The following is a 71,876-nucleotide window of genomic DNA, read 5'->3' as shown; positions in this document are numbered from 1 at the left end:
CCCTATCTGCTTGCTTGAGATAGACACTCACAAAGTCTTTAATGCTAATCTTCTCTGGAACTTTAAAATGAAAACAAAATAATTCTAAAGTATTCAAATTATGCTTTAACCAGATTGACAAAGGTCTGAATAGTAAGGATAGAGGAAAACATTTGAACCAACAGCCAATGTTACTGGAGAATGCAAACAATATATCATGCAGTCATCGGTCCATCTATTTACTTGTGAACAACAAGGATAAATGATTTCCACATTTTGATCACTAAGCAGGGATGAAAATTTAAGACATGAAACCCAGAGTATCATGCATAAAGCCCACATCATAGCCACTAAACATAACTGAAGCACTGCTGAGTTTAATTTAACAATACTTTTAGTTTGGGGGTTGGGGGAGATTGAATTTTGTTTAGTGGATAGAAAGGGGATATTTTCAAATATATGACTATGAAGTCCTTTGAGTATGCTGCAGCAGAAAGCATGCTTCGCTAATGTTTTCAGTCAAACGGTTATCTATATGGTATCAAAGTATACAACAATTTTTCTTACTATTTTTATTTTAAGTGTAAGCAGGGTCTGAATGAATGCTTCCCTGACAGCTAGCTGGGAAGGGAAATCACTTGGGTGTGTTTATGTAAATACAGTTTGCTCCTGCTTTGCTTACATGTTCAGCAGATACAGCAGTGTCCAAGTGATCAACTTTGTCTGGTGTTGGGTACAAATCACCTTAGTACTGAATGCAGGGGTAGTGAAATATGGTTACCAATGTCGTAATTATTGTAGGAATACAGGAAAGCAGGACTGTGCTTAACCTGTCCCAAATGAGGGGGCCACCCTCAGTTGAAAGAATCTTGCTAAGCCACAGGCTCAAATATCCGACAACTGTAAAAGTAAGAGGGGTGGTGACAGGTATCCCTAGCCAGGAGGCTACACACTCTCATCAAGAGCCATTCCTAGGCTGGTTTAACCTGGCATAGACACTGCCCAACCTACAGTAACTCCTTGCTTAATGTTGTAGTTATGTTCCTGAAACACTGCTACTTTAAGCAATAAGGTTTTAAGTGAATCCAATTTCCCCATAAGAATTAATGTAAATGCGGGGGGAGGTTCCAGGGAAATGTTTTTCACCAGACAAGACTGCTCTTCCTGCAAGCAGTGTACAAAGCAGGCGGCGGCCAAACATTAGAAGGGAGCATTGCACAACTTTAAATGAGCATGTTTTCTAATAAATCAGTGACGTAACAATGAAATAATGTTAATCTGCAAGACATTAAGTGAGGAGCTACTGTACTTGGGGTGAGTCGTTTACTCATGGTTTATGTTTATGAACCCTGTTTGCAGTGTTTTCCCAAATTAATGCAGTTACTTCCCTCCTTTTATTAAAAGTTTCTTTTCTACAATCAGACTCTGTGCTTACGATTGGGGAAGTATTGCCTCTCAGAGGTGCCCGAGGTGGTGTGTAAATTTCCCAGGTTACTGGGTTGGGACTCAAGCCGGTTCTGTATCAATGCAAAGGAACTCCTAGATATTGAACCCTGCCTGGTTGCATCTGGCAGAAGGGTTACATAAGTTTATACAGCTTTCAGAGTAACAGCTGTGTTAGTCTGTATTCACAAAAAGAAAAGGAGTACTTGTGGCACCTTAGAGACTAACCAATTTATCTGAGCATAAGCTTTTGTGAGCTATAGCTCACTTCATCGGATGCAAAGCTTATGCTCAAATAAATTGGTTAGTCTCTAAAGTGCCACAAGTACTCCTTTTCTTTTTATAAGTTTATACAGCACTACATGTACATTTAATTATATGACAAGTAAAATCGATTGCAAATTAATAGCTTTCCTGCCAAAGAGAATTTTGAGTCAAAAGACATGTTGATAGATTACAGAATCACACAAACATTTGACAAAAAACAAAGAAAGGAAGATGTGTCCAACTCAAATGCTTCCCAAAGTAAGTGACCCGCTTCCCAATCCCAGCTGTGCAAAAATTCTGAGTGGTTTAAAATCATGAGATATTCCAAATACACATTTTGGGTCCTTCCTGTTTGCCATCTGGTTTTGAATCTTTATTGTACATTTTCAAGCTTTTATCGAGAACCAGGAGGGCTAAAAATTTACCTTGAAAAAGAAAGAAAGAAAGAAAGAAAGAAAGAAAGAAAGAAAGCTGAGAGTTTCATACAATAACAACTCAAGAAGCTGAGCCTTTAAGAACACAAGTAGCGTGAGTCTTGATAAAATTGAGTTGGCAGCACCACAGGTGGGTCTCCACTAGTTTTTTTAACATGAGCAAGTAAAGGAGTCTGGCAAAAGAAAAGTTCACCAGCTGTTTCATTCAGAAGGGGAGGAATAATCAAAATTGGATCAGCACCAAATAGAAGAGTAATGACAAAGTTTGGGGCCTATTAAGGGGACTGGTGCTGGGGCATAGTGAGAGCGCTGAAGGCGGAAACCATTTATTTGGCTTGTTATAATTACTTCAAGCCAAGGGGTGCTACTGCACCCCCAGGTCCAGGAATCCCCGATTAAGAGTGTGGCAAAGGAGGGAAGCCACGTCCGTCCTAGCAGAGCCTGTATACAACAGATACAAGGGCAAGCAGCTTGACCGCAATGCAGAAGACCGAATAGCCATGAGCCTGTCACCGGCCCGTCTGACCAGTATTTGAGGGACATGTGAGGGAAAACTCCGCCAACCTTTCCAGCTGGCAGCCAAGGAACCTTAAGCAACTCGGCGATTTTAAAATTCACCGAGCACGAAGCTGCTCCTCGGAGCTCCTGTACCAGAGCAGCGCTGCGGAGGGACGCGAGGCGAAGGAGCCGGAGCCGCCAGGCCCAGCGGGCTCTTTCAGCAGGTGCCCCCTCCTCCTCGCACCGCCTGGGATGACTGACACGCAGCTGACCGGCAGCCGCGCACCCCGGGCCCCGCTGGCGCGCGGGACGTTCCTCGCGCTGTCAATCGCACCAGTCCGGGCGGGCCCGTGGCGGGGGAGGGAAGCGCGCGCGCGCGAGCGCCCGGTTGAGCCTTCAGCGTCCGGCGCGCAGGCGCAGCGCGGACTCCCTCAGCTTGCGGAGACGCCGCTGTCAATTGGCCTCTAGGCGGGGCCGCTGGCCGGAGCCAGGGAGGCGCGGCCCGAGGATCTCCCGGCTAGGCGGGCGCTGACGTCACTCGAGAGAGGCCCCGCCTCGCTCCCTGTTCTTTGGGGTCAGGCGAAGCTGGGGCCCGGTCACTCACCCGCCGCCTCCGGCAGCAGCAGCGCAGCGGTCGCCAGCGAGAGGAAGGCCCAGGGCCGCGGCGGGGCCTTTAGGTCCATGGCGCCGCCCGCTCGCGCCGAGATTGAGCCTCGCGCCGCGCCCCTCCCCCCCAGCGCCCGCGGAAATGTAACAGAATGCCCGTTGGGGGCGGGGCGAGTTGCTGGGGGCAGCGCACCACCCGCACGGGGAGCGGTGCTGGGGGCCGCTGAGGTGGAACTGGGGCAGGGGCTTCCTCTCCGGGGGCGCGGCCAAAACACGACCCTGCATAAATGGAGCAAGTTGCAGCTGCCCTTACTCAGGCGCTGCCTATACTGGGCCTGTTTGTAGCAGCGGGGAAGCTGCACCAGTACAAATCCTGGTTTATGGTGGCCTAGCACAAACTGCAGTGAAATGTAGGGCTGGAATGGGTGGCAAGAAGTAGTAGAAGGTCAGGCCCCCTGTGCTATGGCAGGCCCATGTAATGCCTGCTAGACTGTAAGGTGCCACAAGTCCTCCTTTTCTTTTTGTGGATACAGACTAACACTGCTGCTTCTCTGGAACCTGCAAGACCAGTGGCTCTCAACTTTTCCAGATTACTGTACCCCTTTCAGGAGGCTGATTTGTCTTGCATACCCATGTTTCACCTCATTTAAAAACTACTTGCTTACAAAATCAGACGGAAAAATATGGGGAAGGGGTTGGAATGGGGGACAGGGAAGGGGTGGGAAGAGGCGGGGTGGGGCCTCATGGAAGGGGCGGGGCTGGGGGCAATGATGGGGGTATCAGTGATGCGGCCCTCGGGCCAAAGCACTAGTCCTCATGTGGCCCTCATGGTCATTTTTAGATTGAGACCCCTGCCCTAATGTCTGAAAAAAAGTGGCTTTGAATTTTAATTTAATTGCATGATACGCTCTTTTAGTTTTAAAGTATGGATTATTGTATTATGCAATAAGCGCCAAATTGTGTTATATAGATGTTGTAGAAATATATAGAAAGCCTGCGTTCACTTGCAGCATGCGTCTCCACTACTGCGGTGCCGCATTACCGTTGGTCCTCCCCTCCTCCTCCGACTACTATTCTAGAAAATTATTTGACCTATACAAGTGGCCGCATCAGGTGTGCCCAGCGCAGTGTCTACAGTGTTTGTAATCTTTGTTGCGTGTATTCTACTGAAATAGCATAACAAGCCCGTGGCTTTATGTTTTAATTCAATCGTATTATACCCCCTTTTAATTTTAAAATATGGATCAGTTCGTTGTTAAGAAAAGGAGCAGACAAACTGAATTATAATGAATGTGCCGATAGCAGTGCAAATACCTTGGTTAAGAATTTACATGAAGATAATGCTGCCACCAGTTCCAGTGTGTGCAATAAACTGAGTAATGACCAACAGAAACAGACTTTGTCTCTTAGTTCAGGTCAGTGTAGTTCCTATTCAAAGCCATTAAACATTCCATCTGATGACCCGGTCTGTGATATTCCAAAAAATAGATTAGAATGCCGGTCTTGATTATCTAGAGGTCCTTATCAGCCTAGATTGAGCATGATTCCTAGAAGTAAAATAGGGAATAAACAAAGAAGTTTTCAGTCCGATTGGTATGAACAGTATAGGTAGTTAAAATGTAGCTCAACAAAGGATGCAGCATTTTGCTTTTACTGCCGTTTCTTCTTCTCTAATGATGCAACAAACAAAGGTCACACTGATCCAGCATTTATTGATAAGGAATTCAGAAACTGGCATAGGGCTAACAAATGTTTTTAAAACCACCAATTGTCAAAATCTCATGGGTTGAGCTGTTCTTCATGGTCAAGTTTTAATGAAGGGAAACCTATTGATGTATTGTTGGATGAGGGCAAGCAGGCTTATCTGTCTAAACAAGAAGAACGGTGCCATAACCAAACTGTAATGGAGTGACTGACTGACATTGTTCTGTGTTTGGCGAAAGGTGGGAGACCATTCAGGGGTCACAATGAAAAAGCTGACAGTTTTGAGAAAGGTTTATTTCTAAATCTTGTCAATATGCTCCAAAAATATGATCCTGTAATGGCAAAGCATGTGCAACAATCTCCTCAAAACGCTACCTGTCTGAGTAATTGCATCCAAAATGATTTAATTGTGGCCTTGCATAACGTTGTGCAACAAAAGATCCTGTCTTCACCACATGGAAAAATGGTCTCAATAATTGCCAACGACACTACTGACTGTGAACACCATGAACAGATGTCCGTTGTGTTGCGGTATTTTGACAATGAAAAACATAGTCCAGTTGAACATTTTCTGACTGTTCAGAGACTATTAACAGTTGATGCTCAGTCTATTTTTGACCAACTAAATGACATCCTTGGCATTCTTAAAATTAACTGGTCATCAGTGATGTCTATCTGTTTTGATGGGGCATCTACAATCAGTCTGGATGTACTGCAGGAGTTTAAATGAAATGTAAAGAAACAGTGAAATACTCTATGTACACTGCTGTGTGCATTGTTTGAACCTCATCCTAGTAGATGCATGCACTTCAAGTAAACAAAACAGAACTGTCTTTGATTTTTTTGGTGTTATTCAGACTCTTTATGCCTTCATGGAGGGGAATCCTGTGCGACATACAGTAATGGAGAAGATTTCACAAGTAGGATCCCAGTTGAAGACTTTGAAGTCACTATCAAACACAAGATGGGCCTGCAGAGTAGAAGCAGTGGCTGCTGTAAAACAAAACTACTCCATCATTTCACAAGCTTTACAAGAGATTATCGAAACAACTCACCTTGCTGACGCTAAAATAAAAGCCAGGGGCCTTATCCATGAACTAAATTCATTCAAGTTCATCTTTGCCCTTCACATGAAGCACCCTATTCTCCAGATGGTGGTAAAAGTGAGTAAGGCTCTTCAAGCTCCAGATCTCAACTTACTTACTGCAATGACAGGGGTGAAAAGCTTGCGTAACTCTTTGGCTGCGATGAGAAGTGGCCCAGAGTATTTTCAGTCTATTTTCAATGACAATGTGAAAATGGGTGTAGAGAATGATATATTGGTTCCCCCAGTTAAGAAGAGAAAAACGTCCACTCATATTGATGACGTGTTTGAGTCCCAGCATCACTTTGATACAAAAGAGGAGCAGAGAGAATAACTTCATTTTACCCACTCCTAGACTCAATGATTACCGGCATTGACCAGTAATTTGAACAGCAGACTTGTAAAATTGTGACTGCAATGGGAAAACTGCTGAGCTTAGACATTGGCAGGGACGATATGAGAATCATTGCCAACAAATTTAAAGTGTCCTTGGATGAATTGGAAGCTGAAGTCGGATTGCTTCGGGGTTATGACGGATCTGTTCCTAAAGGTAGCACTACGAACACCACCAGAGAGTGGCTTGATTGGCTAAAGGAATCAGATCAATCTTCCATGTTCCAGGCCTTTTACAAATCTATTCAATGCTTTGCAGTCTTACCTGTTACAAGCTGTTCATGTGAAAGAGCCTTTTCAAAACTAGCACATGTAAAAAACTAAGTACAATGTCCCAACAGCGCCTCGACTCACGATTTTGTACACTGAACAAGAATTGGCTTCGTCATGGAATATCAGGGTTGGAAGGGACCTCAGGAGGTCATCTAGTCCAACCCCCTGCTCAAAGCAGGACCAATCCCCAATTAAATCATCCTACCAAGTACCGTCCCTAATTTATCCCCAGATCCCTAAATGGCCCCCTCAAGGATTGAACTCACAACCCTGAGTTTAGTAGGCCAATGCTCAAACCACTGAGCTATCCCTTTATGATTGAGTATTCAATAAATGTTCGACTTAAAAAAAAAATTCCCTGGGTGCACACCCTAATGAAATGTGCTGCACACGCCTATGCTGATTCCTGTGAGACCCCATTAGATATACTCTCCCAGTTTGATAGGTAATCCACCTCACCCACAGGCAGTAGCCAGGTTGACTGTCGACCTAACATTATTTATACTGGAGGTTAGGTTGGTATAGCTACATATCTCAGGGATGTGGATTTTTCATATCCCTGAGAGATGTAGCTATACTGATGTAAATTCCTAGCACAGACCAGGCTTTACCCTGTTCAGAAGAAGTCTATTCAACACAGTGGCTGAAACACCACTGACTGCTGATGCCTTGTCTATATCAGCGTTGTTATTACCTATAAAGCTGTTTTGGTGTTAATTACTGGAAGATTTTCGGGGGGGCGGGGAAGCCAGTTTGGACTTTTGTGAGGCCTATAGTGACAAAGCAAAAAATTTAATGAATCTCAGACTGAACCTGTTTTTTAAAATGGAATAAGCAAAGACAACTCTTTTTCTTTTTAAGTATAAACTGGACCAAAATGTAGAGGTGGGTGTTAGGTACATCCTTTGTAAGGACGGTTAGAAAGAGGTATTAAATAGCACATTGGTTAAAATGGAAGACTATACTAAAATGAGAAATATTTCACTGAGAAATGAGAAATAATACCAAAGGAAATAAAGAGCATGATCAGGAAATTGCACAAATGGGATTATATTGAGGAAAAATGCAAACTAATGCAGCAAGGCAGAACATATGAAACATAGATATTCAGTGGGAGGAAGACAATAGGAAAGCAGCAAGGTTGAAAGAGACCTGGGTGGCATTCTAGAACATTGCAAACTAGTTTATGAATTTACAACGGAACCGGGCAGAAAAGAGTTCAGTGCAACTAAGGACTTCCTGCATAGACCAGGAAGACAACAAGAAGTCTGGTGGCACCTTAAAGACTAACAGATTTATTTGGGCATAAGCTTTCATGGGTAAAAAGTCCACTTCTTTACCCATGAAAGCTTATGCCCAAAGAAATCTGTTAGTCTTTAAGGTGCCACCAGACTCCTTGTTGTTTTTGTGGATACAGATTGTCATAAATATAAAGGGAAGGGTAACCACCTTTCTGTATACAGAACTATAAAATCCCTCCTGGCCAGAGGCAAAACCCTTTCACCTGTAAAGGGTTAAGAAGCTAAGATAACCTCGCTGGCACCTGACCAAAATGACCAATGAGGAGACAAGATACTTTCAAAGCTGGAGGGGAGAAACAAAGGGTCTGTCTGTCTGGGTGATGCTTTTGCCGGGAACAGATCAGGAATGCTCTTCATAACTCCTTAAGTTAGTAAGTAATCTAGCTAGAAATGCATTAGATTTCCTTTCGTTTAATGGCTGGTAAAATAGCTGTGCTGAATGGAATGTATATTCCTGTTTTTGTGTCTTTTTGTAACTTAAGGTTTTGCCTAGAGGGATTCTCTATGTTTTGAATCTGATTACCCTGTAAGGTATTTACCATCCTGATTTTACAGCGGTGATTCTTTTACCTTTTCTTTAATTAAAATTCTTCTTTTAAGAACCTGATTGCTTTTTCATTGTTCTTAAGATCCAAGGGTTTGGGTCTGTGTTCACCTATGCAAATTGGTGAGGATTTTTATCAAGCCTTCCCCAGGAAAGGGGGTGTAGTGCTTGGGGGGATATTTTGGGGGAAGATGTCTCCAAGTGGGCTCTTTCCCTGTTCTTTGTTTAACACGCTTTGTGGTGGCAGCATAGGGTTCAAGGACAAGGCAAAGTTTGTACCTTGAGGAATTCTTTAACCTAAGCTGGGAAGAATAAGCTTAGGGGGTCTTTCATGTAGCTTCGCACATCTGTACCCTAGAGTTCAGAGTGGGGAAGGAACCTTGACACTGATTAACATGACTAACCCTCATGATACTTGAGACCAGGAAGGTGAACTATGAATCTGGTGAGACTGCATCTGGAATTCTGCATACTTAGTTCTGGGCAGCTAAACAAATAGTTATATATCATTTGGAATTCAGGAAAGAGCAAAAAAGGCTACCAATATGGAGGGGCTGATTTATGAGGAAATATTAACCATAGTTTAAAATTCTCTGATCAGGTCATAGATTCTAAGGCCGGAAGGGACCTTTCTGATCATCTAGTCTGACCTCCTGTATAACACAGGCCATACAACTTCCCCAAAATCATTCCTAGGGTATATGTTTTAGAAAAACATCCAAACTTGATTTTAAAATTATCAGTGATGGAGAATCAACCACGACCATTGGTAAATTGTTCCAATGGTTAATTATTCCCACTATTAAAAAATTATGCCTTGTCTCTAGTCTGAATTTTTCTAGTTTCAACTTCCAGCCATTGGATTCTGTTATACCTTTCTCTGTTACATTGAAGAGCCTATTATCAAATATTTGTTTCCTATGTAGGTACTGATAAACTGTAATCAAGTCACCCCTTAAGCTTCTCTTTGTTAAAATAAATAGATCCAATTTTGGATAGCCTCTAGTTTGTTTATTTGGGGCTTGACCATGCCCCCTCCTACAATGTAGCCAAAGTATTTAGCCTCGGCTAGCCCTATATCACACTTGGCTGGGTTGGCTGTGAGGCCAGCCTGTCTTAGCGTGTTCAGAACCGCTTTCACCTTTTCCAAGTGGGTTTCCCAGTCGTGGGTGTGAATAATCACATCATCCAGGTATGCAGCTGCATAACTGGTATGGGGCCATAGGCGCTTGTCCATAAGACGCTGGAAGGTGGCAGGTGCCCCATGCAGTCCAAAAGGAAGAACAGTATATTGAAACAGACTCTCTGGGGTAGAGAATGCCGTCTTTTCTTTCGCATCTTTGGCAGGGGAAATCTGCCAGTATCCCTTTGTTAAATCAAGGATGGTCAAAAATCGGGCATTGCCCAGGCGGTCAACTAACTCCTTGATATGGGGTATGCATCGAATTTGGATATCTCATTCAGCCGGCAAAAGTCATTACAAAACCTAATGGTGTCATCAGGTTTGAGCACCAACACAATCAGCTTGACCACTGACTATGGGACTCTTCAATGACTCCCAGCTCCAACATCCTTTTTACTCCTCCTTGATCTCCTCCCTTTTTGCTGCTTAAAGCCTTAAAGTTACCTTTGCCCCAGGGTCTGTGATAATGTGGTATATGCTTTGGTGGTCCGACCTGATTTAGTTGAAAACACGTCCTGGTATCGGTTGATCATCTCAGTTACCTCCTTCTTCTGGTTTGGTGTCAGATCAGTGGATATCCTGATCTGCTTCTGCATGTTATTTCCCTGGATCGGGGTCTCTTGGGTCACTACACACACCTCTCGTTGGTGCCAAGGCTTTAAGAGGTTAATGTGATCAATTTGTTCTTGTTTCCAGCATTCTGGCTGCCACACCTTGTAGGTTACTTCCCCCATGGGTTCAACTACCTCATAGGGCCCCTGCCATTGGGCCAAAAGCTTGCTTTCTGCCGTGGGTACCAACACCATCACCCGATCCCCTGGTTGGAACTGTTGGACTTTTGCCTGGCGATTGTAATGGGTTCGCTGGGCCTCCTGCACCTTTTCCAAATGTTCCCATACAATAGGGGTGACCCGGGCTATCCGTTCTCGCATCTGCAACAAATGGTCCAGTATATTTCTCCCCTCATTGGGTTCCTCTTCCCAGATTTCTTTTGCGATGTCTAGTATGCCACGGGGGTGGCGTCCGTATAAGAACTCAAAGGGGGAAAACCCAGTTGAGGCCTGAGGTACCTCCGGGATTGCAAACATAAGGTAGGTTAATAGGGTGTCCCAATCCTTCCCATCCCAACTTACCACTTTCCTTATCATTGCCTTGAGGGTTCGGTTAAAACTTTCTACCAGACCATCAGTCTGCAGATGATAGACTGAAGTTCTCAGGGTATGGATATGGAGCAGCGTACAGATGTCCTTCATTAGCTTCAACACAAATGGGGTACCTTAGTCTGTTAATATCTCCTTTGGTAGCCGCACTCGGGCAAAGATGCCCACCAACTCTTTAGCTATCGTTTTAGAGGCCGTGTTCCGCAGGGGGACGGCTTCTGGGTAGCGAGTAGCATAATCCAGAACAACAAGTATATATTGGTGGCCCTGGGCTGTCTTCTCCAGGGGTCCCACTAGGACCATGGCTATTCGCTCGAAGGGGATCTCTATGATGGGAAGGGGGTACTAAAGGTGCCCTCAAGTGGGGACGGGGACTGTGCAGCTGACACTCTGGGCAGGATGCACAGTACCTCCACACTTCTTAGAATCATAGAATATCCGGGTTGGAAGGGACCTCAGGAGGTCATCTAGTCCAACCCCCTGCTCAAAAGCAGGACCAATCCCCAATTAAATCATCCCAGCCAGGGCTTTGTCAAGCCTGACCTTAAAAACTTCTAAGGAAGGAGATTCCACCACCTCCCTAGGCAACGCATTCCAGTGTTTCACCACCCTCCTAGTGAAAAAGTTTTTCCTAATATCGAACCTAAACCTCCCCCACTGCAACTTGAGACCATTACTCCTTGTCCTGTCCTCTTCTACCATTGAGAATAGTCTAGAACCATCCTCTCTGGAACCACCTCTCAGGTAGTTGAAAGCAGCTATCAAATCCCCCCTCATTCTTCTCTTCTGCAGACTAAACAATCCCAGTTCCCTCAGCCTCTCCTCATCAGTCATGTGTTCCAGACCCCTAATCATTTTTGTTGCCCTTCGCTGGACTCTTTCCAATTTATCCACATCCTTCTTGTAGTGTGGGGCCCAAAACTGGACACAGTACTCCAGATGAGGCCTCACCAATGTTGAATAGAGGGGGACGATCACGTCCCTCGATCTGCTCGCTATGCCCCTACTTATACATCCCAAAATGCCATTGGCCTTCTTGGCAACAAGGGCACACTGCTGACTCATATCCAGCTTCTCGTCCACTGTCACCCCTAGGTCCTTTTCTGCAGAACTGCTGCCTAGCCATTCGGTCCCTAGTCTGTAGCTGTGCATTGGGTTCTTCCGTCCTAAGTGCAGGACGCTGCACTTATCCTTATTGAACCTCATCAGATTTCTTTTGGCCCAATCCTCCAATTTATCTAGGTCCCTCTGTATCCTATCCCTGCCCTCCAGCTTATCTACCACTCCTCCCACTTTAGTATCATCCGCAAATTTGCTGAGAGTGCAATCCACACCATCCTCCAGATCATTTATGAAGATACTGAACAAAACTGGCCCCAGGACCGACCCCTGGGGCACTCCACTTGACACCGGCTGCCAACTAGACATGGAGCCATTGATCACTACCCGTTGAGCCCGACAATCTAGCCAACTTTCTACCCACCTTATAGTGCATTCATCCAGCCCGTAGTTCTTTAACTTGCTGAAAAGAATACTGTGGGAGACCGTGTCAAAAGCTTTGCTAAAGTCAAGAAACAATACATCCACTGCTTTCCCTTCATCCACAGAACCAGTAATCTCATCATAGAAGGCGATTAGATTAGTCAGGCATGACCTTCCCTTGGTGAATCCATGCTGACTGTTCCTGATCACTTTCCTCTCATGTAAGTGCTTCAGGATTGATTCTTTGAGGACCTGCTCCATGATTTTTCCGGGGACTGAAGTGAGGCTGACTGGCCTGTAGTTCCCAGGATCCTCCTTCTTCCCTTTTTTAAAGATTGGCACTACATTAGCCTTTTTCCAGTCATCCGGGACTTCCCCCGTTCGCCACGAGTTTTCAAAGATAATGGCCAATGGCTCTGCAATCACAGCCGCCAGTTCCTTTAGCACTCTCGGATGCAACTCGTCCGGCCCCATGGACTTGTGCACGTCCAGCTTTTCTAAATAGTCCCTAACCACCTCTTTCTCCACAGAGGGCTGGCCATCTATTCCCCATGTTGCGATGCCCAGCGCAGCAGTCTGGGAGCTGACCTTGTTAGTGAAGACAGAGGCAAAAAAAGCATTGAGTACATTAGCTTTTTCCACATCCTTTGTCACTAGGTTGGCTCATGTACTCCGGGCCAGAAGAATCGTTGCAGGACCCGTGCCAGGGTCTTCTCTACCCCCAAATGCCCCCCCAAAAGATGACTATGGGCAAGACTTAATACAGCATTCCGGTGTTTTTGAGGTACTATGATCTGGTGCACCTTCTGCCCCTGTACTGGTGCAACCCGGTATAAGAGATTCTTCTTCATTATGAAGTAGGGTCCTGGTCCCTGGGTTTTTCCTTCCACGGGGACCCATCTATTTCAGTTACCTCCTTCCTAACGTTGTCGTACCTTGGGTCTTCAGCCTTGTTCCATCCAAAATTTCCTCTCCCGGGGCTAATCTGCCCGAGATCTAGGGGGTCAGTCTCTGTTGCCTCTACTGGTTCAGAGGCGTTAGGCTGTGGGTCAGACTCGGATGCTTCTTCCTCCTGGGTGGACTTCTTCTCAGCTGCTCGGGTCCACCTCCCTATGAGAGTGACCCTCTGGCTTTGGGTCAGCATTCAGGTTTCCAAGGCCTTAGCTGCCCTCCTTTCCCTTTTCGACTTTCTACTCTCTCTGGGAGTGGAGAACAAATCTGGGGATATTTCAGAGAAGATTAGGGGTTGACAGTCTACTGTGGATGCCTCACTGACTTTAGGGTTTCCCCCCTTCTCCAATTCCCCTCCCGGGAGTAAGTCTCCAAACCCTGGGAAGTCCCTCCCTATGAGCACCAGGTATGGGAGTTTAGGGACTACACCTGCTGCTACCTCAGTAGTGTTCCCCTGAATCTCAATTTTTACTGGGATGGTGGGGTAATAACCAACTGTCCCCGTATGCATGTTATCCCCATACGCTTAGCCCACAGCAGCTGACTACGCTTCACGAGCTTCCCCGAGACAAGTGTGATAGCACTCCCTGAATCAACCAGTGCCGCGGTACCTACGCCATTTAGCTTCACTGGTCTGGTGTACATATGTGGGGTTAGTTCGACCCCCACAAGGTGGATTAGGGAGCATGGGTCTGCCTAGTTCCCCAGGTTACACTGCATAGGCTCCGCAGCATTGGGACACTGTGCAGCTATGTGTCCCCACTCCCCGCAGGCGTAACATCTGTATGGAGCGCTAGGAGTTCCCAGGTCTCTTCTTTTGGGCAGTCAAAATCACGATCCTCTTCCCCCTCAGTGCTCTGACTCCTTGTGGCTTCTGGTGGGCTTTCAGCCCCTTTATTTTTCCATCTGGGCTCTCCTCGTGGCCCAGTCACCCGAGCTCTAGGGCGTGGTTCTGCTAGTTTAACCCGGGATGCTTCTTCCTTAACTGGTCGGGTCAGCTCCCTCGCAGTCCTTCGCCTCTCTACCGGTGCGACAATCTCATCGTAGGTGGAGGGTTCGTTCTGGCTTACCCAGGCGCGAAGGTCTGGTGGTAGTCCTCTCATGTACCAGTCGATGACCAGAACCTCTAGTATCTCCTCCGGACTTCGGGACTCAGTTTGCAACCACTTTCGTGTGAGATGGATGAGGTCAAACAATTGGGACCATGGGGTTTTGTTTTCCTGGTACCTCCACTCGTGATACCACTGGGTCCACATTGCAGTCGTTACCCCAGATCTGGCCAGAATCTCTGCTTTCAGCTGGGGGTAGTCTGCTGCAGCTTCTTCAGGCAGATCATAGTAGGCCTTCTGGGCCTCCCCACACAGGAATGGGATGAGGATGCCAGAACACTGATATTGAGGCCAGGCTTCCCATAGGGCTGTCCTCTCAAAGGCCAGGAGATATGCCTCTGTGTCATCCTCCCCCGTTATTTTCTGCAGGCAATTGCTGGCCCGTATGATCCGCGTCCCATCACGGCCGTGGTTCATCTCCGTAAGGGCTTTCACTTGATTTACCAGTTCCCTCAACATAGCACGGTCTTGAGCAGCCTGGTCCATCAGATGGCGATTAGTCTCTTGCTGCAGCCATACTGCCTCCTGTTGGGCGGCTGCCTGGACACGGGTAGCCTCCTGCTGGGCAGCTTTGGCTTGTATCAGTGTTCGCACTACCTCCTCCATGGTGGTGAAAAAAAATAAATAAACCCTCTCATTTTTTTTTTTAAATAATAACACCCTCCTTCTGCTGCGCTGTGCGCACCAAATCCCACTCCTGACACGAGTTGTGACAAAGTTCCTCCTCTGCCTTGGTGGGTCCTGCGCTTATTGGCGGATTTTCTCGCCTCAGAGGTTCACAGTAGCCCTCAGTTGGCCACTTTCGTGGCTCAAATCTGCCGTGCACTCAGGTAGCCTCATCACTGGCCAGCATGGGGAAAGGAAGAAGAACAATCCCCGCAGTCTCTGCTGATCCACCTAGTAGATTGGGGAACAGGCCAGAGCCCTTCCCCTCTGGTGGAACCCACAGTCCAGTTCAACTCCTCTGGTATGAAGTAGGGAGTTGCGGGGGATGGAGGGATGGGGGGAACCCGGGCCCACCCTCTACTGCATTGTATACAGTAAGGTGGTTACTCTTCCCTTTATATTTATGACAACCTTACCCAGGGAAAAGGGACCAACTTAACCTGGGGCTAATATATCTGCCTTCTATTACTCTCCTGTAGCCATCTGGACCGACCCTGTCACATGCTTTACAAACATAGGAAAGAAAAGTCCTTAGTGCTAAACATTCATAATTGAATATCTATATACCAAAAAGAAAAAATAGCAGCAACAACAACAAAAACTGGTTGTTTGAGGTGATAGTGTAACAAACCAGTAGGAGACATGAAAACTTTAGTATGAGGGATGTGATAGGATGACTCCCCAGTTCAAAATCAGTTTATACGACTTGGTAGTTTTGCTAGATTTACATTCTTATTTCCTCTGATATACAGACTCCGGGTGGCTGGGCAGTGCAGCCGCAGCGCCCCCAGCCCCGTGTGCTGGACGGCCAGCCCCAGAGTGCCGGCTGGCACAGCTGCAGCGCCCCCAGCCCTGGTGCGCCAGCTCAGCACCAGCTGCCCTGAGTGTGGGAGGTAGGCAAGCCAGCCATGGCAGAGCACTGGGCACTGCATGGGGGGCCTGGCCTGGGGCCAGAGCGTGGGTGGGGCCATGCTAGGCTGTTTGGGGAGGCACAGCCTCCCCCTGCCTACCATACCCACCACCCATGCCCCCAGGGCCCCAGTCACACTCTAAAATATCTAGTTATTTTTACCTTAATGAAGTTGACACACCCAATTTAAAGTAAGTTAACTTCTTTTTTATTGTACTGTTGTGAAGCCTGTTGTGCCAGTTCCCATATGGTGCAGTATTTTGTTTGTAACAACTTAGTGTATCAGAAATGGTCTGTTATTACTAAACTAAATTGGCATGTGGATGCACATGGTGGTTTTTGAGCTGCTTGGTTTCTGTGGAAGATAAATAACCCCAACTCTAAGCTGGAATCTTGCTCAGAAAAGAATTTGCCTTATTCCTTATAAGGCATGGGCAGGCTCATAAATGGGTGTAGTTAGACTTTCTTTGTGCTGTGAGCGCACTCTAGCACTGTCAGCTCTGCAGGCAGTCTCTGCAGGCTTGGAGCTCTACAAGGAAATTACAGTCAGCTCAAAACACATCTTAATCTTATAAGAGAAACTAAGTCAACAGAAGCTTCAGGTAACAATCAAGAACGTGGTCATGGGAAAGTCAGGTTGGTGAATATTTATATGGAGCTTGTTGTGAATACTTAATCTGTAGATTATGTAAACAAAGCTTGTATGCTAAAATCTTTCCTTGTGGTTTAAGAATTGCAAAAATGTTAGTGGCTTTGTCTTGTATAAGCTGATGGCTTTTATGCATACAATAACAGGAGTTTCTTTGTTTTGTGACAAAGGAATGTTTTCATTAGATTTAAAAATACTGTACAAAATGTATAAGACAAAACCAGTTACCATATTAGATATGACAGGTTTCAGAGTAACAGCCTTGTTAGTCTGTATTCGCAAAAAGAAAAGGAGTGCTTGTGGTTAGTCTCTAAGGTGCCACAAATACTCCTTTTTGCATATTAGATATGGTGACTTTAATATTTAAGGTAGCTTTGCTTTTATGTATGCAGTTAGACTAACTATACAGTATTTGAAGCAGGATATTTATAATGATAAGCACCTTAGTTTTAAAACTGCAGTTGGTGTGTGGCTCTGTAAGCATAACTGAGGCAAATCATGTAGTTATAAATACGCTTATTGAATTAAGTTAAGTATTTCTTGCCTAGATGACCATATTCAGGAAACTGTTAGGATCAGCCTTTGGCTACAATTCAGCAGAATATAGTCTCTGGCTCTGCAGGGTTCATAGGTTTCACAGCTGTGTATCCTCCTCCCTGTTGTGAGGATGAAATCTACCCCCTCTGCTGCATTAGACATTCCACAGCTGTCCCCTTTGCACGGCTGAAGTCTGTGGATATGATTCTGATATCTCTAATGCTGGTGTAGATCAGAACAAATTCCACTGAAGTCACTGGAAATACACCTGTTTTACACCAGTGTGCCTGAGATCAGAACTGGGCCTGGGGCCAGCATGATGTCTTTATATTAGTTATCAGATTTATGGAGCCGATGGAGATTTGCTTATTATGTTCAGTCGAGTCTATTAATGTGGGGATATGAGTTTTACCCGGTTGATTTTATATCTGTTAGTCTGAAGAATTTGAAAGGGCTCATGCCGCAAAGATACTAAACTATCTCACTGAAACTGCATTTCAGAGAAGGGGAAGAAGGGCATTATGCAATTTAAAGATTAATGCTCTGTCTACACACACAGTTGACAGGAACTGAAAACCAAACATAGCAGAAGAGGAGTTCTGACTCCAGTAAAATAGCTTTTAGATGGTGGAACAGAAGTTTCCTCTAATACAAATAGGTAACTTGAAAAAAAAATAGTCTAAGCACAGGCCAGGCCAGGCCTCAATCATGCCGTCCCCTGGCGGACACACAGGAGAAGTTACTCCACTAGAACACTTGTAACTGTCTTGCTCACATGGGGATATTGACTGTTCTGAGAAAAATAAGGGGCTAGTTGGGCATGAAAAATGGGGGAACTTATTTACATATTCTCACTGCTGTGAAGCTGAATCATTTCTTTTGACACAAACAATGGATGGTCACCAATAAATGGCATATATAGGGCCTAGAAACTAGAACAGAGGACTTTCAGTTCTTAAAAATGCAGGCCTCTCCCAGTTAAGCTCAAGAAACATCTTCATTAGCTGTCAGTCATGGTAGGGCTTTTTGACCTTATCTGTTTATTGGGAGTTGAATTGTGCCTTTAATCCTTGGAAGACCATATACCAGGTGCCATATTGTCAAAACCACTCAGCACCAATAATTAGGATCAGATTTTCAGACAGCTTATCATGTTGAGTGCTGAGGTCTTTAGAAAATCTGGTCATAAAAGGTGAGACAATTGCAAAAACCTGAGTAGGACTTAATCCATCCAACAGAGGGAAGTAGGATACATACATTCTATGTCAGATGTTACGTGGCTAGCAAGTGAGTGCTATTTGTAGTCACATGGCTCTGAAGGCTACAGACATTTTCAAATGGATTAGGTCCTTAGTAAATATGTTTGTGATTTAAATACCTATCCTGGTTCACCACTTCCAAATTTAACTATACAATTTTTAGATTGGAATAACAGTTTTATGCTATCAAGTATCAAGTTTTATGCTATCAAGTTAGTCTGTATCCACAAAAACAACAAGGAGTCTGGTAGCACCTTAAAGACTAACTGATTTATTTGGCCATGCATCTTAAGAAGTGCTTTTTTACCCACAAAAGCTTATGTCCAAATAAATCTGTTAGTCTTTAAGGTGCCACCAGACTCCTTGTTACTTTTATGGTAGTAGAATAAAAACAACAATCATCAGATAAATTAATAACTCAGTGTTACACCAATAAAGATTATGTTTAATTGGGCAAAAGTGGTGGAAATCAAAATAGGTGCAATCCAATTACAATTTGATTAAAATCTTTTTATCTTGGCATGGACATGGTCCATGTTTGAATACTGGTAATTCTGTGGATGATGAGATTAATCTCTGTAATAAATAACCAATTATGTTTCCCTGACACTTATTATTGAGCGTCAGTTGTGGCTTTTATTCTGAAATTACTTCCAGTCTCTTACTGGTTTTTGTTAGTTTGCCAATCTTGACAGTTCTTGTGGGTGTAGTTTTTAGATAACCATTATACAAATACATCCCAGAAGTGGATTTTCTTTGGTTACTTAATAGGTGGTCCTCCTCCTTTTGAATCAGCACTGGGTGACCCAGCATGCTATCAGTGGGCAGTGTGTGTTGCTGGGGGTACATTCAGATATGATATATAAGTGAGGTCCTCATAGGTGCTGCTACAACCCCTGGCTTGACGTGGTTTCCATCACATACAGGACTTACAGTTTGGTTCAATCTCTCCGTACCTGCACTATACAAATTGTTCCAGCACCACTGGAGATCCTGACCATCTATCATTAAAAATCTTCCAGGCATACAATAAGAGTAGGGGTGTTGAGCCCTATGTCCTGGCCCTGTTCCCTCTTAGACAATTACATTCACTGACTAATTTCTCTGTGCAATTTCAATTTGATGTAGTATTCTTCATTTCCTGTCCTGAACCATTCTGTGGTCTTTGCTCTTTAAATAACTGTGTGTTCCATACAGGTGGCTGCATTTCAGTGATAGGTGAACTGATTCCTAGTATATATTCGATGTTGTGAAGCTTAATTAATATTTGTAAAGCCCTTTAGGTAAAGATCCAAACTCCTGTGCAAATGTAATGTGCTCCACAGATCACATTTCTCATCCCAAATACCAAATCATTCAATTAATGCTACCTCCTCACCAGCTACAAACTAAATCAGTTTATGAGTTCCCTAGGACAAGTAAATGCTAAACAGCCCTTACCTCCTCAACAAATTGATTTGTGCTGGCCCTACACACGCAACCTTCTGGTGGGAGGATGGGGCAGTATTGGCAGGAGGCCCCCCATACAAGCAGAGCTTTCTGCTCCAGGAGCTATAAAGAACAAATTTTTTTTCAGTGAAGAGTACATTTACCGAAAAATGCATTTGTGGAGGCACCCAAACTGTTTATGAATTCAAGTCAAATTTGGCAAATATTTTAACCTGGAAAAAAAAGCCAGAAAACAAAAGTTTTGAAAATATTGAAATGTTTTGAATCAACATTTCAGGAAGGAAATGAAGATTTGACTTGACAGTTTGTTTGACATTCCGAATTTTCCGTTTCAACTCAAATGACTTTTTTTGTTTTGAGAAAAACCAAAAGAGTTGTTTCTGTTTGAAATTAATTTGTTTTTCCAGTTTGTCCATGGAACCAAAAGAAATCAATGATTCACTCAGTTCAGAGTCACAGGCTGGCCAAAGAACCGTACTCCTAACAGCAGCAACTGTGCCCCTCCTACCGAGCACCTAATCTCAGTGGTTCTCAAAGTTTTGTTCTGGTGACCCCTTTCACACAGGAAGCCTCTGAGTGCAACCCCCCTTATAAATTAAAAACACTTTTTAAATATATCTAACACTATTATAAATGCTGGAGGCAAAGCAGGATTTGGGGTGAAGGCTGATAGCTCACAACCCCCTGTGTAATAACCTCACGACCCCCAGTTTGAGCACCCCTGCCTTATCTGCAATGCCAGCCAGGTTCCCCCCTTACAGAGGCAGTTGCTCTCACCCTGCTCCCAAACAGTGGTGTGGGTGGTAGAACCATCTCTCTGAGCCTGCGGACAGATATCACTACATGGGATATGTTTAGAAGATTTTGTTTGAAACTTTAAGGGCATTTTTAAAAAAAAAGATAAGCCGAGGTTCTGCAGAAATTGATGCAAAGATTGCTATTTGCTGTGGGTGAGTGGGTTTTTCAAGCCCTAGTAGCGATATTTCTAAATTCCTAGCCTAGCAGTCAGACTGCCTTCTCGCTTTGTAATTTTAGAACATTGAACATGATAGCAATACTCCCGTCAGGACTAGAACATCCCCTCCCATGAAAATAACCCACTGGAGGACACGCCAGTCAGGAAACTCCCCAGATTTTACCTACGTTTTCAGGAAATCAGTACAGTATTTGGGGCAGCCTTTCAACTCCATGAATCCTGGGGATCTGAAAGGAAAAGAATCTCTACATACTTCTTGACAAGAAATGACCACGCCAGGGGCAGGCAATTCTATGCTGCTCTGTTGCTGTTGACCTCCACTCAGCAAGATTCCTAACAGCTGAATCCACTGCAGCTGTGCAGGGGCTCTGCAGCTTTAACTCCCAATAACTCCCATTTGGATGTCTGTAGGGCCAGCTGGCAATGATGTTTCAGAGAGCAGCTGGTTGCCAACCCCACCCCTAGGCTCTGAGGAGCCTGATCCTTGCTGAGAACCCATAAATAAGCTTCTAAAGGTCCCTAGTGAAGGGGTGGAAGAATATTGCAAAACTGGCACTGCCTTTTTCTCCCTCCCCCTGCCCACTTTCCAGGCTCCAAGAAAGGCATTTTTAATTTGGGTGTTTTCTACTGCTGAGCAGAGGGGATGGCCCGGGGATCTGTCACTAACTGCTCTTTGAAGTAATCTTGTTAATGTGGTATAAAATAACATCACATTAGGGGAGATTCAATAAGGAGTGACTCAGTAGATATTGTATATCAGTGGTTTTCAAACTTTTTTTCTGGCGACCCAGTTGAAGAAAATAGTAGATGCCCGCGACCCAAAAGAGGGGGTTGGGGTGTGGGAGGGAGCTCTGGGCTGAGGCAGGGGGTTGGGGTGTGGAAGGGGTTCAGGGCTCTGGGTAGGGGGTGCAGGCTCTGGGGGGGGGGATGAGGGGTTTGGGGTGTAGGAGGGGGCTCTGGGTTTGAGAGGGGCTCAGGACTGGAGCAGGGGGTTGGGGTGTGGGAGGAGGTCAGGACTCTGGGCTGGGGATGCAGTCTCTGGGCTGGGGCTGAGGGGTTTGGGGTACAGGAAGGGGCTCTGGGTTGGGGGGGTTCAGGGCTGGGGCAGGGGGTTGGGCACAGGCTTTTACCTCGGGCCAGAGCTGGATTAATCTTCTGTGGGCCTGGCCCCAAACATATTTGTGGGCCCCAATGGAGGCAATGGTGCATGGCACGGGGAGGTCAGTCCCCAGACCAAGGGGCCAGCCAGAGGCAATGGGGCATGGCATGGCGGGGGTGGCCTCGCTCCACCCAGCCCAGTGCGAGGCCACTATTTACAAACCGTCAGTTGCCAGACACACAGTGGCCCACCTGGCCCTGTGCTGCCAGCATGCCCCTTCCCCTGGGGGGCGTGCCCATGCCGTGCCACACAGCCGCCCCCTCGCCCAACATCCCCCTGACTCCCTATGGCCAGAGCCCCCCTGCATCCACTATGCCCAGAGCTCCCCCACCCCATCCCACAAATGCACAGCGGCCTGCACAACACTACTGCTGCCCAGCGCCGCCCTGCCTACAGCCCCACCACAACTGCCCAGCACCCCCCACAGAACCCCCACTCCCTAGTGCCCCAACACACGTTTTCCGTGCCCCCTCACAGCCCATCTCCACCCACACCCCAGAGACCCACTCCCCCACACCCTGCCTTCCAGCCACACTCACCTGCTCTGCTGGGAGGCTGAGACGGCAGCATAGCCACGGCTGGTCCCAAGGTGGGGAATCGCTCTGGCCCCTCGGGAGTGACGTGATCAGCCGGCCCTGGCTGGGCTCCCTCAAAACGCACTTGCCTGGAGAGGCCCAGCTAAGCCCCCCACACTGTTCCCCCCACCCCCACCTGGCTGAGACTGGCCGGGCTTCTGCACCAGTCCCAGGCGACTCAGGTCTGGGTGCCCCACAGGTGGTAGGAAGCAGAGACTTCCTGGAGCCGGAGATGCATTGGGATCCGGCCAGGGGGCAGAGAGGAGCGGGGGAGTGGGGTGGGGGGGTGGGGCCAGGGGTCGGAGAGAAGCCCTCGGCCAGGTGGTGGGCAGGCCAAGAGGAGCAAGTGGTAGGCGGGGGGAGCCAGTGGGGTCTCGGGGCGCAGTGCAAGTGGAGCAGGCTGGGGCCCCTTATGAGCATGGGCCCGGCTCCATGGCGCCACTGACGCCATTGTAAACCCGGCACTGCCTTTGGCGGTTCCCGGTCAGCCACGCAGCGGGGTGATAAGGCAGGCTTCCTGCCTGTCCTGGCATCGCGGACCATGTTGTGCCCCAGAAGGGGCTAGCAGCAGGTCCGGCTCCAACCCGCAGTTTAAAAACCACTGTTGTATATCCTCTTACATAGCCTTCTGTAAATATGAGTCAGAATTGAAAACAAAATAACTGTATCCGTGAGAAGTGAGTGAGCACTAGGAGTATCCTAGGTTGTACTGCCAGTTGAGCCAGTACAACAAATAAATAACTGATAAAATCCAAAAAGAATACAAATGATTACAAAAGAAAAACAAATTACTTTTCAAAATTTGTTTTAAACACAGTTACAGCTTTAGAAGCAAATATCATTTTTCTCTTTAAGAAATGGGGGATAAATGCAACTTCTGGAAATATTCAAATGCCTTCCATTTCTTTATGCAGAGTGAGATACATCTTAAAGTGAGCTAAAATTCATGTCCCTGTTATGAAGCTGTTATACAAAATGTCTTTCGACACTTGTTGCAACTGCCTTGTTCTAGCTCTTAAGGAAAGTATCACAAGTTCACTAGAGACCCCATCTATTCATTTTCTGTGAAATCTTATGCACACAGGCTACCAAAATGATAATTCATTTTCTGTGTTTGTATGTTTTACCAGACCAGAGGGGATAGACAGGAGATGATGAATTAGTCTGTTAGCAACAGGATGTCCATGTTCAGGACCATTAGGGCAATTGCTGATCTTAGAAATGTTATCTCTTCTTATTATCTAAGGCTCTTTCTATACAAGGGATAGACTAAAAAAAGTGCTTTTTTTAAATCAAGCTACTTAATCCAGTTAAAAACACACAGACCTGCTTTTAGTCTGTTCCTTGTGTGGAAAGGCCCTAAATCAAACAAAGGATTCGAGATGCTATGTTTAAAAAAAAATCAAAATACCGTATTCCTAACCAGCAAATAATGCTTTAGGCCAAAATCTGTCTTGCACTCCATGTAACCCTGCTGAAGTCAAAGGAGCTGCATTGTGTGTAAGAGAGTGCAGAATTTGGCTCTAATTTTGCATAGCACTTGCCCTTTAAACATGAGACTCACCAATGTTGCAGTAGATTGTGGCATATCTCCAATTCTTCCTGTTTATTGAAGGTTAAGTGCAGCCCACCTGTGCTCAAAACTGAAAAATGCTCAGAGCAAACATATCCGAGCAATTTAAAAGAGCAAGACAGACTGTACTTGTATGCAGTTCTATCTCAAGGTTCTTCATAAAGTAGAACTGCAAAACATGCTCTCTTTGTTGCTTTCTCCTAATCCAAAGGAAAACCGTTGGGTTTTTTTCAACAAGTTAATAAGGCATCACAAAAATTTTTCCTTTACTAAAATTAGGTGAAAGTTATTCATCCAAGCAATGAGTCTTCTGGCGGTGTTGCCAAGTGGACAGAGCACTGGACTAGGATTGAGACCTTTGTTCTGTTCCCAGCTATGCCACTGGTTTCCTGGGTGACCTTGTACAGGTCACTTCAACACTGTGCTTTAGCTTGCCTGTCTGTACAATGGAGGTAATGATATTTATCTCCTTTGTACATTGTTTTGAGATCTAGTGATGACAAATGCTATATGAATGTGAGGTATTATTATTGTTATTATTATTTTTTTATTTATTAATACAGTGGTAGTTTCTGCCTTTGCTTGTGTGGGTTTGAATTGCACATAATCACTGCTTCATATACACTGGAGAATCAGAAGTTTGGGTGGGAGAGAGTGTGCTATTTTGTATGTGTGCCATGCAGACTTAAGAGTGTGCCCACCTTCAAGAAGGTCATCATAGTAGTAGAGATAGCATCTGGTGCAAAAACTGCTGACAGGACCTTATGCATACATAGACCACCCGATTGCAGTAATCCAGCCTTCAGGGCTTTATTGTGTCTCTGTTGTGCACGTGTTCCAGAGTGTTCTGTGATATCTGACCCCAGAGTGAGGTAAGTCACATAAGTGCTAGCAGTGGGACTGAAGGAGTATTTCATAGTTCTAGTTTCATAGTGCAGCAGAAATCCAGGGATGTGAGTGTGCAAGGTAGATTACCAACTCCTTTTAAAGATTCATCCCATGGATTTAGAGGATGGCACACTGGTGTCCCCTCCCCCCTTGAGTTTCCTTTCCCCACTCTCCTCCCCAAGGGAAGGGCTCGATGTCAGGTAGCTGCTCCCCTAAAGAAATATGGAGGTGAGGGAGGGGGCCTGTAGGGGCAAGGTTGTGGAAGATTGGCGAGGAACTAAGTGGTGGACTATGTGACTGGATGTAAGCGGAGGATGCAGGCAGTTTCAATTAACTTTGTCTGATAGACCCTGCCAAAAGATATTGTCGCATAGCTCAGCATAGTTTTGCCTGTAAACAAGTTAGTTTATATAATAAGCATAAAGCAAACATATAAGAATGTAACCAGCTGTTGACCCCATGTAACCCCGAGATAAGCGCGGAGAATATAGCGCCGCAGAGGACTCCCCCCCGGCAGAGTCCTGCCTGATCAACTGTCCCAAACGGCCAGAGTCCCCTGCAGCCCCTCCGCGCATCCTAGGGGCTCTCCGCGCAGATTGGAGCGTAAGTTCTTCCTTCCTTCCTTCAATAAAGCGTAGTTTACTATTCTTAGGCCTGAGTGTCCTCCTTTCACTGGTGTCTCCCTCCCAGCCCTTGCGGGCACAGGGCCAAAGGCTGCTATTCTCCCCCAAACCCTCAGAAGATCAAAATAAGGAAGGAGCAGGCTGAGTCATTTGGAGGAAGAAGTTTTGGGCCTGCTTGAGGTCAACACAAATCTCTAAAGTTCACTGACAAGGAACCAGAATGAGTTTTAGATTTCCATAGAAACCATGTAATTTTCATGTGGTCTCAGGTTTCAGTGTGATCAGTTCACACAGCCATGTGTACTGCGCAAATAAATTATGGTATGATAAGGTAACTTGGAAGATAACCTGTGCCATCACTCTGGAGTCTTATGCAGCTGTTACTGTGATGGAGGGGTTCACAAATGATTTTATAATTAGAAAAAGCTCTTTAGGGTATGGACTGCTTCTGAATGTGTTTGTACAGTGGTTAGCCCAAATGGGGCCCAATCCTGGCTGGAGTCTCTAGGTCCTACTGTCATACAAATACTGTAATGAAATAAATTGGACCACATCTTCACAGAGTGTTGTGTGGACATTTTCCATCCCTGTGGCAAATACAACAATTGTCTATGTGGTAAAGAAAAGTTAGGAAACTATTTAATGTATTTTAAGCGTATTTTAATGTGATCTAGAAACTGGAAAGAAGGAGCAATAAATCTCCATGGACAAGCAGCAAGACCTTGTTACGTGATGTGGCACATATACTATTGCATAGCCAGTGTAATGTAGAGAGAAATAGTGTGATGAGAAGAGATTCTGTCTTAACTTTAATGAGAGCTTGAGAGACATGAGCCTCACTGAAAATATAGCCCCCCCATGTTGAGAAATGTGTAAGAAAAGGCAAGATGGGAGGGGAAAAAAATACAAAAATAGATCAAGGAAAATCCTCACCAAAAGGGATCTCATAGATTGAAATGAATGCTATTTTGAGCAGGTCTAACACACACACAAGAAAGTCCAGCATAAAAAAAAAAACAGTGTTCCTGGAAACTGCGTCCCTTCCAGTCCATGTATAACTATAACCCCAAAACCTCTAGTGCCTTTTGGCAATACTTTCTCTGTGAACTTGAGGTACCGCACCAGGAGGTATTTTTTCTTAACTCCTGCCATGTGCAGGAAGTTACAAGGATGCTCCTCCCATTTTCTGGAAAGATGGAGTTGCCTCTTTGCTCTCCTAATACAGCATCCTTCACCCTGTGCGTGCATAACTTTTTATTTCTTCTGTGTTTCCCATAATTATTGCAATTATTTCTTTTATTTGAAAGAGGGGAGCCTTAACAGTGGGAAAATTCAAAGTTTTGAAATGAGGGGAAGGAGAAATTCTATAATATTAAAATGGAGTAAGAAATATGAAATTTTAACTCCTTGATAGCATTCCAAAAGGTTTCATAATTAAAGTAGCAAAAATCCCCAACGGCCATGTGGTACTAGATGGAGAGGGCTCTAAGTTACTACAGATAATTCTTTCCCAGGTATCTGCCTTATGGGTCTTGCTCAAATGCTCAGGGTCTAACTGATCGCCATATTTGGGGTTAGGAAGGAATTTCTCCCCAGATCAGATTGGCAGAGACTCTGGGAGCTTTTTGCCTTCTTCTGCAGCATGGGGCACTGGTCACTTGCAGGTTTAAACTACTGTAAATGGTGAATTCTGTGTAACTTGAAGTCTTTAAACCATGATCTGAGGACTAGTAACTCATCTAGAGGTTATGGGTCTATTTCAGAAGTGGATGGGTGAGGTTCTGTGGCCTGCAACATGCAGGAGGTCAGACTAGATGATCACAATGGTCCCTTCTGGCCTTAGAGTCTATAAAGACCATCCTGAGGCCTTTGGGACCTTGGGCATGTAGAACAAAGTGAGGCAAAGGATAGGTATAGCTGTGGACTTTTAACTTCTCACCCAAATCAGAAATCTCAGGTATTTCTCCACAGAAGGGCTGTTATTGTAGGGGAATAAAATGATTAAATAAAGATTACTGTAGCTGGTCTTGCTTCAGAGTAGGACGTTTGTCCCAGTACATTTAATTATATCTGTACTATGTGTTATGATATTCCCATTTTTATTTCAGAGTCATAGCTTTACTAATAAAAGGTAATTTTCACAATAAAGGTAAGTTATAAAATACCTATCATAGGTGAACACAATATGACATGTACAAACCAGCATGGCTTCTACTAAGGCTCTGAAGCACCCTTCTAATCCCCTGATCCTGGGTCAAACAAAGACCAAGAGAGCTCCTGGCATAATTTAGACTGGAAATTCTCACTAACTCTTACTTTCAGTGTCTGGCTTCTCAGTTAATGGCATGTCACTGAAATGGAAAACTAGAATTCCTTCCAAAACAAACTAAAAGGTTTTTGGCAGTTTGGAGTCTCTGCTTGCATATCAGAGCACACAGATCCTGGGGTGGGACGGGGGGAGCAAAAATAGCACATGGCCCTGAGATCATGGTGGATAATTGCTCATTTATATAGTTGTTCTATAGTAGCTTTTTTGTGGGAGTGGGAAAAGAGCAGAGAAAGAGACAGAGAAACTCTAGGCAAAAATTAAGTCATCTTTGCTAAGCCTTGAGGAAATTGTTGGTATTGTCAACTGTGTCTGTTACTTATTTGCTTTTGTAAGCCAAAATGTGAGTGCAAAAATAATTTTCAGTGCTATGTTTCTGCTAATACGTTGAGTGACTATTTACGTGATCTTGTAAATCTCTGGACTCTTTGGCTAGTATTTTTCTCTTTTGCTCTTGCTGTTATTGGAGATATTTGTGTCACAGTTCCTGAGTTAACTATACTTCTAAACCTCCATGGTCCCCATGAGTGTATCTCATTAGGTCTTAGGCCTTTAGCCGTCACCTTTCTCAGGGCAAGATCCCACAATCCTCTCCCTCCAGACATGACTACATACCTGTCATTCTGTGATCACCTCAGCACCTCTCACTTCAGAGGCAATGACAAGGTTATTCAGTGACCAACCGGCTCTCATAAAGTAGCATACTATTTTTTTAGAACAAAAACATTTCAGCTCAAACATATCTTAAAAACAATAAACAGCTCATAAGCTCATGGTTTTTCAGGTGGTCATCCATCTTTCATATGGAAACCCTGGCAGTTGCTTTAAAGCACTTCAGGTCCTCTCACAGGGCCTGTCTACGGGCACAGACTCATGTCAGCTCTTTGATCAAGTGTGAATGACCCTCTCCCAGGTCAGGGCTGTCACTGTGTACAGTTTCAGGTCCTCTGTATTCATAGGCTTCTTGAACTAGGTCAAACCAATATATGCTATTTCTGCAAGGAGACGTAATTTCAAAAACTTATCTGCATTGTTTCAGAATTGGGGATTTTCATTAACTGTCATGCATTGATTTACTGCAGGAAACATTTTTAACTTACCCATTGAGCCAGGGATGCTCACTTGCAAGCCCACAAAGATACATATAACATTTATATAATAGTCATTGAATAGTCCATGTTGTTAGGGGGCTTATTCCTTCACCCGCTTACTTCCCTGGTCTCGCATGAACAGAGAGCAACAATAACCGAAGTCCGAAGGTGCAAACAATTCAATGTTTATTGGGGTGAACTTCCAGCAAGCAATGATTCCAGTTTCCTTCCTTAGTGTCCCCCTTCCCAGCTCTGACACCACAGAGCCTTGCCTGTGTCCCTGTTCCCATTCCCCCCTTCAGCAAAACATGATTCCAATTCCCCCACCCCCATTCCTTGTTCCCATTCCCCCCCTTACTTCCTGATTGACTGTAGACTATATAGTAAAACTTGAGTTCTGCTGAGCTATACCTTAACCAATCATTTTACTGAAATTTAACTAACCAATCCTAACATATTGTAACATGATTATCTAACCAATTATATCCCACCACCTTATTTAGTTTACACCCAGCAAAATTAATTATACAGCAGACAGAAACAATCACAGAACCAAACAGAGATTATACAGACAAACAATAGGGAAATAGGGACTACAGTGATAGAACAACAAAGAAATGAGGATTTCACATCCCACCTATTGATAAGTGAGTTCTTGCCGGATAGGGTGCTATCAAACTAAGTTTCCTTTAAATCTTCTAGGCTCTTCCCTTTCTCTGGAGGTGATAGATCCGATCACCTTTTTAAGAGCCCTAGATTGCCTTATTTCAGTGTGACAAGTTTGATATGTGAGGATGTGACCATACACTTCCCAGCTTATGGCTGCCTCTGCTGCTTAGCCAAAGATCTTAGCCTAAGAACATGGCCTTAGACTATCATAGTGAGAGAAGGCCTATAAACAGGTAGACTGTGATTTTGATTCTTGTTTTGTACCTCTATAACTAGCTAAGTGATAAGAATACACCTAAAGTTTTAAAGTATAGGCCTTTACAGATAGGCCTGCATATCTATATCCTAACACATGTTTCAAAAGCATCTGTCACAATTTGTATTTGAATAAAAGCTCTCTCCCTTGCTGTCCAAGATTTTCCACTGTTTGGTACAGGACAGAAATGCTAATCCACTGTAGATGACATCAGTTAGTCATCGTGGAATTTGATTAGTTGTTGCATGCAGTAGTATGGATCTTATTCTGGCAAGTGCAGCTTGGAGCATGCAGATGCAACTCCTAAAGCAATTTCTGAGCCAAATTCAGTGATAACAAAAATGGTGGCGTAAATTGTTCAGAAAATGGGTGTATGTGAGTTTAAGAGGAAAAGTGGTATAACTGGCACCAATTTGGCATTTAAAGGTATGAAAAGTGAGTACAGAATACAAGTGGAAGGAAAAACATCTTACAGGAAGATGTAGGGGAGGATGCTAGGCTGGTTTCTTTTAATAAAGTTACATCACCCAGAAAACTCCCATTGCCAAATTCAGACCTGCATAAGTGAACACAAGTCACATTGACTTCAGTGGAAGTTGTTAATCTTTATTTCAGGGATTCGTTTAATGTTTATTTAATGTCAAACTGGTGCAAATCACACTATTCTGCCACTCAACATTCATTCATACGTGTCTTCTGACGAATGTACACCTGTCATTTTACTGTACATAACTAAGGCTAAAATTTTTCCATGGAGGTCACAGAAGACACGGAATCCATGACTTCCAGCGACCTCCATGAATTCAGCCCTGTCAGCCAGGAGCTGCAGGTCCTCCTGCCACCCTCCGTGGCCACAGGCCCCTCGGAGCGTCCAGCCGCCACGGGAGCGGGGATGCAGCTCCTGGCCACCGCAGGCAGCAGGGGCCCCCAGTAGCTCCCGGCCAGTGGTGTGGGCCCTCTGAGAGCTCCTGGCCGATGTGTTCGGCAGGGGCCCCCCACAGCTCTGAGCTGTTTCAGGTGGCCGCCTCCCTCCCCCGCTCCCAGCCCAACGCAGGCGGTGGGGCCCCCAGAGCTCGGAGCGGCAAGGGACCCAGGAGCTTCGAGCCACCCTGGGTCCTTCAAAGCTCCCGGCCACTGCAGGTGGTGGGGGGACCCTGGAGCTCCGAACCTGCACAGGCAGTGGGGGCCCCCAGAGCTCAGAGTGGCCCACTCAGCTCCCCAGCCTCTGCCGGCAGTGTATTGAGAAGAAATTTAGGAAAACATAAGGTTAATAACAGGAAAAGCTTCCCAACCAGGAGGTGAAATAAACTGGAAATGATTTTACAGGGGAAGAGTTGGAAGTCCTGTTGTTTAGGATATTTAAAAATAGACTCGATAAAACATAATTAAATGGATAATAGTGAACAATCCTGCATCACTGGGGAGTTGGAATTAACATTCTAATGGGAATTGTCCTCTTGTAGAGCAGCAGTAGTTAAAGTTGAAACTAGCTTACCATTTAAGGTTTGTATATATATTTTTTTCTTTTTAAAATCCAAACTGTCCCCAAAAGAAACTGAAACTTCACACACCACAGCTTATCCTAAAGTATAGTTTCTCTGTGAAGTTTGGAAAAATTCAGCAAAGCCGTTGTAAATCTATGATGTCTCAAAATTTCCCTTGTTCATTTTTTGAAACCTTTCCTAATGGCTTTTTGGCTCATTGCATCTAGGAAACTCCAGTCTCTGCAAACTTCTTACTGCCGTCAGCAAAGTGAATTGCTCCTGCTTCACTATTCCAGTGACACCATATATCACTACTTATTCACCCCTTGTTTGCTGTCTTAAAGGTGAAGATTACCAGGGTATAAAAATAAACATCTTAAAGTTTTTGAAAAAGCAAATTTTTACAAGAAACAAAACAATCCTTTCCTGTCTCGCCTCTCAATATTTGTGGTGATTGTTTCAGTCTTTAACCCCTGATTTGTATTTTCAATTCCTCATACATTTTTTTTCTAGTACTGGGTGATGGGGAGTGGTGTGGGGGGGAGAGTGACTTTATGCAATGTATACTTCAAAATATTTGCATATATCTTAACATAGTCTTTTGACTATCTGTACAGGGGGGGTTGACATATGTAGAATGGTCCTGTATAAAAAACTCCTTTATTTTTATTCATCATCATAATATAATGCTACTTATATAGTGTCCTTCCAAAAAAGTATCTCAAAGGGCCTGATTCTGATTTACACTCAGGTTACACTTATGATCTAGCAGTATAAAAGGGCCTTAAATTATGCTTACTTTAAGACCTCTTTACACTGCTACCGTGGTGTAAAAGAGCCTTATTGTTCTGTGTTCTGCAGGCATTAATCAATAAACCCACATAACTCCCTCTTGAGGTCATAGGTAGGTATTTAAATATATATAACACCTTTCAAAATTCTTAGATGTAAAGCACTTGCTATATTTCTGGCTTCATTTCATTCTGCTCATAGGTAATTAGGGTGGTACAGCTCTGTTGTTATTTCACTGAACAGCACACACAGTATTCTTTAGATTCATTCAGAGTGCTGTACCAGCTTCCCAATATATTTCAAGTTTTCTTTTCCTGATTTTAATGAAGGCTGTATTTGATAGACCTTTCCAATATTTTGCATTATTTCAGCTTCCAAACAATTTGCTGAAGAGGTCTTAAAAGCCCACAATGACTACAGGAAGAAGCATGGCGTCCCGCCACTGAAGCTTTGCAAGAAGTTAAACAGTGGAGCACAACAGTGAGTTCAACCCTTCCTTTCTTGTAATGAGACTTTTATCACATATATGAATTAAGCATAGCACATTCTATTCTATTACCCAGCGCTGGGATTGCCTATGCATAGCCCAGAAATATGTGCACTTTGCCATGTATTGTCTTTTGTTGAGGTGTTGCCTCCAATGTATGATACTTCCATAAATGATGCTTCCGTACCAGTGAATCTCTCATGGTGGTGGAGGTATTCATATTCCTAGCTTCTAAGGCCAGAAGGGACCATTCTGATAGTCTAGTCTGACCTTCTGTATAGCACAGACCATAGAACTTCCCCCAAATAATTCCTAAAGCAGATCTTTTAGCAAAACATCCAGTCTTGATTTTAAAAATGCCAGTAATGGAGAACCCACCACGACCTTTGGTAAAATTGTTCCAATGGTTAATTACTCTCACTGTTAAAAATTTACACCTTATTTCCGGTCTGAATTGGTCTAACTTCAACTTCCATCCATTGGAGTGTGTTACATCTTTCTCTGTTAGACTGAAGAGTCCATTATTAAATATTGGTTTCCCTCATAGGTACTTATACATGGCATTCAAGTTACCTCTTAATCTTCTCTTAAGATAAATAGATTTTGCTTCTTGAGTCTTATCACTGTAAGGCATGTTTTCTAATGCTTTAATCATTCTTGTGGTTCTTCTCTGAACCCTCTCCAGTTTATCAACATTCTTCACAAATTGTGGGCACCAGAATTGGACACAGTATTCCACTAGTGGTTGCACCAGTACCAAATACAGGGATAAAATAACCTCTCTACTCCTACTCGAGATTCCCCTGTCTATGCATCCCAGGATCCTACTCTTGTCATCTCCAAAAGTACCCTATTCTGGAGATGGAATAGTGGAGAGATACAATAATTTCACAGAGCTTTGACTAATATAATAAGACCAGAGCTTTGATTAATACACATTTTTGTGAGACTACTATTTTGTGCTCTGAGGGAAGGAGGACGGAAGAAATCCTCTTTTAGAAACGTAGGAACTACCACACTGCATCAGCACACTAGTCTTTCTAGGGTCCCTGAAAGTAGGTGTACTAGATCATACAAAAGAAGGTGTACAAAATCTGAGAATGGACAATATATGAAATAACCGACCCTTAAAATAAGTTTCTTTCTACTCCTGACAGATAGATAGTGGTTGGTTTGTGTCCTAAAGCATGTAAGCTTATATCCTTTTATCCTTCTAATGTAACTGTGTAGTAAACAAGTCTTCTTGTTATCTATATCAATAAATCATTTTTGAGTATTACTAAATTTTGACCTCAATAAATCATGCAGTAGTGAGAACCCCAGGTTAATTAGGGCTTGATTTTAAAAAATGCCTCAAAATTTGTTGTGTTATAATTATATCTGATGTCCCCTTGTTTTATTTGAGATGCTTCCAATTGCCTTTCTCTACACCATTAATTATTGTACATCTCTCTTGGGTTCCCTTGTATTTGTCTTCTCTCTAAAATGAATAGTCCTGCTATTTTCAGTCTTTCCTTCAGGAGCCTCCCCATTTCTACAGTCCTTTTCATTGGCCACTTTTGGACGACTCCTACTTCTCTCATATTCTTTTTGAGATGCAGTGACCAGTATGCAGTTTCCACAGTATGCATCCGAGTCCTGTAGTGAGCTGTAGCTCACGAAAGCTTATGCTCAAATAAATTGGTTAGTCTCTAAGGTGCCACAAGTACTCCTTTTCTTTTAGTGACCAGAACTTAGCCCAATATTCCAGGTGGTGCCACGCTATTGATTGTATATAAACAGTAATATTCTTACTGTTCTCTAACCCATTCTTTATGCATCCTAAATTTTTGGTATTTTAACTGATTGCCTTACACTGAGTTGTCCACAGCCACCCTAGGTCTTCTCCTGCATGATTACAGTTAATATAGACAACAATGTTTATGAATAGTTCAAATTATTCTTTCAAATGTGTATTACCTTGCATTTGTCTCTATTGAATGTCATCTACCATTGTGCTGCCCAATTGTGTAGTATTGTTAAGTTCTGGAACTCCTCACAAATCCTCTCTGTTCTTGACTAATTTACTAATCTTAACTTTTCCCTGTATGGCATGGAACGGAGAGAAACCTTTGCTTGACTGATGTTAGTCGCCTTGGTGTACAGTATTTATTTATTTTAACTTTGGAAGGCACTCAGATACTAGTGTAAACAGGCACTACAAGCACCTAATAACTTTTGTGTCATTGCAGATGTAAGCCCCTATTCCAATCATTAATATATTAAACACCGGTCCTAGTAGAGCACCTTGGACAACTTCGCTGTACACCCTCAATCAAGCAATTCCCTGTCATTAACTGATGCCTCCCACTGTGCAGAAGACTTCACAGAAAACTTGGGCATTGGTGGCACCTTGGTCTCTCCTCTTCTGCTTGTGGCACACAAAAGTTTAGTCTCCTGATGACTGAAATGCTTTTTTTATTAAAAAAAAATTAATACATCACTGGGCTCAGTTTAGAGGTCTCTGGGTGAAATGCCGAGTGATAGACATGAGGACAGAGTAGATCTATGGCTCCCAAACTGGACTGATTCACATACTACCTTCCTAAAAAAATTTATGTTTGAGATACCACATGAAAATTTGTCCTTGTTGTGCATATTTATTTTAGGCCTTAATAGGCTTACCTTATGCATTTCCAGAATCTATAGAAAAATAAATGCATACAGAAGCCTAAAATATTTGATTATAATATCATTTGAAAACATCTCAGGTTTTTAGACAGTGCAACAAGAAGCAGCACATTGAAGCAGCCGTTATTATTATTGGCCTTTTGTAGTACTCGGATTACAAGAAACAGTTAAATATCTCATCCATGATGCATTGATCTGTGTCAGTATGCGGTTGTACTACATGCAGTGGCTTGACTTTTTAAATCATCTCATTTAAATTCAGAGTTCCTGCTAATTCTTATCTGGATGGTCACTGAACACAAGCCAAAGGTCACGTTGTTTTCCTTTCGCAAGATGTAAATCAAGAAAAACACAAAATACTTTGAGTAGCTCTCAGAGAAAAAGAAGAGTACCATTAATGAGAAGGGGGCGTATATGTGTGAAAGGGCTGGGGGACTCAGGGGGTGGGGTAGAGAGGTGAGGACAGTGCTTGTCTGAAAGAAGGGGTGGGGGTTCTATCATAACCTGGGAGCAGCACCTTTGGTAAAACAGTGCTTACAGTGCACCCCTCAGCAACCCAGCTTGAGTTTAAATTTCTTTTGCTAGGTCTGTCATCTTTTGCATGCTCCTTCCTGCCCCCTCCACTTTAAGCGATGGTGGAAGAGTCTTTGCTGGAAGTTGGGACCTTTATCTGGGCACCAGGCAGGTTCAGCTCTAGGAGACCTTTTGCTCCTCAGCAGTTCTAGCCTCCACTCCCAAACAGGGCCCATGGACATCTGCAATCCTGGGCAAACTGCACAGTGGCCCCCACTCTTAGGATGAAGCTCAGATTGCAGCCAGAGCACTGTGACTCTGCTTAGTCCTGTAGCCAGGCTTTTATTCACTGGACTTGACCAGCTGCCACCCCACCCTCCTGGCCTCCCTGCAGAGACAGGGGGCATTCTTCATGCATCCCCTGCCTTCCAGGTCTGCAGGGGTCAGGCCTCAGCCTCTGTGGGGCAGGAAGCGCAAAGGAACTCTGCAGCGGTTACTCATGTGTGTGGTGAGGGTAAGGAGGGCTTCAATCCCATGGTTCCCTGTGACTGTGAGCTTTGCAGCTGCCCTGAACTAGCCCTGCCTGTCTGTGTCTTTTCGGATGAGAGGAGCTCTTGTGGCACGACAGGGAACTTTGCGAGTTTGCTACAATAACTTGAGCAGTGCAGCCCAGTACAAGTAGAAGACTAGTCTGGCCTTCTGTTCTGTGTGCAGTGTCTAGCACAACTGGGGCCTTGTCCGTGACTGAGGCTCCTAGGCACTACAGTGACGCAAATAATAATATAGCAGAAAGGCAGCTAGCTGGGTATCTGGTGAGAGTAGAGCGCCCCTGTGGACAGCCACAGCACTCAACACACCACCGAATAAAACTACTGCACCGGAGCAATTGGCAAGTCATTCACCTTTGTGGCTGAAAGTGCCATGTGGCTTCTTGAAGTCCAGTGGCACCTTAAAGACTAACAGATTTATTGGGATAAAAAAAAGCTTTCATGGTGCATCTGAAGAAGTGAGTTTTTTAGCCACGAAAGCCTTTGCCCAAATAAATCTATTAGTCTTTAAGGTGCCACCGGACTCCTCATTGGTTTTGTGGACACAGACTAACATGGCTACCCCCGATACATGTTGCTTCTTGGGCATTTTTTGGCCTCCGCAGTGCAGGCGATGACTGTTCCTTTGAAACCGAAAGGGATTTTTTGAGTTTTGGGTGTAACCCTTCCAACAGGCTCCCATCCCGTGTTCATGTACTGCGGTTTGGGAGTCGCTGGACTAGATGATCTAATGGTTCTTCTGGGCTTAAATGCTTTGAAATCACCTCTGTCCACACTGAAAATTGACTATTTATTTCCTGCTCACTCTTTTTTGTCTCTTAAACAGTCTCTAATCCATGACTATTTACCTCTTATACCACAATTAATTTGTTCTCTTAATAGCTTCTGGCCTGGGACTTGGGAACCCTGCCCCCAAATATATTCTAATTTATAATCCATATTGTCCCTATGCAGATTTTTCCTATACAGGGGACTAAAAACTATAGGAATTGGCACTTACAGCAGTTTCTGCAGGCTCTTCTCCATACACAGAAGTGGCAGAGGCTGCAGCTCCTGGATTCTCCAGGATCTACGCAGATCTCAGTGACATGAGACTTTGTACCTTTTTGCCTCCAAAGCCTCTGTGGCAGAGAGTCATGCTGTAATAGAAGTGCAGAGGCCCTAGAGGCAATAAGAAGGCAGAAGGGCTCTGGACTCTTCTCCTTATGCTGCTGAGATCTGTGTTGATCTCGGAGCACCCACTACTTTAGGCACCTGGAAATTCAGTAACAGGATTATAAACCCCCAGGTCAGTGTGACTGCTCTCTGCATGCGATATTAGCTGGTACTGCTCTGTCACTGGCATATGATTCCTTTGCTAGGTATGCAGAAACACTGGCTAGCACCAGGGTCCTCCAACACAGCCCTGAGTCTTCAAATGGAAAATGTGGAGAAAATCTAGCGTGGGCTTCCTATGATCAGCCAGGTAAGTTTGGTCTTTGCTCCTAACTCATAGATGTTAAGTAAACAAGCCTCCTTAAAGAAAAGGAGTACTTGTGGCACCTTAGAGACTAACCAAAATTGGTTAGTCTCTAAGGTGCCACAAGTACTCCTTTTCTTTTTGCGAATACAGACTAACACGGCTGCTACTCTGAAGCCTCCTTTGTCATTTTGAATTAGGAATGTAAATACTTATAATACAAAGGCCCAGATCCCATCCTGGCTGTTCGGGTGGCTCAGAGCAATGGCACTGGTAGATATTTCTTCAGCTCCAGAAATCTTGACAGTATGGACGTGGTTCCATGGGACTGGCTTAGGGGATGTGCAGTGGTGGACACTTAAACTGCTGTGCTGAAAAGAAGATGTGCATGCTGCAGCTAGCATGGTCTGCTAACGGCAGGTGACAGACAGCTAGTGTGCTGGGTCTGCGTGGTGTGAGTAGCAGGCCATGCCCCTTTGGTGCTGTGGTGCACGGGCTGACTTAGTAGCCAAGCCCCAGACCTAGAGCTCTCCAGAGTGCTCAAGGGGTATTCTCCCTGCTGCTTGCATGGGAGCAGAGAAGAAGAAGGCTCCCACGCCTTCTCTATTCCCTGTCCCATTTTTGCACCAGCGCAGCAAAGGAGAGTCGTTGGCCCAACATTGCCAAGAAGCTTAAGGGCTTGTCTGCCCTTGAAACACTACATTGGCACAGCTGCAGCAACACTTCAGTGTAGACCCATACTACAGCAACTGGAGGGATTCTCCACACCCCTGAGAGATGTAGTTAGGCTGATGTAGGATTTCAGTGTAGATCAGCCCTAAGTGAATGCTAATTGCTCCTGCATTCTCCTCTCTAAGTATGGGAACTGCTATGTGAATAAATACTTTCTAAAGACCTTTGCCCTGGTCTACACTAGGACTTTAGGTCGAATTTAGCAGCGTTAAATTGATGTAAACCTGCACCCGTCCACACGATGAAGCCCTTTATTTCGACTTAAAGGGCTCTTAAAATCGATTTCCTTACTCCACCCCTGACAAGTGGATTAGCACTTAAATCGGCCTTGCCGGCTCGAATTTGGGGTACTGTGGACACATATCGACGGTATTGGCCTCCGGGAGCTATCCCGGAGTGCTCCCTTGTGACTGCTCTGGACAGCACTCTCAACTCAGATGCACTGGCCAGGTAGACAGGAAAAGAACCGTGAACTTTTGAATCTCATTTCCTGTTTGGCCAGCGTGGCAAGCTGCAGGTGACCATGCAGAGCTCATCAGCAGAGGTGACCATGATGGAGTCCCAGAATTGCAAAAGAGCTCCAGCATGGACCGAACGGGAGGTATGGGATCTGATTCCTGTATGGGGAGAGGAATCCGTGCTATCAGAACTCCGTTCCAGTTTTCGAAATGCCAAAACCTTTGTCAAAATCTCCCAGGGCATGAAGGACAGAGGCCATAACAGGGACCCGAAGCAGTGCTGCATGAAACTTAAGGAGCTGAGGCAAGCCTACCAGAAAACCAGAGAGGCGAACGGCCGCTCCGGGTCAGAGCCCCAAACATGTCGCTCCTATGATGAGCTGCATGCCATTTTAGGAGGTTCAGCCACCACTACCCCAGCCGTGTTGTTTGACTCCTTCAATGGAGATGGAGGCAACACGGAAGCAGGTTTTGGGGACGAAGAAGATGATGATGATGAGGTTGTAGATAGCTCACAGCAAGCAAGCGGAGAAACCGGTTTTCCTGACAGCCAGGAATTGTTTCTCACTCTGGACCTGGAGCCAGTACTTCCTGAACCCACCCAAGGCTGCTTCCTGGACCCGGCAGGTGGAGAAGGGACCTCCGGTGAGTGTACCTTTTAAAATACTATACATGGTTTAAAAGCAAGCATGTGAAAGGATTACTTTTCCCTGGCATTCGCGGCTCTCCTGGATGTACTCCCAAAGCCTTTGCAAAAGGTTTCTGGGGAGGGCAGCCTTATTGCATCCTTCATGGTAGGACACTTTACCACTCCAGGCCAGTAACACGTACTCGGGAATCATTGTACAACAAACCATTGCAGTGTATGTTTGCTGGCGTTCAGACAACATCCATTCTTTATCTCTCTGTGTTATCCTCAGGAGAGTGAGATATAATTCATGGTCACCTGGTTGAAATAGGGTGCTTGTCTTCAGGGGACACTCAGCGGAGCCCGTTCCTGCTGGGCTGTTTGCCTGTGGCTAAACAGAAATGTTTCCCCGCTGTTAGCCACGGGGAGGGGGGAGGGTTGAGGGGTAGCCACGCGGTGGGGGGAGGCAAAATGTGACCTTGTAACGAAAGCACATGTGCTATGTATGTAATGTTAACAGCAAGGTTTACCCTGAAAGAGTGTAGCCACTGTTTTATAAAATGTGTCTTTTTAAATACCGCTGTCCCTTTTTTTTTCTCCACCAGCTGCATATGTTTCAGTGATCACAGGATCTTCTCCTTCCCAGAGGCTAGTGAAGATTAGAAAGAAAAACAAATGCACTCGAGATGAAATGTTCTCCGAGCTCATGCTGTCCTCCCACACTGACAGAGCACAGACGAATGCATGGAGGCAAATAATGTCAGAGTGCAGGAAAGCACAAAATGACCGGGAGGAGAGGTGGCGGGTTGAAGAGAGTAAGTGGCGGGCTGAAGAGAGTAAGTGGCGGGCTGAAGACAGGGCTGAAGCTCAAATGTGGCGGCAGCGTGATGAGAGGAGGCAGGATTCAACGCTGAGGCTGCTGGAGGACCAAACCAGTATGCTCCAGTGTATGGTTGAGCTGCAGCAAAGGCAGCTGGAGCACAAACTGCCACTACAGTCCCTGTGTAACCAACCGCCCTCCTCCCCAAGTTCCATAGCCTCCACACCCAGACGCCCAAGAATGCAGTGGGGGGGCCACCGGCCAACCAGCCACTCCGCCACAGAGGATTGCCCAAAAAAAAGAAGGCTGGCATTCAATAAATTTTAAAGTTGTAAACTTTTAAAGTGCTGTGTGGCATTTTCCTTCCCTCCTCCACCACCCCTCCTGGGCTACCTTGGTAGTCATCCCCCTATTTGTGTGATGAATGAATAAAGAATGCATGAATGTGAAGCAACAATGACTTTATTGCCTCTGCAAGCGGTGATCGAAGGGAGGAGGGGAGGGTGGTTAGCTTACAGGGAAGTAGAATGAACCAAGGGGCAGGGGGTTTCATCAAGGAGAAACAAACAGAACTTTCACACCGTAGCCTGGCCAGTCATGAAACTGGTTTTCAAAGCTTCTCTGATGCGTACCGCGCCCTCCTGTGCTCTTCTAACCGCCCTGGTGTCTGGCTGCGCGTAACCAGCAGCCAGGCGATTTGCCTCAACCTCCCACCCCGCCATAAACATCTCCCCCTTACTGTCACAGATATTGTGGAGCACACAGCAAGCAGTAATAACAGTGGGAATGTTGGTTTCGCTGAGGTCTAAGCGAGTCAGTAAACTGCGCCAGCGCGCCTTTAAACGTCCAAATGCACATTCTACCACCATTCTGCACTTGCTCAGCCTGTAGTTGAACAGCTCCTGACTACTGTCCAGGCTGCCTGTGTACGGCTTCATGAGCCCTGGCATTAAGGGGTAGGCTGGGTCCCCAAGGATACTTATAGGCATTTCAACATCCCCAACAGTTATTTTCTGGTCTGGGAATAAAGTCCCTTCCTGCAGCTTTTGAAACAGACCAGAGTTCCTGAAGATGCGAGCGTCATGTACCTTTCCCGGCCATCCCACGTTGATGTTGGTGAAACGTCCCTTGTGATCCACCAGAGCTTGCAGTACTATTGAAAAGTACCCCTTGCGGTTTATGTACTCGGCGGCTTGGTGCTCCGGTGCCAAGATAGGGATATGGGTTCCGTCTATGGCCCCACCACAGTTAGGGAATCCCATTGCAGCAAAGCCATCCACTATGACCTGCACATTTCCCAGGGTCACTACCCTTGATATCAGCAGATCTTTGATTGAGTGGGCTACTTGCATCACAGCAGCCCCAACAGTAGATTTGCCCAATCCAAATTGATTCCCAACTGACCGGTAGCTGTCTGGCGTTGCAAGCTTCCACAGGGCTATCGCCACTCACTTCTCAACTGTGAGGGCTGCTCTCATCTTGGTATTCATGCGCTTCAGGGCAGGGGAAAGCAAGTCACAAAGTTCCATGAAAGTGCCCTTACGCATGCGAAAGTTTCGCAGCCACTGGGAATCGTCCGAGACCTGCAACACTATGCGGTCCCACCAGTCTGTGCTTGTTTCCCGAGCCCAGAATCGGCGTTCCACAGCATGAACCTGCCCCATTAGCACCATGATGCATGCATTGGCAGGGCCTATGCTTTCAGAGAAATCTGTGTCCATGTCCTGATCACTCACGTGACCGCGCTGACGTCGCCTCCTCGCCCGGTATCACTTTGCCAGGTTCTGGTGCTGCATATACTGCTGGATAATGCGTGTGGTGTTTAATGTGCTCCTAATTGCCAAAGTGAGCTGAGCGGCCTCCATGCTTGCCTTGGTATGGTGTCCGCACAGAAAAAAGGCGTGGAACGATTGTCTGCCGTTGCTCTGACGGAGGGAGGGGCGACTGACGACACAGCTTACAGGGTTGGCTTCAGGGAGCTAAAATCAACAAAGGGGGTGGCTTCGTATCAAGGAGTATTTCAGGCAGGACTTCACGGAGGGTTCCAATAAGAAATGGTGCACCTAAGTTATTGTTCTTATTGGAACAAGGAGGTTAGTCTGGCCTCTGATTGATACATGGCTAGATTTACCTCGCTGCACCTTCCCTGTGAGTGACTCCAGTGTGACCTAGAGGAATGAGTCCCCTAGACGGGGGACGAGGCAAATGAGTACAAAACAAATCTGGTCTATTTCTTGTTTTGATCCACTCCATCTCATCTTTTACATCTTTGGCTGGCAGCAGACGGTGCAGAAGGACTGCATGCCATCCACATCTCATGGCTGCTTGGCAGAAGATGGTGCAGTAGGACTGCTAGCCATCCTCATCTCTTGCCTGCTCGGCAGAAGATGATGCAATAGGACAGCTAGCAATCTGTATCGCCTGCCTGCTCACCATAAGACGGTTCAATAGGACTGACTGCAGGACTAAAGAGAATGACCTGGTCAAGTCACTCCAAATTTAGTCCCTGTGCCCATGTCTGCCCAGGCGCTCATGGCCGACGTGGCCAGGAGCACCTCGGACATGACGATGACGGCTACCAGTCATACTGTATAGTCTGCTGCCACAAAGCAATGGGTTGCTGCTACTGTGTAGCAATGCAGTACTACGTCTGCCAGCACCCAGGAGACCTACGGTGACAGTTACCTGAGTGGGCTCCATGCTTGCCGTGGTATGGCATATGCACAGGTAACTCAGGAAAAAAGGCACGAAACGATTGTCTGCCCTTGCTTTCACGGAGGGAGGGAGGGAAGGGGGGCCTGACGATATATACCCAGAACCACCCGCGACAATGTTTTAGCCCCATCAGGCATTGGGATCTCAACCCAGAATTCCAATGGGCAGCGGAGACTGCGGGAACTGTGGGATAGCTACCCACAGTGCAACACTCCGGAAGTCGACGCTTGCCTCGGTACTGTGGAAGCACTCCGCCGAGTTAATGCACTTAATGCACTTAGAGCATTTTCTGTGGGGACACACACACTTGAATATATAAAACCGATTTCTAAAAAACCGACTTCTATAAATTGGACCTTATTCCGTAGTGTAGACATACCCTTTGTGTCAACACCTTTGTGATCCCTCTTGAATCACCAGTGCAAATACTTTCTGACCTAAAAGAGAGATGACTTTTATGTGCGTTAGTTTAGACACGTGTGACGAACTGAGTTCTTAGTAAAACTATCTCACATAGGCAGCATGTGGTGAGTGCTCAGGAAGAACAATTTTCACTGAGCTCCCATTCATCCCTTCTCCAGTCCCTTATTTTAGTGACTTTAAGGCTTGCTTTCCCGCTGCTGGGACCCAGCAGTGCAGTAGGTTAGGAAGAGCGTTTGACTTAGAAGAAACATAGTTTCATACTGTCACCTTAGACCGTGATTTTCAAAAGAGCCCTGGGGAGGTCGGAACCCAAATCCCATTGTTATTAGGCCTCTAAGCGCCTTTGAAAATCCCAGACATCCCTTAATGGATATTCGTTCACAGTGAAAAATCATTAAACGCTTTGGCTCACTTCAGAACTATTAGCATGATGTCCTTTGGAATAGCATGAAACGTGCTTTTGGGGCAACATGGGGGAGCATAGTTGTTTGAAGTTAGCACAGGGCTTGTCCCTTGCTAGCTGTACTTTATTTCCTCCTTTTTATTAGCACTAATGTTCCAAAAACATTTTTTAACAGTTTATATGATGACTTTGTTCGACAACTTAGCAAAGAAAAAAAAAACCCTCTACATTATATAATCCGTACTTCTTCACGGAGCAGCTTTTTCTTCTACATGCTGTTTCCACAGCTGTTTTGTCTACTCTGCACCGAGAGCTTTTTACATGGCTGTATCTAATTTATTTATTTACAGTGTTGCACATCCTGCTGAGCAGTCTGAGCCATGTCCTCTCCTTTTTCCCCAAAATGATAACTTTTATGATACAAATCTTTTGAGACAACTACACTGTCTATAGAGCAGGGCCTTTTTAAGCACTTGTGAGTGAAAACTAGTTGTGTGCAGAAAATTGTTCTCAGCTGTTGCCTTAGGCTATGCCCCTGTGGAGTTGGTTCTCTTTCCACTTTTTTCCTTGTCCAGTTCCATCCAAATAATTAATTTGTGTCATGCTGAATGAGGCTGGAAACTGGCTGTATTATGGAGTCTATTCAAGTAGTTAACAAAGGGAGTTAGTGTCTTCCAATTTCCTTTCCAGATGAAGGAAACATCAGTAAGTCTCCAACTTGGCATGCAGTCTCTCTAAAAAGAGCTGTTGCATTGCTGGATTCTTAGTGTTCGACAAGAATGCTGGCATAGTTGGGTTTCATGTGTCAGAAAAAAATTAGGGTTTGAAAATGTAATGTCTTAACTGTGCGTTTTTAGAATTTCTTTACATTTCATTATAAGAGTTCCAGAGTAAAACGGTCTATGGCTGTTGTTTGAAATTTATTTAGCCCTGTATTCTGCCAAGTATGCATCGGTCATTTGCTCCCTCTGATCTTGAGGAAGTTGAGTTGCAGACTTTCTTTTTTTGTGCTCAGATGAGTGACATCATCATCACCATTTACCTAGTGTATTCTACCTCTCTCTTCTTTGGGCTGCTCTGGTACACCACACACCTGATGGCATGCCAGGTGTCTCGTGAACTTGAAGGCAGGTACTAGAGACGCTTAGGACAATATTCTGACTAGACCCTATGTGGTGGGAAGTACAAGAGGGCACCTTGTGATCCATGAAAGGGCCATAGAGGAATGCAGACTGTGCATTCTGGGGAGAAAAGGGACTTCACTATTCTACTGCCCAGGGGACACATGATTTCCCAAAGGATTGGAAGGATGCAGGCCCTAGCCTATGGAGATGGATCAGCATGCAGAAGGGAACAAGCTTCACCACAATAAAGGAGTGTAGTAGCAGGCATGCCTTGAGACTTCCCGATACGCCTCGTGGCAAGGATGGCTCCTTACCACTCAGTGCAGAGTCGCACACTACGGACTTGATCAGTAAAAAGGTTTGTATAGGCTGGAGCACCTGGTGCGTTGCAGCAGCACACACTGCATGTCTACTAGAAAGACCTGTCTGAGGGCTGGCAAAAAAGAAAGTTTCAATATTATAAATAAATATTGGTTACAGTAAGCAAATACGTGGTTTATTTTTGAGGGGAAACAACTCTACATTTCCTCATAATTCTAAGACAGTTTTTGTTTAAAAATGAAATTAGAAAAATGTTAATTTTTTTTTAAATCAAGCCCAATTCCACTGCTTGTCTTTACAAGGAATAATATCTAACTCTGTTAGTCTACTTATGAAAATCACTAGGATTACTCATGGAGTAACGTACTACTCAGTATGAGGAAAGGCACCACAAGATATTAAGGAAGTGTACAAAAAAGCAAGTGAGAGAAGAGGTTTTAGAGGGAGAAGAATAATGCATACCTCTTCTCCATCTTCACTATAAAATCATTATCATCACAATAGAGCAGTATCAACTCTTAGAACATAAAGTTTCTGCTTATCGGGTTGACCTGTTCTTATTATCCATGTTCTGTCATCAACATGCTATATGGGATTTTAGCAGCTTTTCCTCATAGCCAGGACATGTCAAAAACCATCCAAGACTGTCAGTTCACACTTCAGAGAGGCATGCCAGGATTGCTGTCTAGTAGGGGCCATCAGTCAGACATTGTCAGGAACAGCTGTGTTTCCTTAGAAAAGTTTTGCAATTTCAGCTGTGGTTCACAGCAGTAAAATCAAGTAAAGTTTTTTTTTTTTAAAGTGTTAGCACATTGCTCTGCAACTAAGCCCAGCAGAAAGGAAGCTCCGGAAGTGATTTAAAAAAAGATCACATCTGTTTGCACACTGCTTGCACCCACCACTTCCACTATGATCTGGTAACTGTCATCTAGGGTAGGTGGGTGTGGTTGGTTTGTTTGGCTTTTTCCTTTAAACTAAAATGTACTTCTTAGGAGTGCCAGCTCAGCCAAATGTTTCCTTTTTGGGGTTTTGTTCGTTTGTCGTTGCTGTTGTTTTACAAAATGTTTATTCAAATGTAAAGTAAAACGGTGGCATTTAATATAAAATTACATTGCTCAATACAAAATCAGTTCAGGTGGATTAACTAGAAATGTGGTGGTGAGTTCTCTATATCATCAAACTTGGGGAAATAGATGATGTTACAGTTACTGGCTAACTGCACTTCTGACACCCCTCCCCGCCCCCCCGGTCTCTTGGCGTGCACCCCTTCTCAGATCTCTAGCCATCACCTGTCTTAAAGTGGAATTGTGCCGTTCTCCTATTCTCAGGCTGGTCTCTGGCTGCAGTCTTCTGTGCATGATTCTGTGCTTGTCTGAGCAGGTCTGAATTTATATCCGGCACCTGCAAGCCTGTTCCCTCTGGAAGCTATGACAGTGGTACCCAGTGACCGGACAGGCTTTTTAAAGTAAAGTGTCAAATATTAACACACAAGCATTTAAGAGAAAAAAAGATCTTAAGAACAATACTGCCAACCTTATGAGATCAAAAATAATAAGTCAGACCCTCTCTTGAGATCCAAACTCATGAATCATGCCCTCAAATCATGAGATTGGCCCCCAAATAGTCTTTTTTTTTTTAAATCAAATCATGGTTTTTATTCTGTCTTTTGACTTTTTAAGTCCCCTTTATTCCCCTGCCAATGTGTGTGGGACAATTTCAGGTAGAAAAGTCAACCTGTAATGCACACAACAATTCATACCTCTCCAGGCTGCTCAGATGGAAACTCCACTTGCCTTCTCCTCACCCTTAACCTAGAGGAACTGCCATTCATCTCATGTTTTGAATAAGGGAAAATTCATGAGTTGGCAACCAATCATCATATTTTTATGAAACAGATAAACACCCCAAAATTGCTAAAGTGATGATAAAATTGTGAATAATAAAGCAGATTGTACTTATAGCTAGTTTACAAGGTATCTAACTATTATCCATATGGGGCTCCTAATTGGGCTAAGTTTCCTATAAATCCCACAAAACCTCTGGGGTCTGGCTGGCATAATTACTTCCATTAACGCAACCCATTTCTCTCTCCCAGCCTCAGCAAAAACAGTGGCTCTCCCTGCAGCTCCCAGCTGTTTGCTGCTGCCTCACCCGACAGCTGCAGTTGCCATCTTGCTGGCTCCAGCAGCTGCAGTGCAGGGAGGGGGCCCAGCAACACCACGTGACCAAGCATCACCAGCAAACCATGGCAAAAATCAGGGGGGACGACATGATCCCATGTGCTTCCCTATGCATCACCTCTGTGCCCAGCAGGGAGGGGGGTTTCAGGGCTTCAGCCCTGAGGAGTGCACCTGGCAGGGCTTGGGGCTTCAGCAAGAGCAGGGCTGAAGCCCTGAGTCCCAGCAGGTGCCTCCCATGGGGCTGAAGCCCCGAGATCCTCCTCCCCACAGGGCTGAATCCCCAAGGCCCGGCAGGCAAACCCCAGTTCTTGAATTTCTGAAGATTGTCATATGCGTCTTAGAGGGTCAGTGAGTTTGACCACCCCAGTATGCATTAGATTAAGGCATTCATACAGAAAATTCTAATAGCCCAATATACAGTAACTTTACCTCACTGACCAGGTCACATAGAGAGTTCATAAAATTCTTACCTAGTAGAATTCTTAAAATATTACATAACAACTCCATGTCTGTCATTGGTTCGTCATGTCTTGCATATTCTCTGTTCTGTTCCTGGTAAGTTCTTTCTTCATATGAAGTCTGAAAGCATCTATCAGACCTAGAATAAAGACTGTGGGCTTAATTCATTCCTGTGTTACTGTGTAATGCTGTGCATTTACACTGACCTATAGCAGGAGTAACATAGGGTTCATTCAGATTCTGCAGCTGAAGAAAAGGTTGCAATTGGAGCCACTTAACCAGGAAGAATTATATTTTGACATGCACTCGATTTAACGGAGATGTTGATACAAAAACATCACATTCAAAATAAGCTCATAGCATCAAGAAGATCTTGGTTTGGGCCTCATTGATTGATTGAGCAATTTATTTTAGACACGTTACTCTTGAATGAAGCACAAAAGTGTCTATGATTTGTCTTCAGTGTGCAGGTGTAACTTCTGTTAGCATTAATGGGAATCACACTTGCAAATCTAGGTGCACAGAGATCACCCCACCACGCCTATGCAGCTCCAAAACAGGTCTTGTTTCAATGGCTTTTCTTGGGCCAAAACTCAAGAGAAGGCAGAGGGGGAGAGAGAAGAGCCCATAATTATGCTTGAAACAATTGCTTCAGAAAGTGTCTGAGTGAGATGCAGTTTACTTTTACCACCAGTTTATGTGTCAAATGTAAACTAACACCTGCTGGAGAGCACCAGGACGGCAAGCAGTCATGTGCAGGTCACTACATAATGCATTCAGTTCATAGATCTGTATCATAAACAGCACTTCACTTGCCCTTTGTCTTCAGGGCAGAGCATTGACTGAACCCTCTTGCAGTGATGAGCTGCCAAAATCTTAACTACGGGTTCCCTCCTCACACCACGAGGGGGTCATTGCCCGCCCCTTGGGACTCCTGCCCCATCCAACCCCCACGTTCCTTGACGCCCACCCCCCAGGACCCCTGCCCCATCCACCCCTGTCCCCTGACTGCCCCCAGAACCAGGCAGGAGGGTCTTGTGGGCCACCATAGTGCGTGCCCACCCCACCCCTAAGAGCCAGAGGGACCTGCCGGGGGGCGAGGTGGGGAGTCCTGGCGGTCCTTACTTGGGGCAGCTCCCAGGAAGCATCCAGCAGGTCCCTCTGGCTCCTAGGGGTGTGGGAGCGTAGCTGGGGGGGGGGAGCAGGGGGAGCAGCCACTCCCCCCACTGATCACATCAAAAGTGGCGCCTTAGGCGCCGACTCTGTGGGTGCTCTGGGGCTGGAGCACCCATGGGGAAAATTTGGTGGGTGCAGAGCACCCACCAGTAGCTCCCCACCCTGCACCCGGCCCCAGATCACCTCACCTCTGCTCCACCTCCACCCCTGAACGCACCGCCCTGCTCTGTTTCTCTGCGCCCCGCACCCACCCGCTTCCCACGAATCAGCTGTTCAGCGGGAAGCCTGGGAGGGCTGAGAAGCAGGCGGCGGCTTCCCGCTCAGGCTGAGGGTAGCAGAGGTGAGCTGGGGTGGGAAGCGGTTCCCCTACGTGCCCCCCCGCCCAGGTTACCTGCTGCGGCACAGGCGGCCCTCCTCGCATCCCCCCGCCCCAGCTCACCTCCGCCTCCCTGGGCCTGAGTGCGAAGCCGCCGCCTGCTTCTCAGCCCGCCCCGGCTTCCTGCGTGAACAGCTGATTCGCGGGAAGCCTGGGTGGGGCGGAGAAGCAGAGCGGGGCAGTGCGTTCAGGGGAGGAGGCGGAGCGGAGGTGAACTGTGGCCGGGGGTGGGGTGGGGAGCTGCCGATGGGTGCTCTGCACCCACCAAATTTTCCCCTTGGGTGCTCCAGGTCTGGAGCACCCATGGAGTCGGTGCCTAAGGCGCCACTTCTGGCCGGTTAAATTTAGAAGCCTTTTTAGAACCGGTTGTCCTTCACGGAACAACTGGTTCTAAAAGGGCTTCTAAATTTAACAACCGGTTCTAGCGAACTGGTGCAAACCGGCTCCAGCTCACCACTGCCCTCTTGTCAACTAAGACCGGGAGGTTAGTGAAGTCATAATTCTATGGGAGCATGTAAGTGGAGGGGTTGAGTGTGTTGCATCCTGAGAACTGAAGCCACACACATATGAACAGTAGACTTCAGTTTGAGACATTGGTAGCAGTCGAAGGCTAAAACTGCCTGTGAAATAGCAAAACATGAGTCATTGCTGTTCTGCAGTCAGAGAATTAACTAGGGCCCAACATTGTGCATGTTTGTAGGCCTATCAGCTTTGGCAGCATTAACTGACTTATTACTCTCCTTCCTGGAATGTTAAGCAGAGATAACATAGCTGATGGGAGTGGGAGACAAATCTAGGCCCTTTGATGCTTGTTATAAGCAATCTCTGAAAATTGTGGTTGTGGTTTTTTTTTTCAAATTGACTTCAGAGAGAGTGCTTTGCATCTGCAAATTGTATTTGGAGCCCCTGCCTTCAGTATTTTCTGTTGTGGCTTACTTATTACAGATTAATCGACTGGGAAACCAGATACACGAAAGCATAAATTAGAGCAAGGTTATTTATTTGATAAACTTTTCCTTGTCCACAGAGCGACATTCATCTGTGGTGCTGCATAAATTATCATAATTATGTAAAAATCGCTCCCTTTCCGCTCTGGGTTGGTCGGGAGCAGGCAGCACTCACCTGTGTGCTGGAGAACCTGATGTTGACAATAAAGGAGATCCTGAGTATTCCAGCGGTGGTGTTGGATAGGTGGGAATCCTCTTGACACCCTCCACCGCAGTCCTTTTATTTGTAGAGGAAATTAAAATTGGTGGTGCCTCCCCCTGGCTGGGCCCTGTCCACACTCAATGGTGTGCCTTGGGAACCTCCAGGAGTAACCTTGAGCTAATCTGTGCAATTGGTCTAACTCAACAATTCCAATTATAAACAATGTACTCCCAATATACACTTAGATTTGAATTAACATACCTTTACTTAACAACTTTAAAAAACATGATAGACTGAGATTAAATGTCACCTCTAATTTAAATCGGCAGGGGGAGCAGTTCAATAAATCAATTAACAAATACAGTTTACAATAGTAAATGAAACGTATCTAACTTGCCTTTACCCTGCCACCATTTACCCTTCCCCAAAGTGGACATTCCTCTGGATTTCAGAGTTCTCAACACTTGCTTGGCTGGGCGTGCTTGGAGATCTTGAAACTGGAGAAAGCACTCCCTTGGTCCAGTGAATCCATCCAGCCAAGGCAACAAGCTGCACAACCTCTCTGAAGATTGTTTCAACCAAATGTCAGAAATCCTGGTTCTTGTTCGATGAGAAGACCACTCAGCCTCTTCTCAGACTCAGACAACCCCTTAGAGTCTCTTTGCTGTGCCCCTTCCCATACAAATGCTTTCCCAAACCAGGCTGGTGGTTACTCACACACTGCCTTCACCTGAGGCCCACCTCAGTCAGCTCCAGGAACAGCAACAGTCTCTGCCCTGGCTCCAGTGAAGCCACCAACCACCTCTGAGGCTCCCTGTTTGGTCAAAGCCGCAGCAGGCTCTGGGTAGTAGCTTCTGGCTTCCTGGCAGTAGGTTAGCAGCAGCTCCTGGAATGGACAGTGATCCACAAAAGCAATCTCAGCTCTTCTCCCAAAAATGGAGCCCACCACACGCTCCCCCTGCATTCCCTGGGAGAGGATGACTCTCCCCCTTCCCCAAGGCATTATGGGAGTTGTAATCTCCAAGGCGGGATTGCAGCACTCAGGATCTTCCCAGTTAAATTCAGAGGTGTGGAGAGGCAGCTCAAAACTCAGTTGGTACCCATGGAAGCCACCCAAAATACAGCTAGACTCCCTATGGTCTGAGTTTGCAAATCCCCCAGGATACTCTCAATTTATTGATCCTGCAAGTTCTTGATTGGTTCCTGAGGGGTGCAAAGCACCTTCAACTCCCATTTTGAATTCCAACAGTTAACAACTGTCAGGAAGTAATGGTGAACTTGCAGGATTGGTCCCTCATAGAAGAGAGGCAAAATGAAATGGCTGTTGGCCTCCTCAAAGTTGCAGACACAAAAGAACCTGACAGTAAACAGAAGAGCAAATAAACCTTCCATCCTCAACAGCTTTCCCCTTCCTCCCCCAAAACAAAGAACGAAAATAGAGCCAAATTCATCACTTAAGTAAACTCAAAGCCGGCCTTAGAGGCAGGCAAGTTGTATGCCAACCTTTTTCTCAGCTGATCTGCTTGTATGTGTGCATGCATGACAAAAACATTTTCCTCCCTGGGTGGCAAAACGCCTAGGCCAGCCTTGCTCCATGCACTGCCATACAGTTTAGTGGAACTACATGGTCAATGATCAGTTCGCCCCATTAAACACAATCTGTTCCACATAAAACGTCTTGTTAGGGGGCTTATTCGTTCACCCAGTTTCTTCCCTGGTCCTTCTCGCATGAACAGAGAGCAACAATACCAGAAGTCCAAAGGTGCAAACAATTTGATGTTTATTGGGGTGAACTTCCAGCAAGCATGTTTCCAGTTTCCTTCCTTAGTGTCCCCCTTCCCAGCTCTGACACCACCGAGCCTCACACCTGTGTTCCTGTTCCCATTCCACCCCCTTAGCCAAACATGATTCCAATTTCCCCACCCCCATTCCCTGTTCCCATTTCCCACACCCATCCACTTCCTGATTGACTGCAGACTATATAGTAAAACTTGAGTTCTGCTTAGCTATACCTTAACCAATCATTTTCCTGAAATTTAACTAACCAATCCTAACATATTGTAACATGATTATTTAACCAATTATATCCCCCAACCTTAATTAGTTTACACCCAGCAAAATTAATTATACAGCAGACAGAAACAATCACAGAACCAGACAGAGATTATACAGACAAACAATGGGGAAATGGGGACTACAGTGATAGAACAAACACAGAAATGAGGATTTCACATCCCAGCTATTGATAAGTGAGTTCTTGCCAGACAGGATGCTATCAAACTAAGTTTCCTTTTACGTCCTCTAGGCACTTCCCTTTCTCTGGAGGTGATAGGCATTATCAGGACAGGATTGTATTCCTAACAGCCCAATAGCACCTTATTTCAATGTGACTAGTTTGGAATGTGAGGAGGTGACCGTTCGCTTCCCAGCTTATGGCTGCCTCAGTTGCTTAGCCAAAGATCTTAGCCTAAGAACAGAGCCTCAGACTGTCACAGTAAGACAAGGCTCTTACACCGGCAGACAGTGATTTTGATTCTTTCTTTTATACATCTATAACTAGCTAAGTGATAAGAATACACCTAATTTCTTAGAGTATAGGTCTTTACAGACAGGCCTGAATATCTATATCCTAACACCTCTGAACTCCAACGAACTGCAAGCCTTGTTCTGCCAAGGCTGGGAATAAACAGATCACAGGGCTATAAACATTAACAAAGCCATGATGCAATGCTACTAACAAATGATAAAACTCTTAACTCAAGACAGAGCTTGCCTGAGTCATTTTTTTTGTTCTAAGGATTTGTGTAGTATAATCAAAGTTTCTTAATTTCATTGCAGGACAAAAAAGGATTAAAATAGCAGAAGATGGTAAATAGTAAAAACAGCTATTGAAATGTGGTTCTGGTCAGATAGCTTCTGGGGTGGAGGTGAACAATGCCGCTCAGGTGTGTCGGCAAGGGTAGCTTAAAGCTCACATTATTACCTCCCTGATCCTGGTGCTGGCTTTGTGCAGGGCCAGTCCCTGTGAACTGAAGGCTACCCTAACAAATGGTCCCAGGGATTTTAACTGCAGCCAAGGATTGGTGTATCACAGAGGTGTCTTTGCCTTGTCCCCCTTTCCCTAATCTACTTGCAGTAGGGGATGGTGCAGGACTCTCTACATCAGCTCTGTCCCACCAGAGGATTACCCTCACACTGACATGATCTTCCCTGGTTCACTTACATTGGTTTAGATCAAGACTATGCTTTTCATGTGACCCCAAGCACCTACACTGCACTGGCGAATCTGGTCTAGTGTCTTTAATAACTCATTCAAAAAGTTTAGAAGAGCAGCTGTAGTAGTTGACTGTATCAGAAGCTTAACAAGAAAATTGGACCACATAGATGTTCTCCAAATGGTGCAGGAGCTGTATAGAATTAAAACGCTGGGGTCAGGGATTGACTGCACAACAGCCCGCATTGAAAAACACACACACAACACAAACTCTACAGCACAGGCACAATATTCGGTAAGTTCAGTGCTTACAATGGGGAGGGGGTGTTACACTTATCCCTGATCAAAAGAATATTGCAGAGGAGACCTGCTTTGAATTTTTTGTAGAGTCTCAAGTGGCTCCTTCTTTCCTTTAACTGGCTTTTCTTTGGTGGTGGATAGAGGAAACTTCTTGACGCTCTGTGACTTTTTCCTGACTGACTTCTGGAGTGCACCTGCTGTGACGCTTCCCAGCTTACCCAGGGATGTGAGGCACCTCGCTGCCACCTGCCCTTCGCATGAGGAAGTCTTATCTGCCTGGTGTGGATCAGCACCATAACCCCACCAGCCTCTGGCAAAACAAGCACTGCCTTCCAGGCCTCCACAGGCTTCACTCTCTCTGTATGGGTTAGCAATAGGCACACACCAATCCCCAAGTCCTCTGTGCATCCCTCTGCAGTGCCCAGCCCCTATTCCACTGAACACTCACAGAACTATCAGGTTGGCTACTCCCAAAGGAATAGTACGCAGCAGCTTACTAGTTTCACCTCAGGATCACCATTCCACTTAACACGGAGCACTTAGATACATTTATAGTGAAAGCAAGTTTGTCATCAAAGAACGGAGATTCAAATGATAGTCAGAAAGAATACTGGAAACAACTGGTTACGTGTAAAACAAAATGATAATATGCTTGCTAGAGCCTATAACACACAAGACGAATAGCCCTGCCTCACACAGATTAGCTCCCCCCAAGTCCTTTCCCCAGCCTTTTCAACCAGAATGGCTGAGACCTGCTTTCATAAGATCAAGCCTGCTGGCAGCTTGTCCTCACAGACTGAAGGATACCTGGTGTACCTCCGTACCCCCAGTTTTGCCCCCAAAAGTTCATTGTCTTTACTCATAAACAGGATAACCCCTGCTGGTTTTGTTTTTTCCTGCAGCACTCACAGTCTGACTGAAAGACTTCCTTTGTAAGATTCACAATGGTTGTCTCCCACCTCCTGTCTGGAGAAGTCTGTCTCAGTGCACACTACCTCTAAGTGACCAGCCTTTAACTACAAGGCCTTATGAATATAATTTTCAGTATACATTTCCACATTCTGCCCATACATTTCACAATGATTTGATGACCACTGTGACACAGGCTTTCAGCAAAGACTTTATCTGACCTACTTTGGTGAATCCCTGTGCCCTCTGCCAATGGACATCAAGAGGTTCTTGGGTCACACCTGCCATCCAGAGAGGGCCCAATAATTTGAACTGCAAGCTTTTTCATATTCTTCTCTAGCCGAAGTTCATTGAGACAGAGGAAATTGTCTCAAAGATATCAGGGAAATTAAGTCTTCCCAGTGAATGCATTAGCTTAAAGCTGCTGGTAACTGCTTTATATTGGGACCAAATATTATCATTGCTTTTGATTTATTGCTTTTCTATTTTTTCATGTTTTGAGGGGGTTATAAATCTGACAGGCTTGGATTACCATTGGGGTTTTTGGTGGGGTTGGGAAAGGGGTATTTCTGCTTTATTTGGTGGATAAATTTGCTAGGTGTAATAATCATACTGCCCTCCGCTATTCGGATCACAGGGAATAAATAAGACTAGAAATCACCCAGACATGTGGAAATGGGGGTGGTGGGAGCATTGCCCTTGTCCACAAATCCCCAAGCAGAAACCCCTCTGTAAAAGACCAGCACTTCATCCTTAACTTATTCTGTTCTGTGTAAATAATACAGACAGTGGATAATTTTACTGTACATGCCATCAGCCAACAGGGTGAGTTAATCTTTCTGAAACCTCACTTTAGTGCTCATCCTTTTGGGTAGGTTTGTGGTTTTTAATTTTAATTCTCTCTGAAAGTACATCATCCTGTTTAGGGTGTGGCCTTTTATGTCTCTTTCTGTTGCTGTTTCTCAGAAAGGGCCTAGGGTTTTCTTCTGTTACAGAAAGCATCCATCAGCACACTGTTTCTCTTTTCTTGCTCTAATTCCTTTTATAATGGAATGCTGTATTTGAGTATGATGGTAATTGGGGAGTGGGACGGGAAGGCCACTTGTAACTAAGAACTTCCCTCGATTCAAGAAGAAGCTTAAAATTATTACTCATTCTATGTTTATATGACTCCATTTAATCATCAAGAGTTCTTGCTGATCTATTAACAGAAGAATCTTGTGGGCAAGGAGATGTGAGTTGCAGTTTGCTGAGTTCACTCTGTCTGTTGCAATTCCACAGCATCATTTCTTTTGTCTTGCAGGAAAAGAAGTAGCTGAAAGATGGTACACTGAAATAAAAAATTACAGCTTTCAAAACCCAGGGTTTTCTTCTGGGACAGGTGAGCTCAGGCTGTGCACTGCTCCTTCAAAGATGCAGCTCTTACTTCAAAAAGTTGTTAAAGCTACTTTCTCACTATTTTTCAAAAATCAGCTGTTTAAAAAAAAATTCAGATGTGTGTGTAAAAGACCAGTGTTAGAATTGCTCACAGGAAAATGACAAGAACTGGAAGGATAAAAGGAAACTGTGACTCTGAGGGGAATGAGAAAGTAAACAAAATTTGTATTAGAAACAAAGTAGATATATTTTTTAAAATGTCTCAGTCTTTTTCCTTCAACTGTCATTATTAAAAGGTGTTGGTTTTGAGGACAAATGCACTTTATTTCCCACAAATTATCAAAATTGTAATAATAGAAACCGTACAGCTGTTTAATTAAAGATACTGTGCTGATGTCTGCCTTGATTTTACATCTCCTACCATCTAATTCCATTGATGTCAATGAAGTGTTACCTAGAGTGGAAATTGGGGCCAAATGTTGGCTCCTTAGTTGCCTGTTAGCAACTTAGTATGAGATGAAAATACCGTTGTTCCTGGAATTGGCAGGAAACAATGAGAGAGATTTCAAAAGTTTTTCATAGGAAAGTTCATTTATCTGTAACTGTGCATAGAGGAAACAGCTGGTGGAGTAGGTTCTGAGAGACAGCCACTCCACAACTGTCAGAAGAGACTAGAAAAAAGCCAGGGAAGTTAATGTTTCACTAATGCTATTAACTTATGCTGTGCACCATGGAAACATAGTCGGAGGAATCAGCACGTTGAAGCAGGTGGGGAACAGTCAGTGGTAGGATGGTTACTTTGTCAGCCATACTGCTGGGAGAGAAGGGGCTGCGATCATTGCTGGGCATGGTATGATGCATACCCAGGGTCTTGAATCTGGGGCTTTTGTACTTGATGTTCATCAAGGCCTGGTTATCTCCACGTAACTTTTCCTATGTATTTTGGTTTTGGAACAGAGCAAAGAGCTCATGAGTGCAGTGGAGAACCATATTGGCTGTCTTTCTAAAAACTATTCGATCAGCTGCATTTTTTTTTTCACCTTCTAGGCTTGTTATCCTGTCAGAGAAAGAAACTAACTTAGTTTGGTGTGACTTGTTTTTGCTCAATCACTAGAAATCCAAAGTCCAAAGATAATGTGTTTATTTGACCTTTTTCCTCTTAGGTCACTTTACAGCAATGGTTTGGAAGAACACAAAGAAGATGGGAATTGGAAAAGCCACAGCAAATGATGGCTCCACATTTGTGGTGGCCAGATACGATCCACCTGGAAATGTAGTAAATCCAGGTTTCTATGAAGAAAACGTTCTTCCTCCAAAGAAATAATAAAAAGACAGTTTTTTTGGTTAATGAAAAGTGTACTTGTGGACTGAAGACATCTTTAAAATTAAATAAAATCAAATGATATTCCGTGCTTGATACTACCGCTCACCTGTCACTACGAGGCAACAACTATGTTACTTGAATGAGTCCATACAGTAGATCTATACAACTTCAGAGATATGTCCTTGTTCTGAACTAATTCATTTGAGAAGTACTAAAGCATGGATATGTGCAAACTCCAAGATTTTGATTTTGCCAAACATGTAAAGGGCAAGAATTTATGTGGATTTTTAATAGTTTGTGTGAACTGTGTGTGGCTTTTTTGTAAAGCAAACAAGTTTGTAACTTTATAACTTTGTAACTAAAAATATCACCTTGTAATAATCTATCACTGTATTCCAGTTTTCCAGTATTTTTTAATGCGACGCCATCTGTACGTTATTGTTTTAGGATCCAATTCTGCAATCTTGAGCCACGCAACACTCTCTTAGACTTCAGTAGGAAGTTACATACAAGTAAGGGCGGCGGGACCAGATCCATAAATATCTATCAAGAGTAAAATGTTGTTGAATGCTATCCGAAACAGCCGGTGAAACCATACAAATCAATCAGCTCTGTAATTAATGTCTGGTACAAAAGTTGTCAAAGATGTTTATATTCAATTGGTAGATTTTAAGTTTTAGTAGCTAAACTAGTTTTTGAACAGAATATATTTCCAATTCATATAATCCCTTAGATTTTACAGTACTTATGTTGCCTTACTTTAATGTACATCAAATTGGAGATAGATATTAAATGCACATGTCCTGTTTATTTCATTACAAAAAAACCGAAATATCCCCCTTTCTTTAGCTTCTTGCACTCTCTGACTCACTAAATGTTGCCACAACTTGCCCTTTTAGAACTAATCTAAGGAACTACTAGTTTACTTACCATCAAAATGTACTAAACTTTCTCTTAGACATCTATTGCCTGACATAGGTCCAGAGATTGTGCAGGTGGCTCGTGCTCCCATGCAAAGGGAATAATACTTAGTACTGGGGCCCTAGAGGAAGAATTTCAGTGGAGCGTCTTGGATTTTGCATTTTTGTTCAATGAACTAATTTTTGCTGCCAAATGAATATCAGGTACATCCCTCATACTAGAAGATCAGTAATGTTCCAGAGTCCTATTCTGTTATCCCCTAGAACAATCCTATGGGGTTACACTGGATATAAATGAGGCAACACTTTGGTCCACAGTGTTTACTTTGAGTTTGGACTATGCAGTAATAAGAAAATAAGAATAATATTTTTCTATGCAGGATGGATGTGTGAACCAATCCAAGGTTAAATTATCTCTTTAAAAATTGGCTGCAGGCATTTTTCCCCTATTAAATATAAAAAGGGGATCAGTGTTATCGCAGAGCTAGAGGGCCATGCACTGATACCCTGACTCCTATTGGGTATGACTGTGCTTCATAAGTATTCCTTTTGACTTCAGTGGGCTTCTGTAGGTCAGAATCTGGCCCACAGAGAGTATCAGTATGGAAAGGCTTTTTGTTTACACAATTTTGGTATATTGCAGTGTCATGGCTTAGTTATAGGTCACTGTGGTAGTGTGTTAGATTCCTTTTGCTGTAACCCAAGAATTTAACACCAAAAAATGAAAATCTGAAAATGAAAATAAATATTTTTCTTACGAATTACTGCTAGATAATTGTAGCCTAATTTGAATCACTTATCTCAGTCTATATCAGGGGTGGCCAACCTGTGACTCCGGAGCCGCATGCGGCTCTTCAGAGGTTAATATGCGGCTCCTTGCATAGGCGCTGACTCTGGGGCTGGAGCTACAGATACCAACTTACCAATGTGCTGGGGGGTGCTCACTCCTCAACCCCCTGCTCTGCCCCAGGCCCTGACCCCACTCCACCCCTTCCACCAAGGCCCCTGCCCCTTCCCCCAAGCCTGCCATGCCCTCGCTCCTCTCCCTCCCCCACAGAGCCTCCTGTGCATGCGAAACAGCTGATTGCGGCAGGTGGGAGGAGCTGGGGGGCTGGAGGGTGGGATCGGATGTAGGGCTGCTGGCGTATTACTGTGGCTCTTTGGCAATGTACATTGGTAAATTCTGGCTCCTTCTCAGGCTCAGGTTGGCCACCCCTGGTCTATATTAACTAATCCAGAAGCTTTATTTTCAGAATTAATTATATTGTTATAACTTTTACAATGCAGTGCACGGGAGTGGTGATTGTTTTGATCCAGTAAAGAAAGGAGTGGGGGGGAAACCCCCAATAAGTTGTAGATGATACAGCAGATCACAAATATTGCATACCTCCTGTATGAGGTCTGAATTAACACTTGCTCCCAGATGGGTGCAAGGTTGCACACATCTTAGAAGCAGGACTTACAATGTTATTTTCATCTTTTTATTTATTTTAATTTCACACATGCTCAGTAGAAGAGTCTCACTTTGGCCCTGATCCTGGCAAACTCTTACATAGGTACCTAAGTGTTCGCAAGTTTGGGGACTTCGTGTCCAAGAACTCAGTCTGAGAAATGCTGGAACCAAGCAACTCCAGAAAGTCTCCTACCATCCGTGCAACATACTATCTTCTCCAGAGGTGAAAATGGAAGAGTTTTAACAAAATGTTAGACAAAACTGATAATTTGAAACACCAACTTTATTACCTTATTTGAATAAATATATGCTTGTTATACTGACAGCCCTGAGACTGGCTGTATTGTTTCTTGAACAAGGAACTAGACCCAGGAAAACTTGGCCACCTATAGATCTGTTAGTGTGAATCGTTATGCATCCTAGGTTAGTAAAAGAATTGGCTAGTGAACTTTCTCTGTCTGCTAACAATTTCTTAAATATCATGGAGAACTTGGGGGATAGGGACAAGGATAAACAAGTAAATCAAAACCTAGCAACAATCTTAAAAAAATTTAGTGACAAGAAGTTGTTCTCCAAACGGTTCATAAGCTGTTTAGAAATAGCAGTCTGTGGCAGCTTAGCTGTGCAAAAGAGAATAAAAATTGAAAAACACATAAAGACATTCAGACACAAACAACTCTACAGCAGTCACAATAAGCCAGTTCCATGTTTGCAAAGCAAGTTCTCAAACATGGCAAGCAGCCAAGAAATGCCAATGTGGTTCTCAGTGCCCCACACATAAGACATGGAATGTTGATACACAGAGTGTGTGCATAATGTGTTCAGTCCACACCCTAAATCCTGGTCCAGGTTTGATTCCATGTTCATTGGGAGTGGTAGCATCTCCCAAAGAGAACTGGAGCTTTGGGTAGTTCCATGATTGAGCCCAACTAGTCAGAGCCTATAGAGAATAACCTCCAAATGATCATGTTTATTAGTGCAGGTCAACTTATGTAAAGCAAATCATTCCCACCTTCTCTTAGCGGGATATGAAGCTGACTGGGGGATTAGGAGCATGGTAACAATAGTTACATGCTGTACTAATGTAGAGTTGTGTTTACAATAGGGCTCCTTTGGGGCTATACCCGTAGCAAGAGTTGCAACAGTCCTAGGAACAGGCTTGATCTAATGCCACTGAAGTCAATGGAAAGATTCCCGCTGACTTTACTGGGCTCAGGATCAAACCCTAAGTTTTCTCTATGCAGTCACAGGTAGGATGCTAACTAGAGCTGGCCTCCATCTCTAATCAACCAGGCTACGTAGTAAAAAAATGTACAAGATGGGTAAATGTTCTCCCACGCCTGATCACAAAGTATGCTGGACAGGAATCCTGCCTCTAATCACCATTTTATTTTGGTAGCCTCCCCACTTCACCTCTCATGGGTGTAGAGACAACTGCAGGCTTTAACCTCTCCCCGCCCAGAAATTCAGGGATTGCATTAACAAATAAAGGAAACGCTGAGTTTGGCACAGAACATCGTTTATTCCAGTTTACTAAAAGTGGACACATTTAGCCATGATACAGTACTACTAATTATAGCATTACTTTTTAAAACTTAAGAAAAATGAATGGCTTACAAATGTGAAAAAGTTCCAAATGACAGTTTTCACCCTGGGTTTGTGGAATGAATTCTTCTGGAACATCTATAAGTTGTACATCTGCACTTTTGTGCTTATGTACACGTAAAGTCATACACCTGTTGAGCTATGATTGTCACATTGTAATTAGAAACCATTTTTAATACGATGTAGAGCACTGAAACTATGCTCACTTACAGCACGGCTTGCCAGTTCATCAAAATCATTTTTATCAACTTCACCACTTTGGAAATCAGCCAGCCCTCAGTTTGGCTGAGCAAACTAAGCTATTTCTGAACTGATTTCAGTGACTGTTCTGTAAAATGATAGTTGGCTTGCAAGAGATGAAGCTGAGTAATTAATCTATCGTGGCTGAAATTAGAACCAGGCACCTCAAGTACATCTCAAACTTGCATTTCTGTTATGTTTGGAGTCATTATTAGAGTTTCAAGATTTTGAATAGATTTTAGTATCTGTACAAATCTTGACTGAATACCAGACATTGTAAAATCAGCTATTTAGAAGTAGGTGTATTTATAAAATTCCTTTGCTAAGTTTGGGTAGCTGGGTTCTCCTATTCCCATTTGCTTTTTCTTGGGAACTTTTCTCTTCCTTGGAAGCTCAGGCATTCGGACTATCTCCAATTTTTGACTTTTCTGGTGGAGTTGCTCCCAGAATAAGTTGTAGCGTTTATCTGATCAGATGGAATGACGTGAATTAGGTGCCATTTACTTAAGAGATTGGCTTTCTGTTGCTGAAAACCTCCAGCCCTTGCAGAATTTGGGGCAGACTGACTACCATGTTTAGGACTTTTTGACCTAGTTCAATACCAGAGAAGAAGTTAAGCTTCAATTTGAACTTCTATGATACCATAGCTCTCATTTCAGGATCTTTTGCAACATCCTTCACAACCTCCCAAGTTGCACACAATCCAAGGTAGTTCTCAGAAACTGAAACCAATGCTTCTACTTGGAAAGTCCATCTTGTCAGATAGGAGACACAGATGCCTGGTAATTTACTTAACACTTCATATTTTATGTCATGAAATATAGTATCTCATCTGAGTGATTTTTTTTTAAATTATGATTTAATGCACAGTTTCAAGAGTATTTCTTCGGAGAGTAGCATTTTTAATAAGGTCCTGGCATGCCAAATTCAAAGCATCCCGATAGCAATGAGCATGTCACTCAGGGTTCTTCCTGTTGTAATCTGGTTGCTACACTTGATTCTAAGCATGCCATGGTAGTAGCACCGCCATAGCATTGTCCATGACAACTGTTGATCCTCCAATTTAGAGGCAATTATATCTTTAACTACTGATGCGATTACCTCCACCAATTGCAGGCTTCATTGTACAATCCAGTGACCTCTTCATGACCATCTCACCGCCCATATATTGCGGGCACAACCATTACTGGAGAACTCTACCATAGTTGTAGAGCACTTTGCAGATTTTTTTTCAGAAACAGCCCTCGCAGTTTGAAGAGTCATGATTTCCACCATCTCATTTTGAATAACCAACTTGTCTTGACTCTTTTTTGACCACTTTGAAATATCAGGATCATATTCTTCCTGTAAACAAAGCAGCTGAATAATGTTGCACTCAAGCTCTCCACTTAAGAGTGTATTTTCAGTTTGTTCAGTATCATGGCAAGTCCTTGTCTGGAAAGACAACATATACTACTTAGTAGTTCCATTACAATCTTGCTTTTTTCTTCTTTCTTTTGAGTACTGAAAACTTAGCATGTCACCAATGTGCTCCATAGTCTTCTGAGGAATATCAACTACTTTGTGGTGACACAAAGAACCTTGGTGCCCCTTAAATTTGTCTTAAACCTTTTTCATCTGTATACTTGGTCAAAAATAGTTTGTGCCTAAAAGCTGTACAATAGCAGAAACGAAGTACACTGTCACTAGCTTCAGAATAATGGCTCCATTCAAAATCATTAAATCAGGATAAGCAGAAAGAATAGCCTTATTTTCCAAAGTTATGTGCAGGGAAAGACTTAAGTGGTGGTTGATGTGGTGTCTCAGAAATGCTAACTATCAGGCAACTGGCATTTGGTTCCTGTCGCAGGTGATGGAGGAGAGAACTCAGGACTACAAGCCGCAGAAATTGGTCCACTTCTTGTTGGAAGTGCAGTTTCTGCCTTTTTAATCAGCCAGGATTTAAGTGATTTCATTTAGCACTTTGAAAATACACCCTTTGTTTTTGTAGTTCACTCAATCAGTATTCAGTCAGAATGGTGCAACATCACAGAAGTAACAAACACACATAGTGTTCGCAAAAAGAAAAGGAGGACTTGTGGCACCTTAGAGACTAACAAATTTATTTGATGCGTCCGATGAAGTGAACTGTAGCTCATGAAAGCTTATGCGCAAATAAATTGGTTAGTCTCTAAGGTGCCACAAGTCCTCCTTTTCTTTTTGCGAATACAGACTAACACGGCTGCTACTCTGAAACCTGACACATAGTGTTGTATTGAAAAACTGAAGCATTTACTTGGTTTCTTCATTTTATATAGACACTATGTTCTTTGTAGAACAGTCTGGAATGTGGGAGAATGAAACGGGAGCAGCTTATACCTGAGTAGTTGATTAACAGGAAAATAACTGCTTTTATATTTTGCTTATGTAAGCTAGGGTTCCTCTCTCACGCAGAGACTCTGACAAGGACAAGACCACAAATAAGATGGCAGCTGGAGGATCTTTTACCCCTCCAGGCATGATGGGACTGGGGTCAGAGGCTGCAAAAGGACTGTCAAAATCATGGGGCCTATGATGTCTGGCTTCCACCTGCCTTTGTGAAAAGAACCCATGGAACTCATGCCAGGGGAAGGAGAGGGGAAGAAGAAAAGAACCAATCAGGGAAGCTCTCATTAGTCCCAGAGAAATGGCAGTGGGCTGGACCTGTCCCAGGTCTTCCTAAAGAGAGAGAGGATCAGAAATCCTTGAGTGGAATTCGGCTTTTTTTTTTTTTTTTTTAAAAAGTTGCTTTAATTTTATGAGAGATGTAGGTTGCGGGCTTGTATTATTTGACAGTCACTTATCTGGGGTTTTTTGTAATAGGTGACAGCGGGCGCCCAGCTCTGAAGGCAGCACTGCCGCCAGCAAGAGCGCAGAAGTAAGGGTGCAGTGGTATGGTGTGTTGCCACCCTTACTTCTGCCCTGCTGCTGTTGGCGGCGCTGCCTTCAGAGCTGGGTGTCTGAGGATACCTATTACAAAAAGCCCAAATAATTTTTTTAAATCTCCAGGGATAATTTACTACTGGCTACGTGACACCTCCCCAGTCTGTCTCCCATTAGGAAGTGCCCCATGCTAACCCAATTGTTTTCCCACAAGTCACAGACAGGTGCTAAAGGAGAACCTGAACATGCTCCCTGGTTTGGATTCAGTGAACTGTACCAGCCCCGCACTGGGCTGGGCTGGGCTGAGTTAGCAGATTGATCCTCGTCCGTTCGAGGCCCTGGGATTCTCAATAACCAAGAACTTTAAACAGGTAATGATGTGTCTAATGTCAAGAGCCACCAAGCCCACAACTTTGCTCCTCTCTCCCCTTCCTATACAGGTTGTCACCAGTGACACTAACATTCCAGTCAGACACATCGTCCCCCCAGGTTTCCCAGTTCTACCCACTTTCCCCTCCTCAGTGAGAATTTCCAACTCCTCTTCTTTATTGCCCAGACTCCAGTGCTAACAGCAGTGTTCCTTCCCTTCACGCGTGAGTATCTTGCAGGGCACAGACACCGCAGCACAGCATTCCTCTGAGTCCACACTTTTGTTTCCGCAGGAGGGTTATCTGCAGAGAAGCTGCGTGGGGGAGGGAGCATGTGGGCTCAAGTGCCACCCCCCCCCACCCTGAGTTGCTGCTTGGCTTGTACTCAGCATGCTCACATGGACTGAACATGCTCAGTAACATTGCTGAAGCCATCTGCCCTCATTCTGTCCCGTCCCCTCCCCCAAACCATTGGAAGGCCTGGGTCATCTCGGGTTATCTGTAAGCCAGGGAGAGACTCCAAAACACACATCACATTCTTCCCACCATTGGAAGGTGCCGTGGGAGATAACATGTCCCCAGGGCTGAGGAAGAATGGGATTGCTGGCATTGCAGCATGCTCTCCAGGAATCCTCAAGCCTTCCGTATCAGCTCTGCAGCATCAGAACAGCAAAACCTGGATTGGAGAATCCTTCTCTCAGGGCTGGAGCATTTAGAGCAGAAATCCCTGTGGGAGTTAATGTTGCTCTAAACAGAGCTGCCAAGGGGTGTGCAGCTTCTTGACACACGATGGGAAGTGATCAGTTTGTAGAGAGGCACAAAGCCCTACACGGATTGCTCTGAGAGTATCCCCCCCAAGCAGAGGGGGAGGCAGGACCTTATTCCTTACCTCTCGTGACAGGGCTGTATGAGAGCTTGTAGAGAGCCAGAGGCAGCTCTCTAGGGGGTTAATTCAGAAATTCCCATGGAACCTAGAGGCTGCGGCCTATGCCAGGAAGGAACCAGGTGGTTGTTGGAGTGACTCCAGGAGGAATGCTGTGGGATGGCTCTCTGATAACCTCTTCACTCTGCTTCTTCCCACACCCACTATAGGGGTAAGTCCACTACCTCCTCCTTAGCCCTCGGCTGCTGCGTGTGGCCTGGAATCCAGATAGGGCAGTAGAAAGTTGCCCACTCAGCCCGTGCACAGGGGGATCCATTGCAACTCAAGACCTCCTGCTTTTCACAGCCCAAAGGAATGCATGGCACCCAGACTGGACTCTGTGACTGCATTAGTCTCCCACATGTGAGTGTGGCAGGAGAGGGCACTTGACATGTCTGCAAACAGCTTCTTCTGGACTGCTGGGGTGGAGGGAGAGAGGCCAGATGCTGCCTGGCTCCTTCAACGCTCTGAGGCACTCCAATGAACAGATCCGAAACAAAGGGTAGGAATAAATGGTCAGTCTTCAGAATGGTGAGAGGTAAATAGGGTGTCCCCCAGGGATCTTTACTGGGACCAGTGCTGTTCAACATATTCCTCAGCGATCTGGAAAAAGGGATAAAGAATGAAGTGGCAACATTTGCAGATGATATAAAATAACTCAAGATAGTTAAGTCCAAAGCTGACTGCAAAGGGTTGCAAAAGGATCTCACAAAAGTGGGTGACTGGGCAACTCAATGGCAAATGAAATTCAGTGTTGATAAATGCAAAGTAAGGCACATGCCAAAATATAATCCCGACTTTACATACAAAATGATGGTATCTAAATTAGCTGTTACCTGTCAAGAAAGAGATCATAGAGTCACTGTGGATAGGTCTCTGAAAACATCTGCTTAACGTGCAGTGGTAAGCAAAAAAGAGAATAGAATGTTGGGAATCAATAGGAAAGGGATAGATAATAAGACAGAAAATATCATATTGCCTCTATATAAATCCATAGCATGTCCACATCATGAACGCTGCATGTGGATCTGGTCACCCCATCTCAAAAAAGATATATTGGCTTTGGGAAAGGTTCAGAGAAGGGCAACAGAAATTATTAGGGGTGTGGAACTGCTTCTGTATGAGGAGAGATGAAAAAGACCGGGACTTTTCAGCATAGAAAAGAGACGACTAAGGGGGATATGATAGAGGTCTATAAAACTATGACTACTGTAGAGAAAGTAAATAAGGAAGTGTTATTTACTCCTTCATATAATACAAGAACTAGGCATCACCCAATGAAATTAATAGGCAGCAGATTTAAAACAAACAAAAGAAAGTATTTCTTCACAGTCAACCCGTGGCACTCTTTGCCAGGGGATGTTGTGAAGGCCAAAACTATAACAGGATTCAAAGAAGAACTAGATAAGTTGATGGAGAATAGGTCCATCAATGGCTCTTAGCCAGGATGGGCAAGGATGCAACACCATATTCGGCATGTCCCCTAGCCTGTTTGCCAGAAGCTGGGAGCGGGCAACAGGGGATGAATCACCTGACGATTGCCTGTTCTGTTCATTCCCTCTGAAGCACCTGCTATTGGCCACCGTTGGAAGACAAGATACTGGGCTAGATGGATCATTGGTCTGATGTTCTTCTATAGAAACCCAGATGTATCTGTCCCCCACTGTAACCCACTAGACCCCCCCCCCTCCCCTCCCCTCCCCTCCCCTCCCCTCCCAGAGCTGGGATAGAACCCAGAGGTCTTGATGGGGTCTCTCTCTCTCTCTCTGCAGAGTTACTAACATTAAATATACATTAATATACATATAAATATACATTAAAATTTTAACCAGTGTCCCTTAAGCGACTTGCCACAAGATGTCAGAACATGTTAGTATAAGAGTTCATTGGGTCTAATATTTAATTTTCTTTCTTTTATATAGGAATTAGGTACAGTGCTCCTATCTGCAAAAAAAAAAAAACCCACCAAAAAACAAAAAAACAAAAACCAGAGCTTTCAGGTGCCTAAATAGCCCCTGTGTGACTTTATCTAATTAAAATATGACCATGTAGATCATTGTTGCTACCACTGTTATATAATTGCAACAGATCTTGCACAAAGTATGTCAAATAAGGTGTCCATGGAAAGGTTATGATTTGTTGAATATGGTTATGCTATTTGTATGCATGTATCATTTTTGTATCTGAAGTTATGAATATTAACTATGGGCCTGTATTCCAAATGTTTGCTCCTGTGATAACACCTACAAGGTATTTAGCCTGCACATCTTGAAGGGACTATTCAAGTTAAATGGCTCATCCAGGTATACTTAACTCACAATGGACCATGGAAGACACCTATCTACACTTAATGGACTTTCCTGTGAACATTCTAACTATGACTAAGCGAAGCATGCATGGGCATGTGACTTGTTCATGTGACTCCAAACCCCATCTTGTTACCTGTGATTTTCCACTAGTGTGCTGAAGGCTTTGTTTGAAACAACGGGTTTCCGTCTACCTGGCAGAAACTATAAAAGTTTCTCTATTTTGCCTCTTTCCTGCTCAAAAACCTCTGGACTGTGGATTTATACTAATGGGAGCATTTTAACCAAGGGACTAAGGACCTTCCAATGATTTGGAAGCAACCAGAGACTTAACAAGTCAGCAATTTATTCCATAACTGTTACAAGCCTGATTCAAGAACTTTGCTGCATTCTGACTTCTTGTTAGCCAGTGTGGTGAGACAGAAGTTTACTTTTGTTGCTGGTTTGGTATATCCCATGGAAGAACAGCCACCAGTTTTGGGTGAGTGTCTTCCATCTCTCTCAGCAGTTTGTCCTGAATTTGGTATTCTCAGTTGTGACCCACGGAGGCACAGTGACACATTGGAATCATGGATAAATTGCGCACCCCCGCCCCCCATCACCAAAATCTGAAATGGTGCCCCTGAGTCCACAGTACCCTGCCGTGCTCCCCCACAAGAGCTGCATTAACAGGTAACTCTGCAAGTGACCCCCATGCCCCTCTATAACCTTGGCCACATGTATTGTGCCCTTTTTCTGGTGGCTAGTTCAGAAACAGAGGACAAGAGCTCTCTACTGCTGCCACCTGAGGGATTTGTTGGGTTGAGATTAGCTGGTAGAAGCATTCAATAGCAACAGAATCTGAGACTTCAAACTCCTAGAGGGACCTCTTACCTTTATAGACCTGCCCTTTCATCATACACAGCTATTTTAAAGTTTAGCGTGATAAGTAAAGAGACCCATTTCCAATCCTTCACCACACAAGACAAAGCCCACAGTATTCATCATTAACTATTTATTTCTACTCTCCTGGCTTCCAAACTGCTTTTCTTCCCTGAGGGATAGCTCAGTGGTTTGAGCATTGGCCTGCTAAACCCAGGGTTGTGAGTTAAATCCTTGAGGGGGCCATTTAGGGATCTGGGGCAAAAATTGGGGACTGGTCCTGCTTTGAGCAGGGGGTTGGACTAGATGACCTCCTGAGGTCCCTTCCAATCCTGATATTCTATGATTACTGCCGCCAGTCACCTTCGAATTCTCCCTCTTCTGTCCCCGGCTCTGCTTACTTGATTGCAGCAGCTCAGCGGATGGTCCAGCTTTGCTCTTTCACTTCCATTCTTCACTTCTTTGGATGGCTGCATTTGCCATTGAGCAGCCTGATGGAAATACCTGAGTCCTCTGTCTAGGGATGCAGGCCCAGCAGCTAAAGCCAAAGCCCCACTGAGAGCAGTGGGAGATTAGGCTGGAGTGTCAGGAGTGGAGGCTTGGCCCATGGGGACCCCAGGCACTCCAGCTGCTGCCACCTACATGGTGAATCCTCCAACCCATCGCCAAACAGCTCTTCCACATTCTGCAAACTGGCCTCACTGGTTGACCGACTATCTAGGAGAAAATAAATCCTTGTGAGACCAGGAGAGTCTCTTCAATGCAGCACACTTTCCACGGCTCCCAGAGGGTCACAGTGAAACACCTGCGAGTTTCTAGGAGTCTTTCAAGGAGTTCCCTGCTCAGTCTCTTGGCACCCACTAGCAATGGTCTCTGACAGTGGCATTGCAGAGTGGGACTCAGCACACAGTCCCTTCTATGGCTTCCTGAAAGGGAGGGAGTTTGCTCTTGTCATTTAAGTACTGGCTGTCAGAGGCAGGGCTCCTGGTTTCTCTGGCTTTGGAAGTGGGTGTGGTCTAGCGGTTGGAGCTGGACTGGTATCAGGACCGTGCTTCAGTCCTGCCTCTGTCAGTGACACTGTGGGTGACTTTGCAGCCAGTTGCTTTCCATCCCTGTGCCCCAGCTAACAGGGACAATACTGACCCACCTCAGAGAGGCTGGCAGGGGTCACTACTGTCATGGGTCAAGTTGGAGTGAGTTGTGCTGGATGCCCAGGGTGTCTGTATGTGGCCGTGGTTTTACTCACCTAGCATTACAGGCTGTTTAGCCTGTTCCTGGCCATGCGTGGAGCACCTGCTCGTGGCCCTCTCTGGCACACAGCTCCATCATACACAAGGACATGGCCCACCGAGGACAATCTATCAGCTCCCATCTGGTGTTCAGCTCCAGGATGGACGGTGAGCCCTAGTCAGACCATAGAAAGACAGCGTGGTGTCCTCCAGTGGGAACTGTTGGAGCTTCAGCCTCTGCCCCAACCTACACCTCTAAGCAAAGGATTTCAAAACTGGTCCCTGATCCCAGGTCAAGAAAGTAGCTCGGCCGAGGCCAGGGTGGGTGGAATTACTGCCGGGTCTGATCCTAAGAGAAGAGGAGATTTCTCCTCCGCTCTAGGGAGATTCCCATAGGAAAAGCAGCTGGGTGGGGGTGGGGGCGATACAAGCACTGCCCATCAGCCCTGGAACAGCAGGCAACTAGAACTCTGGGAGCCAAGGGATTGGTGTGTCTTGCTAGAGGGAGCAGAGCTGGAGAGCAGAAAAGGGCATTGGAGAAATTGTACAAAAGTCAGTGTCACGGCCAGGTCAGGGGCAGCCAGACCTAGTGGCCAGGGGCAGAGTCCACACTCGCAAGACAGGAGTCAAGAGTCAGCTGGGTCAGGATACTAGAAGGTCCGAAATAAAAGACAAAATTGCAATCAGAACCACAAATCGGATGCCACGAGTCATACCGAGTCTGGATGCCAGGAAATCAAGCCGGGGGAGCAGGAGCAGGAACTGGTAGCACCCAGTCCAGAAGAGGGAGGAGCTCGGGTGTTCAGACAGCTTCCTGTCCGTACTGCTGGCTTAAGGAGGACCCATGAGCCAATTAGCTAGTCTGGGACTCTACCAATAGGCCTCAGGGCTGGAGCCTCAAAGTGGGGCTAGACTTCATGGGTCCTAGGTAAGCAGTTGTTAGTAGGCTTCCAGGTGGAGGGCTGGAGTGTGGCTGCTCCCATGAGCCCTGCAGACCCGGGTTAAAGACCCAT

General features: G+C 44.9%; 2 protein-coding genes across 2 annotated transcripts; both read left to right on the top strand.

Annotated features, from left to right (window-relative positions):
* The first annotated feature begins 16,475 nt into the window (after positions 1-16,475).
* Positions 16,476-58,441, top strand: GLIPR2 (GLI pathogenesis related 2). Its single transcript, XM_077810878.1, has 5 exons — positions 16,476-16,623; positions 32,665-32,773; positions 37,873-37,976; positions 56,661-56,738; positions 57,898-58,441. Exons 1-5 carry the CDS (start codon positions 16,611-16,613, stop codon positions 58,056-58,058), a joined length of 465 nt encoding a protein of 154 aa, XP_077667004.1. The 5' UTR covers positions 16,476-16,610; the 3' UTR covers positions 58,059-58,441.
* On the top strand, positions 39,426-41,006 carry LOC144261386 (uncharacterized). The gene is made up of 2 exons (XM_077810877.1): positions 39,426-39,805; positions 40,394-41,006. Exons 1-2 carry the CDS (start codon positions 39,445-39,447, stop codon positions 40,933-40,935), a joined length of 903 nt encoding a protein of 300 aa, XP_077667003.1. The 5' UTR covers positions 39,426-39,444; the 3' UTR covers positions 40,936-41,006.
* Positions 58,442-71,876: the final 13,435 nt, after the last annotated feature.

This window comes from Eretmochelys imbricata, chromosome 2, assembly GCF_965152235.1.
Source record: "Eretmochelys imbricata isolate rEreImb1 chromosome 2, rEreImb1.hap1, whole genome shotgun sequence".
NCBI classification, from domain to species: domain Eukaryota; kingdom Metazoa; phylum Chordata; order Testudines; family Cheloniidae; genus Eretmochelys; species Eretmochelys imbricata.
Note: the sequence above shows the minus strand (reverse complement) of the source record. Positions and strands in the feature narration are given on the sequence as shown.

What these genes read in the sequence shown, in the direction of transcription:
- LOC144261386 (XM_077810877.1), top strand. Translation starts at nt 39,445, where the DNA reads ATGAAACTTAAGGAGCTGAGGCAAGCCTACCAGAAAACCAGAGAGGCG. An exon ending in AGGTGGAGAAGGGACCTCCG is followed by an intron (nt 39,806 to 40,393) that starts GTGAGTGTACCT and finishes TTTCTCCACCAG; the next exon opens with CTGCATATGTTTCAGTGATC.
- GLIPR2 (XM_077810878.1), top strand. An exon ending in GGCTTCCTATGATCAGCCAG is followed by an intron (nt 37,977 to 56,660) that starts GTAAGTTTGGTC and finishes TTTGTCTTGCAG; the next exon opens with GAAAAGAAGTAGCTGAAAGA. An exon ending in AGGGTTTTCTTCTGGGACAG is followed by an intron (nt 56,739 to 57,897) that starts GTGAGCTCAGGC and finishes TTTTCCTCTTAG; the next exon opens with GTCACTTTACAGCAATGGTT.